This window comes from Acinonyx jubatus, chromosome C1, assembly GCF_027475565.1.
Source record: "Acinonyx jubatus isolate Ajub_Pintada_27869175 chromosome C1, VMU_Ajub_asm_v1.0, whole genome shotgun sequence".
In the NCBI taxonomy this organism is placed as follows: Eukaryota; Metazoa; Chordata; class Mammalia; order Carnivora; family Felidae; genus Acinonyx; species Acinonyx jubatus.
The window spans coordinates 117297804-117368838 of record NC_069381.1 but is presented as its reverse complement, the minus strand read 5'-3'; the positions used below and the strand labels follow the sequence as shown (position 1 = coordinate 117368838).

Sequence of the window (71035 nt, the reverse complement as noted above, 5' to 3'; positions counted from 1 at the left end):
ACCTGCCGTATGATTCCATTTATATAAACTCTAGAAAATACAAACTAATCTATAGTGATAGAAGGTAGATCAGTGGTTGCTTGGGGATGTGGGCTACAAAGACAGGCAGGATGAAGGCATTACAAAGGGGTCCAAGGAGGCTTTGTGGGGTAATGGACATCTTGACTGCACTGACTGTTTCACAGATGTATACACATGCCAAATGTATCAAATTGCACACATTCAATATGTGCAGTTTATCATATGTCCGTTACACCTCAATAAAATGGCTTTAAACCCTTAGTATTTTTAATGCAATATAAGCACATGGCTTAAAAAATTCAAACAGCATAAAAAAACCACTTGATTAAGACCTCCAGGAGTGAGTTCTCTCAGAAAAAATGGAATTCATAGAATATCGAATGTAGTTGATCCTGGAAAACTAGTTATGATTGTCTCTAAGCAGATCTGATGGAACATTTAGGAAAAATTAAGAATGGATTCAAGGGAAACTAAGGCAATGAAAAAAAAAAAGCCAAGTATTTACTTAAGAAAGACCAAAAACGAAAACAACAACAAAAAAACCCCCAAGGCCAGGCAATTACAGCTGATGACTTAGCTAAGACGTGAACATATTGCACGTGGTCATGGAGATTCAAACATTGACTATAGACTCAGTTAAGTCTGGGAAGAGCAGGATTGGAGGAAGTAAGGGCTAAGAGCGCTAAATCCTTATCTTCCAAAAAGTCAAAAGATTAGTCTAGAATTAGTAAATCAAAAATGGCAGCACTGGGGTGCCTGGGTGGCTCAGTCAGTTAAGTGCCGGATGTGATTTCAGCTCAGGTCATGATTTTGTGGTCCGGGAGTTTGAGCCCCAGGTCGGCTCCGAGCTGAAAGCATGGAGCCTGCTTGGGAATCTCTTTCTCTCTGCCCCTCCCCCACTTGCACATGAGCACGCAGTCTCTCTCAAAAACAAATAAATAAACTTTAAAAAAAGTAGCAGCATACACATAGGGGAATAATAATAAGAAGTAATAGCTAGAAAAATTTGAAAATTTTGCCCTAAAGAGGTAGTGTGGGTCAGTGGACTGCTCCTTTTTAGAAATAAGCCTTGTATCAATTATCCTTTGTGATTGATGTGCACGTATGACACTGTTCTAGAAGGCAGTGTAGTGCTGTGGTTATAAGCCTACACTCTGGAGCCTGAGTGCCTGAGCTCAAACCCCTACTCTGCCAATTAACAGCTAGGAGGTCTTTGGGCACGTTACTTAACTTCTCTGAACCAGATTTCTTTATGTACAAAATGGAGCTGATGATACCAATTTCGTGGCGTTATTATCACGTGGATCAAACACCTTAAAATACATGAAGAGCTTAGGACAGTGTAAGGAGGATATACACATAGCATAAAGCTTAAGAATTTTTATTATGAAATGATGACTAACCATGATTTAAAAATTCTATCCCTCCCACCCCCGATCTTTTATCTCAAAGACAGGCACTGCTGAAAGGTCTTTGTGTATTGTTCTACTTCTAAAATCTTATAAATGACCGGTCATACAGTGTGCCTAAGCATGCATTTCTTCATTTACGTCTCTGGAATCAAGCTATTCATTTGTTCTGCCCCCTTTTTTCCCCTCCTTAATGAGAAGTCTTGCAATGCCCTCCTAATTAACATCATCGGATCTACCTCGTTCTTGTTGGTGGCCATGTTGTATTCTCTGATGTATTGCTTGTGTTCCCTACGGAAGGCCATTCAGACAACTTCCAGTTCTTTGCTATAACAGACTATGCTGTGGTGTGTTTGGATCACAGTGCATTCTGTGAGCATGTCCTTAGGATAAATTTCAGCTGAGGACAGTCTCTTTCAGAGGGACAGCAAGCGCCCTAAGCAGGGGAAAGGACATACTTCACTCTCTTCTTGTGGGCTCACCAGCATTTGGTTCTTGGTATTTCCTACAGTGGATGGCACCAACTCCACTGTTTCAGACAAAAACCTTCTAACGAAGGCACCATTTAAAAAACTCTGGCCCCCTTGAGTGCTCGGGGAGTCCAGGATTCAGTGGACATGAGTTCCAGAGTCAGACAGCCCGATTGTGTGACCTTCGGCATGTGCTTTTATTGGCCCTGGGTCTCAGTTTCTCCATCTGTAGAAAAAGAAAACTGACATTTACAATGAAAGAGGATTGTTGTGAAGAACGAGCCTATGTAAACGCCTGACTGTGCTAGGTCCGCAGTGGGAACTAAAATGTAAATATTCTGGGTACATTCTGGGGAAGTGATTCTATGAAATCTACCATTCTGGAAGTGAGTCTACGGAAATGCAATCAATTCAGCTCCTCTCCACCCAGCCCTTAAAACCTCTGCATCAGGACTTTGCTTCCCTTCTTATTGGTATCCAGTTTGTAGAGTCACCGCTAGTTAACTCCTTTCTGTGATCAGAAATGACACAAGAGAAATAACAATAGACTGAGAATTTTGTAGACTAATAGTAGAACTCCTTGCACTTATGTTTTAGATGGTTTCACCACACCCAGCACCATGCTGAGAATCACGAGTCCCCAGATTGCAGCCTCATCTAGAGGAAAGGGCCGAGTCAGAACAAATGATGAAGGAGTCAGTGCTGTGTTGCTTTTTTGCGTACCTTCCCACGGAAAAAAGGTGAAAAGGAGGGACGGGCAGAGTTTGGCTTCGGATGGCTAGAAATGCCTTTGTGTGTACCCTTTGTTTCCCAGCGAGGACAGGGCAGAGAGGACATACAGCCTCAGCAAAAGCCCTCAGCCCCCAGTATTACCCCTGTGCAGAAATTTAACCCATTGATGTGTAGGGTCCTTGTTAAGGTGTCCAATTCTCAGAAAGACCAATACCCAGGGTCAATAGCTAACATCCAGGGACTAAGGTTAAGGACCCTAAAGAAAAAAATCTCAGACAGAATTGGCCATAAAATTCCTTACAGTCCTTGTAAGAGAAGCTTTGTGCTGGCTAAAAAGAGCCATAGGTCCCCACAAGGCCTTTCTTGATCACCGTTCTTTGAGATCAAATCTAACAGAGTCTCTAGGAAAATAAAAGGGTCTCTGGCCTGCTCTCTTCTCCCCTCTTTCCACCTGTCGCCGGGGGGCACAGCTCCTGGTGCCGTGGACACGCTGCATGGGCGTTGCCTCCTCAGTGTCTGGATAGTTCCCAATCACCCTTTCACTTCTTTCTTCCTGCTCAAACTGGAGTTCAGGCGATGGTAATGTGTGGTTTCTGCTCTTGGGGAACTCACAGTTTAGGGAGGAGAGCAATAAAAAAAAAAACCACCACTGGTGCAGTTAATTTGTGTTATTGAGGAATCACTGTGCAGACTATACATTGAGGGCCGCCTGGGTGACTCAGTCAGTTGAGCATCCAACTCTTGATTTCAGCTCAGGTCATGATCTCATAGTTCATGGGATTGAGCACCACGTCGGCTCACGTGGGATTGAGCGCCACATCCCTGCTTGGGATTCTCTCTCTCTTTCTCTCTCTGTCCCTCCCCCGCATGCTCTGTCTCTCTCTTGCTCTCTCAAAATAAATAAACATAAAAAAAAAGAACATACTTGGAAAAGGTGAGTCAGAAGTGTGAGGGATCATCAGTTCTACTTGGCAATGGTATTCATAGGGAACATGTCCCTAGATTGAGTGACAGTCATTCATCAGTGGGGATTTGAGAGTAGGAAAATCTCCTCAAACTGAAGGAACAGCCTTGATAAACTGTAGTAATTCAAGATGACCAGAGAAAGATGGGTGGGTGGAGGAGACAGCAGTAAGAACCTGGAGGGGGTCGCCTGGGTGGCTCAATCGGCTGAGCGTCTGACTGTGGCCTGGAAAAATGCCATAGACCCCATCCCATGAGCACGCACCTGCTGCTGCCTATGCTGCCCCTTCCCTTCTATCGGCCCACAGTCAGTCACCCCAAACTGCAATTCACTAACCCCCTACTTCCCTTTCCTGCTTCTCCTTGGGAGGAACGTGGAAGGTAAGTCCGGTTGGCCACATGCCTATGCCTCCCTGCAAGCAAGCCTGGGAACTCAAGCAACTAGACTGTCCGTCCTCGCTAGCGGACACGCTTTTCCTCCCATTAAATCTCCAAAGGTGGGGAAGACCTCAAACACCGAAAGGGGCGCGAATGCAGGTCAGCCATAACTAAACACAAAAGTGGCCTTTGGGGTCTTCTCAACTCGATACCAAGTCAGGAACTCCAAGAAGGAGAGGCCTTCCTTTGGCCTGGGCCTTTCCTGAGGGACTTTTGGGGAGGGATGGTCCACTCGCTGCCAGTTGGTGATTGTTTCTGGGTCGCTGTTGTCTAACAAGTTTGTCTGTTATTTTACTATTGAAAATATTGTTTCCTCCGGAAATCGGTAACATTGAGAACTGCCAAAAAAGGATCAATAATTATTCTATCTATATCTGAAAACGGGGCAGGGGGGAAGAGAGGCAAGCCAGAAAACAGACTCTTAACTATAGAGAACAAAAAGGGTTGCTGGAGAGGAGGTGGCCGGGGGGGGATCGGTTTTATGGGCGATGGATACTGAGAAGGGCACTTGTGATGAACACCGATGAATCACTAAATTCTACTCCTGAAACCAGGGTCGCCCTGTATGTTAACTGACTGGAATTTAAGTAAAAACATAAAGAAAGGAAAAAAAAAATCAGGGAGTGAATTAGGTTATTGGAGAATGAATCAACCATATCATTTCTGAAATCTGTGAGTCTACCCTCCCCTGGACTGAGTTCAAGCTAGTTGAGTCCCACAAAGCTCAGGCTGAGAAAGAAGGTACCTTACCCAAAACAGTGGGAACCCAGAATCACGGGGCACACAGACCTGAGAGGAAAGCAGAATGAGGGTCAGAAGAAGGCCTGGAAGCCCTTTGTGCAGAGCTAGGGGAGTCTGGGTTCTTTAGCTCTATGCAGTAGAAAGCAAATCTAGCCAACTTAGCAAGAGGAAACTTAGGGGAAGAAGGTAGAAGACTTCGAGATTTGACAGGAAGAACTGGGCTTAGAAAAGAGAGAAACTGAGGCAGTTTGAAAAGGGTGCAGACAGGGCAGGGCTAAGATCAGGTAGCCGTTGACCTGCTTGGGACAACACTGCTAGGAAGGAGCAGAGCCCCAACTATTTTTGAGCTATTTTCTCTCTGCTTATGAATTAAATACCAGTAGGGGATCGTGCCATTGGCTTAGCTCTGTTTGCTTGCCTACCCCTTGGCTGAGTTACTGCAGTGGACTGAATGACAATAAGGAAGAGGTGATATTGATAAAGGACGTTGGGGTGCTCGAGGAAGGGAAAATGGATGCTGGACAGCTCCAAACCCCCAAACGAATGTGCAGTTGAGCAATCCTGAGCACGTGTGTGGCCCAGCTCCAATAGTTCTGGAAGACTGGTGTCACCTCAGAAACCACCCCCCCCCCCACCCCCCGTCCACTTGCATCTGAGCTTAGCTTGGGTCCAACAGTCAAATGAGCACTGATTTCACCCCTCCTGACTGTATTACCCTGTCCCCCGGGGGCACCTGGGCCCCAGCTGCAGCCAGCATGGAGATGGTGTGATACAGAATTCTATTTGGATCTGTGCAGCCAGCTGTCCACCATGATGCAGCAATCAGGTATCAGCTATCTGCCCATCGGTCAGTTACCTCAAACTGCAACTCACTACTCCCCTCTTTCCCAAAGCTCCTGATGTGCTCTCCGGAATGCCATGAGGTTACCACGGAACATTCTTCACCCTGCGTTTCCAGACCACATGACCATTCAGCCCCTCTAAATGTCAGAGGTCCAATGCTAGTGATGTCCAGAACTGAAAGTCAGAAGAAGAGAAACCTAAGCAATAATCCAAGCCCTGGAGCTTCTTTCACAAGCACCCACTTCTGTTTTTAGGTTCAGATCACTCCATTCATTCCTGCAGTCATATGACACTGAATAGCTAGCGAATAAATCGTGATTCTCCCCAAAGGCGGTGTCCCTCTGAACCCAGACTTCTTGGGGACAGTGGGGCAGGAACAAGGCTTGACGGTGGAGAGGAGGGGAAAATAGATGCCCATCCTTCAGGTTTACTGTGTGGAAGTCCTGTTATCCATCAGGGGTGGAATTAGGCCATTATAACCAATATGGCTTACACTTTTTTTTATTGTGGTAAAAATATACATAATATAACATTTCTTTTAACCAGTCATAAGTGTACATAAGTTTTAGTATGCTTTGCTTTTGGTTTCATTCACCTCTAAGGGCTTTCTAATTTCCCTTCTGATTTCTTCTTTGACCCATTGGTTATTTAACGGTATGTTGTTTAATTTCTTTATACTGGGGCACCTGGGTGGCTTGGTCAGTTAAGCGTCCGACTTCGGCTCAGGTCATGATCTCACGGTCTGTGAGTTCGAGGCCCACTTCGGGCTCTGTGCTGACAGCTCAGAGTCTGGAGCTTGTTTCAGATTCTGTGTCTCCCTCTCTCTCTGCCCCTCCCCTGTTCATGCTCTGTCTCTCTGTGTCTCAAAAATAAATAAAAAGTTAAAAAAATTTTAATTTCTTTGTACTTATGAATTTTCCAGTATTCCTTCTGTCATTGATTTCTTTTTTCTTTTTTTATTTTTTAATATGAAATTTATTTTCAAGCTGGTTTCCATACAACACCCAGTGCTCATCCCAACATGTGCCCTCCTCAATGCCCATCACCCACTTTCCCCTCCCTCCCACCCCCCTGTCATTGGTTTCTAACTTCATTTCACCATGGTTGGAGAAAATGCTTTGTATGATATATATTTTTCCTATTTTCTATCTATCAAGACTTGTTTAATGGCCTAGTATATGATGCATCCTCAAGAAGGTCCCACATGCACTTGAGATGAAGGTTGGGTGCTGCTGTTGGATATAGTCTCTGCATATCTGTTCAATCTAATTGGTGACCATGTTGTCCAAGCCCTTACTTATCTTTCTTCCAGATGGTCTCTCCATTGTGGAAAGTGGGGCGTTGAAATCTCCAACCACTACATCTTGTAGAACTATTTCTCCCTTCAATTCTGCCACTTTTTGTTTCATACACTTTGCAAGTCTGTTATTAGGTCTGTAAATGTCTGTTATTGTTATATTTTTTTGTTGGATTGAAACTCTTATTAATATATAACGTCCTTCCCTGTCTCTTGTAATTTTTTCAAAAGATTTTATTTTTAAGCATTCTCGACACGCAACGTGGGGCTTGAACTCACAACCCAAGATCAAGAGTCGAATGGTCCACTGACAGAGCCAGCCAGACACCCCTCTTATAATCTTTTTGAATTTATGGTCTATTTTGTCTAATATTGGTATGCCCACGGCACTTCTCTCCTGGTTACTATTTACATCAAATGTCTTCTTCCAGCCTTTCACTTTCAATCTGTTTGGGTCTTTGAATCTAAAATAAGTCTCTTGTAGACAGCATATAGTGGAATTGTGGGTTTTTAAACTCCATCCTGCCAAACTCTGTCTTCTGAATGGAGACTTCAATCCGTTGGCATTTAAAGTTATTACTGATAAGGAGGAACTTATTGCTGCCAATTTGCTATTTGTTTTCTACATGAGTTATAGCCTTTGGTTGCCCCTCATTTCCTCCATCACTGCTTGCTTTGCACTTAGTTGATTTTTTGTAGTGAAACATTTTGATTCTTTCATTATTTCCCACTGTGTAAATTTTATCGATATTTCTTTCGTGGTTACTGTGGGGATTACATTTAACATCCTAAAGTTATAACAACATAATTTGAATTTACACTAACTTCACTTCAATAGCACACAGAAGCTCTATTCCTGTGATGCTCTGTCCCCTCTTTCTGTTATCAGTGTCACAGATTACGTCTCTCACGTTGTGTGCTCAACAACAGAGTTTACTCAATTTTATGCCTTTGTCATTACATAGAAAATGTAAAGTGGAAATATAAACTAAAACTACAACAGTACTAATTTTTGTAATAGCCCCTGTATTTACTGTATTGGAGATCTTAATCTCTTCATATGGCTTCAAGTTACTGTCTAGCTTCATTTCAACCTGAAGAACTAACTCCCTTTAACGTTTCTTGCAGGACAGGTCTAGTGGCAAAAACAAAAACAAAAACAAAAACATCCTCCAGCTTTTGTTTGTCTATCTGTGAATGTCTTGATTCCTCCCTCATTTCTGCAGTTCAGTTTTGCTGGATGTTGAATTCCCAGTTGACAGTACTTTGAATATACCAACCCACTGCCTTCTAGCATCCAAGGTTTCTGATGAGAAATCAGGTGAAATCTTATTGAGGGTCCCTTGTATGTGACAAGTCACTTCTGCCTTGTTGCCCTTAAGATTCTCTGTCACTTGACAACTTGATTATAATGTTCATCACTATGGGTCTCTTTTGAGTTTATCCTACTTGTTTGTTGACCTTCTTGGATTTGCAGATTCATGAATTTCACCAAATTTGGGAAGTTTTCAGCCATTATTTCTTCAAATATTCTTTCTGTCATTCCTCTCCTTCTGGGAATTCCCACAATGTGTATATTCATCCACTTGATGGTACCCCACAGATTCCTAAAATGCTGCTTATTTTCTTCCTTCTGTTTTTCTTTCTGTTGAGATTCAGTCATCTCAATGATCAGATCTTCATGTGTTCGGATTCTTTCTTCAGCTTGTTCAAATCTGCTTTTGAACCCTTATAGTGTATTTTTTACTTCATTTATTGTACTCTTCCACTCCAGAATTTATTTTTGGTCTGTTTTTATATTTTCTATCTACTGATATTCACATTTTGTCCATACATTTCTCCCCTATATTTATTTCTGTCTTCCTTCAGCTCTTTGAGCATCTTTAAGACAATTGTTTTAAAGTCTTTCTATACTAAATTCAACATCTGAACTTCCTCAAGTATATTTTCTGTCCATTTAATTTGTTTCTTTGAAGGACCCATTCTTTCCTATTTTGTCATATGCCTTGTGATTTTTTGTTGTTGAAAGATGGATATTTGAATCTTATAATGTGGTCAGTCTGTAAATCAAATTCTCCATCTTCCACAAAATTTTCTTAGTTTTTGTTTATTTGTTTGTTTGTTATTGTTGTAGAGTGTCTCTGTGCTGGAAATCAGCCTAAGGTAAAAGCTAATGTTTTCTCAATTCTTTTCTGAACCTGCCTTTTCCCCTTAGTCCCTTAGTGTGAGTTAATAGGAGATAGATGATAGATAGATAGATAGATAGATAGATACAAAATGGTCTTTGTCCCTGGTTCCTGGCACAGAGCCCCCAAATCCTTGTAATTTCCTAAGTGATGAGAATGCTAAGAACATCTTTTGTTCTAATATTCGTATTTGATCCCATCCTTGACACAAGACTCCTGAAACCTTTGTAAATTTCTCTTTTTTTAAGTTTTATTTATTTGTTTTAGGAGAAAGAGAGACGGGGTGCAAGCAGGGGAGGGGCAGAGAGAGAGGGAGGAGAGAATCCCAAACAGGCTCCAAGCCATCAGTGCAGAGCCCGACATAGGGCTTGAACCCACAAACCATGAGATGATGATCTGAGCTGAAGCCAAGAGTTGGATGCTCAACCAATTGAGCCACCCAGGCACCCCAAACCTTTGTAAATTTCCAAGTGATGAGAACACTAGGAGCATCTTTTGTCCTATTGAAGTGATTCTGAAAATGCTCCTGTATGACTCCTGGATGGGGACCGGTAACCAGAAAGACCAAGCCATGATTAGAAGCTTGGAATTTTCAGCCACAGCCCTCATCCTTCAGAGAGAAGAGTGCTAGAAACAGGCTTAATAACTGACAATGCCCATGTGAGGAAGTCTCCATAAAATACCAAAAGTATGGGGTTCAGAGAGCTTCTAGGTTGGTGAACACATCCACAGCAGAAGAATAATGCACCCCAACCCCCCAGGGATGGGAGCTCCTGTGCTTGGGACTCTCCCATACCCCACCCTATGTATCTCTTCATCTGGCTGTTCATAAGTAACCTTTGTCTTTTCCTTTAATAAGCTGGTGAATATAAGTAATCATTTCCCTGGTTTCTGTGAGTTACTCTAGCAAATTAATTAAACCCAAAGAAGGGATCATTGGGCCCTCTGATCTGCCACCAGTTGGTCAGAAGCATAAGTGAGAGCCTGGCCTTGCAAATGGGATCTGAAGTGTCTGTGTGGGGACAGGGGACAGTCTTGTGAGGCTGAGTCCTAAACCTGTGGGATCTGATGTCATCTGCAGGTAGATAGTTTTGGAATGAGTTAAATTGTCGGATACCCAGCTGGTGTCAAATTGTTCAATGTGGTGAATAACCTCCATACATTTGGTGACCAGAAATGTCATAAGCGAAGGTTTTTGTGTAAGCAGTAAAAGAGAAACACAGGGAAGAGAATGACAATTAGAAAGAATGGGGATTTCCCCTACTCCACAGGTGGAAAACTGAATGTTTCCCTTTACGCCTGGGTTTACCTTCTAAATTCCACCATATGTAGGGTTATTTTTGAATGCCCAAAATAAGTGATACTCCTTTAAGTCTCTTGGGAGCTGAATCAGTTGGTGGGGAATGAAAAAAATGGCATAGCCTCCATGCCTTCCCCTCAGTAGCCTGAAGCAGCAATGCATGCTCAGAACACAGAACTCCAATATTATTTGAAAGACAAGGTCCTTCTTGCCCATTCTGGCTCTAGCAAGTCATGTCAGAAATGTGGGCTGCTGTCCCCACATTTGTCTGCCATGGGGCCGAGAGTGGGTGGGAAATGAGTAGTTGCCACCATACTGATGGCTGAAATCAATAGAAATTAACTGCCATTTATCAGCTAAGCTGTTTCCTGGAAACGACAAATATTCAAATAAACTCCACAGTTACAACATAGTCACTTCAGATGGTTTCTACCAGTATAATTGTTGTCCAGCTGGAGAAAGCCATTCCTGCTACTTTCTTCTCCACTATTTTCCCTAACATCACTCATGATTTATATTGTAAAGTTTATTTATTTATTTTGAGGGGGACAGAGAGAGAGAGAAGCCCTGTAGTAGGCCTTGCTGTCAGCACAGAGCCCAACGCAGGGCTTGATCTCATAACTGTGAGATCATGACCTGAGCCCAAATCAAGAGTCAGATGCTTAACTGACTGAACCACCCAGACACCCCTCATGATTTATATTTTTAAAGGATAACTCTGGCTACCATATTGAATGTGGGCTATGTGGTACCGAGGACAGAAGTACAGATACCATTTAAATCGACTGAAGTAATTCAGATGAGAGATCATGGTGACTTGAACGAAAGTGGTAAAAGGGAGACACTCAGAAGTTTCATAGTCTGGGTGTATTTTGAAGGTAAAGGCAAAAGATTTCCAAATAAGTTGAATGTGGCAAGAGAAAGAGGGAGACAACGGGGTGAAGGTTGACTTCAAGATTTTTTACTGAAACAACTGGAGAGACGAAGCTGCCGTCAACTAAGATGGAGGGCAGTGTCAGCAGCCAGCCTGAGATGTCTATATGACGTATACACAGAGATATGAGCCGGAAGTTCAAGAGAGAAGTCTGAGCTAGAAATATAAATTTGTGAGTAATCACACATAGGTGGAATTTAAAACCATGAGATGAGACAGCATCACCAAGGAAGTGAGTGTAAGTGGAAAAGCCAACAAAGGATAGAGCCCTGAGGTGCTCAACACTGAGAGGTGGGGGAAAGAGAAGGAATCACTAAAATAAGCCAAGAGTGACCAGTGAGGCAGAAAAACTATCAGGAGCGTGTCCTGTCTTAAAAAGAAAAACCTGAAGACATTTTTCATGGAGAAGAGAGTGAGCATCCCTCTGAAGTGCTTCTGATTAGTATGATAAGGACGAAAACTTGACCGTAGTATGGCACCATGTAGAGTCCGTTGGTGAGGTTAACAAGGGTAGTTTTGGTTGAGCACTGGGAATAAAAGCCTCATTGGAGTGGATTTACAAGAACGTGGGAGGAGAAGGATTACAGACAGAGGGTACAGACAATAATTTTGAGGAAGTTTGCTACAAAAGAAAGCAAAAAATTGAGCAGTAGGTTGTAGGGAAGTGGGTCAAGTGCCAGTGTTTTTGAAGGGGACAAATAACAGTTTATGGGAGAAACAATGGTTACGTAGGTTCAGCAGTTGAGGATAATCCAGGAGACACAATACAATCGATGCTATAAAGAGAGAAAGAAGAATGACCCCGGGGAAGGTACCCTTGAGTAGGTGAGTGGCGACCGGATTCAGTGCACAGGTTGAAGGCTTGGCTCTTGACAGGAGCTTGGAAAGTTCATTTATGTCACAGGAACACAGGCTGGATCTTGGGAGCAGATGCTAGTGATGGAAGTCTGGAGAATTTCTCTCCAGGTTGCTCACGTTTTCTTACTAAAGAGGGGAGCAAAGTCATAAGCTGAGAGTGATGATGGGGACAAAGCCAAGGTGAGTGAAGACAAGCGTGGAAGAGTTGGTTGGGAGACTGGGGAATGGGAGAGGAGGTTGAATAAGGTTGAAATGAGGGTTGAATGGGAGAGGAGGTTGAAAAGTATACTGCAGACGAACCAACAAACGAACCGTACTACAATGGCCAGATGGGATTCAGGTTCATTTTCAGTGCGGGTTAAAAGATTTAAAAAAAGACCATAAGCATCCTTTTCTCCAGTCACGTTCGGTTGTGCGAAGGGTTGGATCCAATCCACATTGGGGTTTTTGTCAAGTGAGTACAGTGAAGCAAGAGTGGGTTGGGGATTGAGCATGTGGGCGAGGGGGTGCTTATAAGGAACATAAATTTAAGTTGATTGAGTAGGAGAGAGAGGACAGGAAAGGGGTCAGGGACAGCGGAAGATGGCAGAACAGCAGAGCAGAAGTACTTGAGGCAAAGGATTATTGGAAGCACTCTCTCAGAGGCATGAGCTACAAAGACAGGGGGGATTATGAAGGATTTACAATCATGAAAAATGACAAGGTAGAGATGCCCCTAGGAGCATGTGACCCTGGGAGGGTGAAGATTTTTTACTGAAGATTTTTACTGATTTTTTACCTATCAAGGAAGATAGGGCTCTCTTTTCTTTTCCCACCAGCATAGAGCTTGGGACAAGTAGGCATTGAATAATCATCAGTTGAACGAATGGGGGGTGACTACCAACTGGCTTCCACGGCAGTTCTGATGTGTTTCCTACCTTCTCTGTTCCGTCCCATTTGCTCTTAGCCCCGGATTGCTCGGGCACAATTCGTCTCAGATCGATGAGAATTAGCACAGGTGACCCTTGGCACAACTATGACACCAAAATTCCTAACAGTGGCTCTTGCTTCTCTTTCAGTGCATATTTAACATCTTCTTATTCAGAGACTGCGAGGGACCTGGGTGGTTCCACTGTTTCCCGTTGCTGCATCACCTCCAACCCCCGAAACCTGCTCTGGGAACAGAGTAATATTGCCTGTTTATACCTCAGAATGGATAAGTAAATGTTTCCTCTCTTGGGAGGGCACATTGAAGTTATTTTTAATGTTAATTTATTTATTTTGAGAGAGAGAGAGAGAGAGAGAGAGAGAGAGAGCATGGGCAGGGAGGGCAGAGATAGAGGGAGAGGGAGAATCCCAAATAAGCTTTATGCACCAGGACAGAGTCCAACGCGGGTCTCGATCTCATGAACTGTGAGATCATGACCCGAGCTGAAATCAAGAATCAGACACTTAATCGACTGAGCCACCCAGGCACCCCTGGAAGGACACATTAAAAAAAATTTTTTTTAATGTTTGTTTATTTTTGAGAGAGAGACAGAGACAGTGTAAGGAGGGGAGGGACAGAGAGAGAGGGAGACACAGAATCGGAAGCAGGCTCTAGGCTTTGAGCTGTCAGCACAGAACCCGACGTGGGGCTCGAACCCTCATGTTCTTGAAATCAGACCTTTGCCCTGGGTGGGCTGTGGGTGGGGGGAGTAGCATTGGGTCAGTGGGAAAATCTCACCATAGACCTGTTTACTTCACTTTTTTTTTCTTTGTTCTGAAAGCACAGGCTGCAGTCCTGACGTGGCAGTCCCAAAGCGTGGGTAAGTTTCCCCACTCAGGGAGGAGAGGGTGTGGGTGGCTCAGTGAGGCCTTTAATTGCTATTTGAATTAACTTTACGGAGGTATAATTTATATACTATATCCAATTAGCTTTATTGAGGTATATTTTGGAAACTGTATACACCTTTCAAGTATGAAGTTCAGTATGTTTTGGAAGTAATGTGCCAATCAAGATACAGAATATTGCTATCACCCCAGAAATTCCTCTGTGCTCCTGTGCGATCAGTTGCCCCCTAGCCCCAACCCAGGAAACCATGGTTCCGTTTTTTGACACCACAGATGAATGTTGCTTGTTATGAAGCCTAATATAAATGCAGTCCTACAAGATGTCCTCTTTCAGGTCTGGCTTCTTTTGCTCATACTTTTGCTTATTATTTTCCACTGCTGATTAATATCCCATTGAATGGGCATACCACAATCTATGTACCTATTCACCCAATGATGGCTGTTTGTGTTGCTGGGTTTTTTTTTTTTTTTTAATTAATCAGCAGTTATTTTAAAATGTTTTTTTTAATGTTTTTTTGTTTTGTTTTGTTTTTGAGAGAGAGAGAAAGAGAGAGTGTGCGTGCAGGGGAAGAGAGAGAGACAGAGAATCCCAAGCAGGCTCGATGCCAGCCGCGCAGAGACAGACACGGGGCTCAAACTCATAAACCGTGAGATCATGACCTGAGCCGAAATCAAGACTCGGACGCTCACCCATTTGAGCCACCCAGGAGCCCGATTTGCAATCAGCAGTTACCAAGCTTCACTAAGCACCAGGCGATGAGCTAGGTGGCGGGGGGGACCCCGACCACCACCATCCCGCACAGCTAGAAAGAAACATAAAGTCAAAGAACTTTTAACATTTTTCTTTGGTATGCTTTATACATTGCCTGGATCCCCCTTTCCATTGTCTCTGCTGATGAGGTCAGGCAGACGACAGAATAAGTGGTCAAACAGCCAGGGAGGTACGACAGAAACTCTGGGAACACCACTGGAGACTGGGCTTGCCTGCTTGCTGTGGGGTTTTGTCTGCCTGTTTTGAACACTTGGGTTTGTGCTGGCGATTTTTACATCATGCATTAACATGGTTGCCCCAGTGTTCAGCTGGAACGAGGCTGCTCAGGAGTTCTTGATCTGCCGGCTGACCCACCAGCTAAACTAGTTGGGGATACACTAGTTCATAGAAAGCCCAGCTGACAGAGACCACCAGGCATGGGGTCCCACTTGCCTGGGACTCCAGCCGCATTACCCCTCTCTGATAAGAGCACCGTGAGCCACTTGGCTGTCACTTTGGAGAACAGAAGAACTTGAGGTAGCTACATCAGAGCCACTCTGAACACACATTTAAATTCTCCAATCCTTGTCAAAAAAAAAAGGGGGGGCTGCCTGGGTGGCTCAGTCGGTTGAGCGTCCGACTTCGGCTCAAGTCATGATCTCACGGTCTGTGAGTTTGAGCCCCGCATCCGGCTCTGTGCTGACAACTGAGGGCCTGGAGCCTGCTTCCGATCCTGTGTCTCCCTCTCTCTCTGCCCCTCCCCCGCTCTCACACTGTCTCACTCTGTCTCCCAAAAATAAATAAATGTAAAAAAAAATTCTCCAATCCAATTATACGCACTGGAAAAATAAAGCCAAACCCCGCATTTCTTGAACAACACGGTCCCAAAGGCAAGTTAACCATTTCATCCGGTGCTCGAGAGAAAAAAACAGCCCGATCCTTGTTCCCAAAGATAAAAGTGTCTGAGTGGAAGACACTTAAGAAGAGACTGTACAGTATTTCCCAAATTGCGTGTTTTGTACTTTATGGGAGACATAAGGGATTTTTAAGGGTCCTATTAACAGTGCAGGAGTTTCACATCACATGCTGGCTTGACAGGAGATGCCACTCTCCTGAGGGCCCTTCCATTGATAAATAAGCTTACGCTATTATTGTTTTGTCGGACCCTCATGCCCACCCTGTGGGCAAACAGGGCAACGACCGGTGTCCCCTTTTGCAAATGAGGTCGCCGAAACTTAGTAAAGAGCAGCGCTGGGACCCGGGAGGGTAAGCGATGGATCATTGCAAATGCAGCGTGGGATCCTGTCTTTTTTTTTAAGATGCTGACATTTTGTTCATCACGGGCTTTTTGCATTTAAGTGACTTTTAAAATATCGTGTTAAAATGTTAACGACCTTGATTACTGAATCTCTTTGCACCGGAAGCTGGTGCCTCAATGACCTTATTCTAGGCCCCGCCCTGCAGGCCGAGAGGTTTAGCTTGAATCCTATGAAGTATCCATTTACTACGTGTCAGAAAGGGCTGAATAGCAATAATTTTGTGTGGGTCCCCCTAATGGATGCTTCCAGGAAGGAGTCCTACGCGTCTCTGTGCTACGTGTGACTGTTTTATTTTTGGGCGTGCAAAGGTCCTCAGCCTGGCTGCACATAGATTCAGCCATGGGGCTTGTGTTATAACCAGAATCTCAGGCTGGGGGGGTGGGGGGTGGGTGGGGAGAAACGGTATGTGTGTTCCCAAAAAACTCCTCCAGCGTGGACTACTGGATTACAGCTTCTGGATCAAACTCCGTCTAGACCAGGCTAGAGAGAGAATACCCTGGATTCCAATTCTGGCGGCCTCACTTTCTAACCACAAGAGTTGAGGCTAGTTGCACGTCGTAGAGAGTGTTGAGTGACGCATGTGTTTAGCGCAGTGCTGGGCCCTGAGAAACCCTGGACACCCGTTAATGGTTCGATGCACTATTACTTGGTGCTGAGGCCCAGAGAAGTGAAAGTCACCCAAGGTCACCCGGCAAGTTCATGAAAGGGTTGGGTTCGTGGCCCAGGTCTTTCTGGCCCCGTATCTAGAGCCAAAAGAACCACGTTTGAGATCCACTAAATGCTCCCTCCAAGGATGATGCACTCGGCAACTAGCCCACCGGGAATGAGGGTTACGCTTGGCCAGAGAGGAGCTGACCAGGCAGGGGGAGCCGAAATGAGCAGGTTCCTGTCCCTGGAGGATTGCCCTCCTGCAGGGGAAACCCCCCCCCCCCACCCCCCGCAGCCTCTACTATCTTCCGTGGCCCAGACTTCTGACTAGAGCTGACAGCTGCTTCCCTTTCCTCGCCTTTAACCTTTCCTGTGCTGGCTTCGGCTCCCCGCACCTCAGCCCCAGCCAGGGACTTCCTGATTACTGAAACCGCAGGCACCACTGGGGACCTCTGCCTTGCGGGCACTGCCAGTAACTCACTTTCCCGAGTTCCTTTCCCGTTTGGCTTTCTGTCACACGCCACAGGCCAAAGAAAGTGACTCGGCGGGGCCCAGCCTCATCTCCGGCCACCTCTCCTCCTCACCTCTCGGGTTCCAATCAGCCCCAAAGTCTCGTGGCACCTCGGCCCTGAGGCCGCCCTGCCTGTGCGCTGTACTCGCCACCCTTCTGACCTGGGAACCCCCCACCCATCTCACTCTCCAGGCAAAGCCCCGGTCAGCCCTCGAACCCCGGAGCTGATCAGCAAGCTCTCTGGTGGCCCCGCTGCCTCCAGGCCATTCTGTCAGGGGCTTCAGGGACTGCCTCCTTTCACAGCAGTTTTCTAGAATTCGGTTGTATCCACTTTCTCCCCGCATACCGGACTGTGAGCTCCTTTTGAGGCAAAAGCCGTTCCCTTCATCTCCCCGGAAACCAGGAAGCTCACGTCTCTAGCGATCATAGCCATGCCCCCGAGCACCCACTGCCTGCCAGGTGCCATCCTGGCCATTATTCACGGTCTCATCCTTTTAGCCAACAGCCAAACGAATATCACCATCCTACGTAGTTTACGATCGAGGAAAGCGAGGCGCTCGGAGCCCACATGATGTCCCCGTGATCATACAGCTCCTCTGAGGAGCAGGTGGAATTCGAACCCGAACACTTGAACTTGTAGGGTCTGTGGCTTCACCACCCGGCTATCCATCCGGGAAGGATGGGGAATGCCTGACAAGAGGGAGCTAGGGAAGGGGTTTCTCCCTTCCAGGAGTCCAGGTCTTACTGGGGCCAGAGCAAGCACGCGGGCGGACCCACACAGAGCATGGGAAGATACGAGGGGAAGCAGAATCAAAAGCCACAATGTGTGCTACAGAGAAGTGCTTCTCCAGCGTGTATGTACCTCACCCGGAAATCTAGTGAAACTGTAGATTTGGATTCACATGGGGACGGGGCCTAAGACTGCATTTCTAACAAGTTCCCGGGTGATGCTGATGCTGCTGGTCCCGGGTCCACACTTTAAGGAGCAAAGATGAACCCTGAGGCCAAAGTAGGCCAAAGGAGGGAGATTTCAGTGTAAGCTGTGGAGGCCCTGGGACAGTGTCCTGGGTCTGCGATGATGGCGGGGCTCTGGTGGGCAGAGGGAAGGGAGGGAAACATCCTCCTTGGGGTCATCCACCACCCTGCTCTCAGGAGCCTGGAGCGAGGGGTGGTTCCAAGGACTGTGACTTATGCCCTAAAGCCACCTTGACACCCCACCCCCCCTTAACGAGCAGCTGCACGGAGCAGGAGCTCCACATGTGAATAGCCTGTTTTTGAGAAATGTCCCATTCTGATCATGTCAGGAAACATTTTGCAGATTCAGAAGTCAGAGCCAAAGGGAAGTGCCGTGTGTCCTACAATTAGCTGCAGTAGTTAAATAGGAACAATCTTTCCCCCAAGTGGTTCCTCTTGAGGGGAACTTTTCTGCTGGCTCCAGGACTTTTTGGCCACCTATAAAGCTTCACAATGGAAAATAAAGAAATTCTCAAGGAGGACGAGTTCTTGGCTAGCACTGGAGAAAGAGAAACTATCAACCAAACCATGTTCCCTGCAATGGAGACCTTTGAAATCAACGGTAAAGTACTCCTTCCCAGTAATGACATTGCCTGGTGATGTACTTTTTCTGTTGGCAACATGAGAATGGACAAGGTGATAGGAAGCCTAGGTTTGTACCATCGACTCTCACTAATCCATTTCTGGAATGCTTCAATCTGGAATTCGTAGAATGCTAGTAATAGATGCTGTATCGTTAGCATATAGTTGGGGTTGCTTTTTTTAGCTTTGCAATAAATTGTATTCAAATAATTTCCCCAGATTAACGCAGTTACCATATGCTCCTCCTTTTTATTAGCGTCTTATTTGGACACACAGATTGTGCGATGAAATGGCAAAACAAAACAAGAGGGATGAAAAGTTTCCACAAAACTAAAGCCAGTGCCACGTAGTTATTTAATGTAATTCCTTGAAAATTCTTTAAGGTGACTTCCATAATAACTGATGTGTTGATCAGGGAGTGCTTTCTCCATTTTGTGTGGGCTAGGCTATGTTTGTAGCTTCATAATTAGTTTGTCTTAGATTCGCTTCAGGTTTTAAAAATTCAGGCAACTCTGTCGTCTTTATTTTCTCCCTCATTGTTATACAGGTGGTGCATTTTTTAAATCTTCTAGACTTTAAAGTCACCAGGGAGTGTTTTCCACAGGGGATCTCTGGTTTTCCATTCCAGAATATCCTTTCGGAATTGCCTTCTGAACTAATGAGTCATTCCCGCTCCCAGTCTTTTCTGGAAGTTGTATGTTCAGAGCAAGCGAAGTTCTGTCCCCTGGCCTGATTTGTCTCTCCCATCCAGCATTTGTTTGTGCGGTCACCGGCTGGGATTTAAGGGGGTACAAAGATGAGGGGCTGGGTGTTCTGCCTTTAGGAATTTACAGTGTGGTAACAGAGAATGCATGCACGCAAATGCCTTTAGTAATTGTTGGCTATTCAGAACTTGGGGGAATGCAGCATTGCCGATATGTGCCTTTTAAGGTACTGAACATGTGCAAGCAAAGTCAGCTGATCAAACATATTCAGCACCTGCTGGGCACTGTTCTCGGCACCGAGGGAACAAGCAAGAGTAAATGGGGAGTCTTCAGTCACGTTGGTGGTGGCAGGAGAATGGCAGGATGAGGCCACCCGTAAACTATTTCTGAACAATTTGTCACCAGCACAGGACAGATCTATGGACAGATCCAACCTGGTCTCATGTGAAGGTCAGAGGTGGGAACTCTTCTAAAGTTTAAAGAATAAAGGGAATTAGTGACAGAAGATGCTGGCTGGGGCAGGAATAGAGGACCACACGTTTATGATCTATTCATAGGGGATATTTAGAGAAATACAAATGGTTCCATGAGGTGGGGTCAACACTGAGTGGGGAAGTTCAGAGGGGACTGAGACTAGGACCAATTAATTTAGACTTTGTCCTGAAGGCAATGGGGAGCGTTGAACGTTTGACATTGGGCAAAGAGGCATTGGTTTGCATTTGAGATTACTTGATGTAAACACAGGACGAGCTACAAAGAGTAACTCTGAGGACAGAGAGAAGCATGGCGATAAGAGACAATAAGAGGCAATGGTTATGAGGAAGGGAAAGGGAGAATGCTCTGGAAAGATATTAGAAGTCACGTCAGTAGGACTCTAATGGCGGGGCAACGCAAGTGAGGGGGGAGGCCAGCTTCAAGGAGGGATTCCAGCTTTCTGACTTGGTTTACAGAGGCCGCTAACTAAAATTCTGACCAAAAACCGAACGAACAAACAAAACCCTCCAGCTTCGTTGGAAGGAACATTTTTCTAAATGCATTGACAACTTCCTGTCTTCTCATACAAAGATCGCGGGCCATATGGAACTTTCCAGATGAATGCCGTTATGAACAGTAATCACTGTGAGGCTCTGTAACATAGTGACCCCCTCAGGGCTTACTGAAATGAATAAAACTCCTTGCTTCAGCACTAAATGGCTCCAAGCATCTTCCTTTCTTTCTTCCTCCCTCGCTCCCTCCCTTTCCTTATGTCTCCTGAAGATGGCTTTCGTTTTCTGAAGAGACTCAACCTACCTCTGGTCTTGCTGTGCAGAAGGCCCACCAAAACCCCCGGTGTTTCCTCGGGGACCAGTACGAGCTTCACCCTCTCCCTCAACGGCGGAGCGTCTGGCCTTGAACAAGAAACTCTCCCCTTGTCCCCTGTGTCAGTATCCTTCTGGGATGCACTCCTGTGCACCTTTTGGAAAATTACGGACATTTTTCTTTATTGAGCTTCCTGTCTTTCCCCCAGAGTGTCTGGTTTCTCAAGAAGGAGCTCTGTTAGCACATCAGGAAGCTCTTGCGGTCCGTGGGATGGAATCTGTCTGGACCTCTCACCTGGAGCCCTCCACTATTTCGGGCCTCATGTCTTGCTTCTTGTACGCCTTCCCACCAATTTCAGAACATACTTCTTGACAGAGAAAACCCCCAAACACACGGGTGGAAAAGTTGTTTTTTCTGCTTAACAGGAAGCAGTGCCCCCCGCGCCCCCCCCCCCCGGGTGGGTTTAGCTGTCTCTTCTTCCTGCTCTAAAGATGATTTTAAATATTCTCCAAATAGACCTGAACACTGGGCTCTATTCGGGGTCAGCCCTGCTGATGAGATTGCTGTCACTCCGGGTCCTTGTTCTGACTTTGGTTTTTGTCACGTCACTATTTCTCAGCATCTTTTAGACATCCAGCTCCACCCTTGAGTTCTTTTTTTCCTAGCTTTTTATTATGAAACCATTACAGACTCACAGAAAGTTGCAAAAACATGTGTAGGGAAGTCTCTGTGACCCCCCACCCGGTTTCTCCCGGTGAGAACATCTTGCGTAGCTACAATATCACAACCGGGAAATGGATATTGGTATAACTTATAGAGCTCAGGCATTCGTGTGTGTGTGTGTGTGTGTGTGTGTGTGTGTGTGTGTGTGTGTGAATAGTTCTCTACGAGTTTATCCTATGTGCATATTTGTGTAACGATCACCAGCATCAGAATACCGAACTGTTGCATCACAAGACTCTGTGTCATGTTATCTTTATAGCCACACATACATACCCCTCACCGCCCCCCACCGGCGATCCGCGTCCCCTGGCAATCATCAATCAGTTCCCCAATTCTACAGTTTGCCATTTAAAGAATGGTGTATAAACGGAATCACACAGTATGTAACTTTTTTAAGATTGGCTTTTTTTTCCACCTAGCACGATTCCCTCAAGATCCATCCAAGTTGGTGTATGTATCAACAGCTCTTTTTATTAAGGGGTGTTTTTCGTGAGTATTACTCCATGATATGAATGTACCGCAGCGTGTCTCACCAGGCACCCCTTGAAAGACATAACACACTGTTGCCAGCGTGGAGCTACTACGAATACAGGTGCTATGATCATTTACGAAAAAGTTTTTGTGTAAGCCTAAGTTTTCATGTCTCCGGGATAAACGCCTCCAAGTGCAGCGGCTGCATTCTAAGTGTGGGTTTGGTTTTTTAAGAAGCGGCTGATCTATTCTTCCAGCGTGGCTGTGTCATGTTACGTTCCCACCAGTGACGTACAGCTGACTCAGTTTCTCTGAGTCCTTGCTGGCAATTGGTATTTTTACTATTTTTATTTTAGCCATTCCGATGGGTGCCTGATCGCGATATCCTATTGTAATTTTGATTTGCATTTTCCTAAGGGCTGCTAATGTCTGCAAATATTCTCTCCCAGTCTGTAACACAGTCTTTTCCAAAGCAAAAGTATTTAATTCTATGGGGGAGGCCCTACCTAGCAATTTCCCCTTTTGCAGATTTACAGATTTATAGATTTACAGATTTACAGTCTAAGCCCTCTTCACCTGGCCTGAGGGCCCACAAGTTTTCTCTTATGTTTAATTCTAAAAGTTTTATAAGGGAGGTGGGTGAGGGGATGGGCTACACGGGTGATAAGTATTAAGGAGGGCACTTTTGGGGATGGGCACTGGGTGTTATATGTAAGTGATGAATCACTAAATTCTACTCCTGTAACCAATACTACACCATACTTGTCGATGTCGAAACATCAAGGAGCTATTCCTCACATTTGATTCTTTTTCAAGGTGATTTTAGCTATTCTACAGTTTGTACCTTTCCATGTAAATGTTAGCATAAGCTTACCGATACCTACAAAAAAAAAAAAAACCTTTCTGGGATTTTATCGGAATTGTGTTACACTTCCAGATCAGTTTTGGGGAATTGACATCTTAACTATGTTTAGTCTTACAATCCGTGAACACAGTGCATCTCCACATTGATTTAGGTCTCTGTTTTTGTTTTTTTTTGGTTTTGTTTTTTAATCAGGGTATTCAAATTTTCAGCCTACACCTCCTGTATACATTTTGTCGCCTTCATATCTAAAGAGCTCATTTCCTTTGGAGCGACTGTAAATGCCATTATGTTTTAATTGCGATTTCCACCTATGTGTCACGAGTGTATCAGCATGTGACTGAATAAGAGAGTGAGAACAGACATCCGTGCCTTCTTCCCAATCTTCAAAGCAAATGATCCTGTTTCATTATTATGTATCATGTTAGCTTTAGATATTTTTAGATGCTCCTTTTTTTTTTCAAGTTTTATTTATTTTTGAGAGAGAGAGAAAAGAAGCACATGCGTGCACACAGGAAGGGCAGAGAGACAGGAAGAGAGAGAAGCCCAAGCAGGCTTTGCACTGTCAGAGTGGAGCCCAAAGCGGGGCTTGAACTCACAAACTGTGAGACGATGACCTGAGCCCTAATCAAGAGTTGAACGCTTAACTGACTGAGCCACCCAGGCACCCGATTAGATGCTTCTTTTTTTTTTTAAGTTAAGGAAATTCTATTTCATTTCTAGTTTGTTGAGAGTTTTTACTTGTGAATTTATTATTTATAAAGAGAGTTAGAATTATGAATTATAATTATGAGAGTTTCAGTATGAATTTGATTTTGTCAAGTGCCTTTTCTGTGTCCATTATATGGTTATCTGATTTTTCTTCTTTAGCTCATTGATATGGTGGATCATACTGATTGATTTCTGGATATCAAATCAGGGTTATATACCTAGAAATCCCATTTAGTCATGGTATATAAATTCTTTTTATACATTGTTGAACATGGTTTACTAATATTTTGTGGAGGATTCTTATGTCACATTTCATGAAAGGTACTGATCTTCAGTTCTCTTTGTTTATGTTATCTTTGGTTTGCATTTTCAAGATAATCCCGACCTCCTAAAATGAGTTAGGAACTGTTCTCTACTCTTCCATTATCTTGTAAGAGAGCATGTAAAGCTAGTGTTAATTCTCTTAAAGGTTTGATAGGATGTTCCAATAAAATTATCTGGGCCTTGACATTTCTCTTTCAGGTGCTTTTTCAGTACGAATTAAGTTTATTTAATATATACGGGCATTCATATTATGTATTTCCTATTGGCTGAGTTTTGGTAGTTTGTAGTTTTTGAGAAATTGATTCATTCCTTCCAAGTTGTGAGCATAAAGTCAGTGACAGGATTTTCTTATTTTCTTGTTCCGGGCTGCAGGAACTGTGGTGATAACTCCTATTTGAGTCCTTATATTGATGATTTGTGTCTTTTCCTCTTTTAACTTTGTGAGTCTTGCCAGAGCCTTATCGATTTTATTGATTTGATTCATGGAACCAGTGTTTTGTTCTTTTGATGCTCTCTTTCGTTTTCCTATTTTAAATCTCGTTGATTTCTGCTCTGATCTCTGTTATTTTGTTTGTTTGTTTGTTTCTGGTTGCTTAGGGTTTATTTTGCTCCTCTCTTCCAATTTCTTGAGCTAGGACCTTAGCTTATTGGATTGAGACCATTCCTTATTTGTAATGTCAGCCTTTAGTGCTGCTATGAATTTCCTTCTCACTGCTACTGTAGCTGAATCCAATAATTTGATATGTTGTATTCTCACTTTCAATCAGTTGTATTTTTAAAAATTTTTATTTAAGGGGTACCTGGGTGGCGCAGTCAGTTAAGCATCCAACTCCTGATTTTGGTTCATGGCATGATTTCACAGATCATCGGTTCAAGCCCCATGTCAGGCTCTGCACTGACAGCACGGTGCCTGCATGGGGTTCTATGTCTCCCCCTCTCTCTGTCCTTCCTCTGCTCTCCTTCTCTCTCTCTCAAAAAAAAAAATATTTATGACCTTATAGCTCATACATTATTTAATTTTTTAAAAAATTTCCAAGTGTTTAGAGGTTTTCCTTGTCTGTCTGTTATTGATTTCTGTTTTGATTCGATTGTCAGGAGCCATACTCTGTGCAACTTCATTTCTTTTCCATTTTGTTGGGGTTTGTTTTAGGACCCATGAGATAGCCTATCTTGGTGAATATCTCATGTGTGCATGGAAAGAATGTGTATCCTGCTATTGTTGCATGGGATATTCTATAACTGTTCTTTAGATTCTATTGGTTTATGCTGTTGTTCATTTCTTCTAGAGCTTTGCTGATTTTTGATCAGTTTCTGAGAGTGGGATGCTAATATCCCCAGTATTATCGTGGATATATTGATTTCTCCTTCAGTTATATCAATTTTTGCTTCATACAAATGGGAGCTCTGTTGTTTACTTTCTTGGAGATAGCACATGGTTGAGTCATGCTTTTTAATCCACTTTGTCATTATCTGCCTTCTCATTGGTTTGTTTGCTTTTTAAAGTTTATTTATTTATTTTGAGAGAGAGAGAGAGAGAGCACGTGCACACGATCAGGAGAGGGGCAGAGGGAGAGAGAGAGAATCACAAGCAGGCTCCATGCTCCATGCTGAGCATGACATGGGGCTCGATCCCACGACGGTGAGACCAAGACCTGAGCCAAAATCAAGAGTCAGACGCCCAACTGACTAAGCCACCCAGGTGCCTCCTAACTGACATCTTTAAACCATTTACATTAAAGTAATTATTGATGTGTTAGGGCTTAAATCTGCCATGTTACTATGCATTTTCTCTTTGTTCCTCTGGTTCCCATTACCAGTTTTTCTTATCTTACTTTCCTATGAGTTGCTTGAACATGTTTTAGAATTCCATTTTGACTTATTTATATTTTTTTTTAATTTTTTTTCAACATTTATTTATTTTTTGGGGGGACAGAGAGAGACAGAGCATGAACGGGGGAAGGGGCAGAGTGAGAGGGAGACACAGAATCGGAAACAGGCTCCAGGCTCCGAGCCATCAGCCCAGAGCCCGACACGGGGCTCAAACTCACGGACCGCGAGATCGTGATCTGGCTGAAGTCGGACGCTTAACCGACTGCGCCACCCAGGCGCCCCAACTTATTTATATTTTTTTGTTTGTTTTTAGTTTATCATTGAAATAGTTTTCTTAATTTTTTTTTCTGAGCACTACACTGTACATATATAATTTATCACAGTCTACGGACATCAACATTCTACCACCTTCAGTCAAGTGTAGAAATCTTATTTCCATTTGTGTCTTTTGAGCCTTTCCAGTTTTGAAATGTAATCATCTTAAACATTTCCTCTACATGCACTAGGTATCACATAATTATGATTTTTTTTTTTCAAACATCAAATGTGATTTTAAAGGGGCGCCCGGGTGGCTCAGTCAGTGAAGCCTCCGACTTCGGCTTAGGTCATAATCTCATAGTTCGTGAGTTCGAGCCCCACATTGGGCTCTGAGCTGACAGCCTGGAGCCTGGAGCCTGCTTCCAGTTCTGTGTCTCCCCCTCTCTCTCTGCCCCTCCAGTGCTCACGCTCTGTCTCTCTCTCTCTGCCAAAAATAAGTAAACATTAAAAAAATTGTTAAGAAATCGATAAAAAAAAATGTGATTTTAAAAAATCATGAGAGGGGCGCCTGGGTGGCTCAGTCAGTTAAGCGGCCGACTTTGGCTCAGGTCATGATCTCACGGTCCGTGGGTTCGAGCCCCGCGTCGGGCTCTGTGCTGACAGCTCAGAGCCTGGAGCCTGTTTCCGATTCTGGGTCTCCCTCTCTCTGACCCTCCCCTGTTCATGCTCTGTCTCTCTCTGTCTCAAAACTAAATAAATGTTAAAAAAAAAATTAAAAAATCATGAGAGAGATGGCCTAAACACATCTCCAGGTTTACTCATTCTTTTTTCTTCTTCTTTCCTTTTGCAAGTGCTATGCTTTCTGCTGTTATCATTGCCCTTCTGTCTGAAGAACTTCCTTCGGCCATTCTTCCTTTCTTTTTTTTTTTTTTAAGATTTTATTTTTATTAAAAAAATTTTTTTGAATGTTTGTTTTTGAGAGAGAGACAGAGAGAGAGGTAGCACGAGCAGGGTAGGGGCAGAGAGAGAAGGAGACACAGAATCTGAAGCAGGGTCCAGGCTCCGAGCTGTCAGCACAGAGCCCGACGCGGGGCTCAAACTCACAAACTGTGAGATCATGATCTGGGCCGAAGTTGGACGCTTAAGCAACTGAACCACCCAGGCGCCCCAAGATTTTGTTTTTAAGTAATCTCTACACCCAACCCATAACCCCGAGATTAAGAGTCACAAGCTCCACTGACAGCCAGACAGGCGCCCTCTGTTAGCCATTCTGTAAAGGTAGATCTAGCAGCAATAACTTCATCTAGTTTTCCTTCATCTGAGAATATCTTTATTTCCTGTTCATTCTTAAGGGATATTTTCACTGGATACAGTTGATAATTCATTTGTTGAGCACATGAAAAATGTCATGTCACTTCTGCTTTCAGATGAGAAATCTGCTGTCATTCAAATCGGTATGTCTATAGGTCATGAGTCATTTTTTCTTGGCTCCCTTCAAGATTTTTTCTTTTTCTTTAGATTTTTAATTTTCTTGGTATGTAGGGCTGTTTTTCCCCCAGCTTTTTTACTTGTGATGTGTCTTGTGATTGAGTGCTTTGAATTTATCATGTTTGGGGTTTGCTCCGCTTCTTGAATTGGTAGGTTTTGACTTTCGCCAGATTTGAGAAGTTTTCAGCCACCATTATTTCTTTAACTATTTTTTTCGGCTTCACACTCTGGGACTTTACTGATATGAATGTTATGTGTTTTGTTATTGATACACAGGTCTCTAAGTCTCTTTATTTATTCTTTTAGTCAATTTACTCTGTTTTCCAGAAAGGGTAATTTCTATTGTTCTGTCATTTAGTTCATTGATTCTTTCCTTGATCACATTTATTGCACTGTTGAGCCCATCCAGTGAGATTCTTTTTTTAATTGGTAGTTTGAAGTTCTACAATTTCCATTTGGTTCTTTTTTATATTCTCTATTTTTTCGTATATTAAAAAATATGTTTGAGGCGCCTGGGTTAAGCATCGGTTAAGCGTCCGACTTTGGCTCAGGTCATGATCTCACGGCTCATGGGTTCGAGCCCCCGCATCGGGCTCTGTGCTGACAGCTCAGCGCCTGGAGCCTGCTTCAGTTTCTGTGTCTCCCTCTCTCTCTGCCCCTACCCTGCTCATGCTACCTTTCTCTCTCTCTGTCTCTCTTTCTCTCTCAAAAAGAAATAAACGCTAAGATTTTTCTTTATTTTATTGTTTCAAGAGTATTTGTAACTGAGCATTAAAGCCTTTTTGTTTTACCTGCTCTCAAGTCCTTATCAAATAAGTCCAATGTTTTTGACACCTGCCAATTATCTTCTCTCATTCAGGTTGCCATTTTCTCTGTTCTTGGTATGATGAGTGGTTTTCCATTGTATCGTGGACATGTTGTGTAGTATGTTAGGAGACGCTGGATCCTTTTAAATCTTCGGTTTTGGTAGAAAATCACATCGCTGGTATCACATGCGTTCTGGCCCATGTTATGGGCTGTGGTTCCAATATCAACTTAGTTTTCAGAGCCCTCACTACACTGTTCCGGTCTACGTTGTTCCCCTGATGCTATGGGTATCCTTGCTGGTTCCCTTCTGGTGCCGCCTGCAGGGGCAGAAGGTACTTCCTCAGACTGTCCAGTGGTGCTAGGTGGGGGGTGGAGACATCAAGCCAATAGGGCAGAAGCCACTTTCCTGGGCCTGCCCACCAGCAGCCTAGTGCTGGGTTCAAGGCGGGTGTGGGGGGGTGCTTCTGCACCCACCAAAGCCAAATCTGCCACAGCACAAGGAGCTGGGAGAGGGCGAGCCTGGGAACCCTAGAGTCTGTGTACAGATTTTATTTTTTTTCTTCGTGGAGATCTTGTATAGAATTGAAATTTTATTTGCCTCTGGAGCCACATTTTCATTGGGAGTCAAACAATAGAGCTGCCACATTTCTGAAAACTGTTTCCCTAAACTCTTCAGCCAGACTCACCACGGTTTGCTCCGGGGAAGCTCTTTCTAGTTCGCCAGTGGCTTCTTTCATTCTCTCGTCTCAGACAGCTCTTCCTTGTTGGGGAGATCCAGTCTGGAGGAGAAACTCCTTCGCAGTTTCTTCTACTCCCTTAGAGCTTAAATGATCGGCATAGACGATAAAGAATTTATCAGATTGGGGCGCTTGGGTGGCTCTTGATTTCAGCTCAGATCATGACCCCACTGTTCGTGAGTTCGAGCCCCAGCTTGAGCTCGGCATTGACCGCGCAGAGCCTGCTTGGGATTCTCTCTCTCTCTCCCTCCTCCCCTCTCTCTGCCCCTTCCATAACTCTCTCTCTCACAATAAATAAATAAAAACTTTAAGAAGATTCATCCCGAATCTTATTTAAAAAAACAGAAAACTTTATCAGATTATCAGCTCTGTACAAAGTCAGTTAGAGAAATGCCATTCCCAGTTTCTAAAATACCTTGCCTCTGTGTTACATGATAGCTCTGGCTTTAAAAAGCACCCTCGGGGGGCGCCTGGGTGGCGCAGTCGGTTAAGCGTCCGACTTCAGCCAGGTCACGATCTCGCGGTCCGGGAGTTCGAGCCCTGCGTCAGGCTCTGGGCTGATGGCTCAGAACCTGGAGCCTGTTTCCGATTCTGTGTCTCCCTCTCTCTCTGCCCCTCCCCCATTCATGCTCTGTCTCTCTCTGTCCCAAAAATAAATAAACGTTGAAAAAAAAATTAAAAAAAAAAAAAAGCACCCTCTTTAGGGCACCTGGGTAGCTCAGTTGGTTAAGCGGTTAAGTGTCCGACTTCGACTCCGGTCGTGATCCCACAGCTTGTGGGTTCGAACCCCACGTCGGGCTCTGTGTGGACAGCTCAGAGCCTGGAGCCTGCTTCGGATTCTGTCTCCCTCTCTCCGCCCCTCCCCCACTCATGCTCTGTCTCTCTCTCTCTCTCTCTCTCTCTCTCAAAAATAAGTAAACATTAAAAGAAAATAAAAGCATCCTGGGCCTGAGTGAACACCCCTGAACTACTCCCATCATACTATCATGTCTGGTTTTCCTTTCATCATCCTTACTCAAATGCCTTCCACCCCTCCGACCATCTGGTTTGAACATACTCGTATTTTCATATGTTAACTAACTTGAATCTAAATACGTTTTAAAGCCGTTAAAGAAAGCTATGTGTCCCCTTGCCAATTTAATTATACTAAAATGTGAATTAAAAAAAAGAAAATATCTATATTTTCCATGCTGGCCCTCATTGCCACCTCTGACCTCTCTAACACCGTGTCTCTGAAGCACACTATCTTTCTATTCCCATTGTTTCCTTGGCTTTAGTGCTGTCTGGTTTGTGAGTTCGAGCCCCGCATCGGGCTCTGCGCTAACCGTATGGGGTTGCTTGGGATTCTCTCTCTCTCTCTGTCTCTCTCTCTTTCTCTCTGCCTCTCTCTCTATATATATCTTAAAACAAACCTTTTTTTACAAGGTGTAGTGCTGTCTACAAGATTGTATTCATCGTCCGCCATCTTCTGTTAAACGCGAGGCCCCCCTTGTGCGTTGCCCATCCTTGCCACAATGACACGCTTACCTGAGGTCTGCAGTTGCGTTCCTGATGCTTCCCCAACACTTCTAACCTGGCAGTGCTCCACTCTGCACGTGCTCAGCGCCCAACCTCTGCGGCCACTCATTCATCCGTTGAATATTCATCTTCCAGCACGTCGCGTGTGGTCTACACCACATTGGTGCCAGAAGGCAGCCCGAGAAGCTTCGGGGCTATTGGGGGGAAACTGAGACATAAACAAGAGACGGTTCAGGGAGATGGATGCCTCATCAAGCGGAAACCTAGGGCGATCTGGGGAGGCATGGTGGGATCCCACCTAACCCAGGGGAGTCAGAGAATGCGTCCTGGAGCAGGAGGAGCTCTGCCGTGCTCCCCAAAGATGAGGGGGAATTAGTCAGGCAGAAGGGAGGAGGCAGGGCCATGTATTCAGAGGAGATACATGGCCTGGAATCAGAAGGGTGTCACCACGAGTGGTCCGGCTTGACTCTTGGTCAGGGTCCACGTGGGGTGTGGTGTGGTGTGGAGGTGTAGCCACGGGACAACTGGCTGGCAGGAGGTGAACAGGACAGTGGGCAGTGAACAGCCACTGGAGGGCTGAAGATAGGGAAGCGACTTGGCCAAGCTGTGTGTTAGAGTGCTCACCGAGGCCGCCGTGTGGGCCCCCCTTTTGGGAGGGGCAGTGCGGGGGACACTCTGTGCTAGACGAAGCGTAACCAAGTGCCACTAACTAAAAAACCACCCAATCAAATAACCACTCCTCTTGCCTCTGCCAGAGCCATCTTGAGACCACCATGCATTAGACGATGCCAACGCAGAGGCATGTGCTCTGCAGGTGGCTGGAAGGATCAGCAGCAGAATAGTAACGGTTCCACAGGTGATGGAAACTAGACGCGAGGTTCCTGTACACCGTCACCTACCACAAAGCAAAAAAAAAAAATGTGTTCACCACCCCTGCCTCCCTCCCCTGGGAGGCTCACCTATGATCCCTTTTGCCTTCACACCTGCCCTTGGAGTTCATTGCAAATGCATTTTTCCAAGGGCGACTGTCAGTGTAGGTTGATGAGGGAAGCTCAGGCCTTGGGGTTAGACGGACCCAGGGACACATGCCTGTTGTGTTGCCCTGACTTCTCTGAACACCAGGTCTGTACAAAGGGATAATCACACCTACCTTGCAGGATTGCGGGAAGCGTTAGAGATGATAGAGGACAGTGCCTGGCACCGAGTAGGCCGGCTCCCCACCTTTGGGTGCCCCAAAGTGGGGAGACAGCTGGAATGGGGAAAACAGTGGAGTTAGAACCACCATGGCCTCTTTTTGTAACACCCCAAACTGGAAACAGCTTGTCAACGGGGACATTATCTGCAAGAATTGTGGCTCTTGTCTTTAAAGAATATCAGGCAGCTGTTAAAAGAATGGCCCAATCTCTCTCTAGAAAAAGACAAAAGACAAACAAACAAAAGACTGGAGGAATGTCCGTAGAAAATCACTCATTGCAGAAAGCAACGTGCTGTATTATATGTAATATGACATCATCTGCGTAAAATCGAAAGAAAAAACAAGTCCATTCAGCAGGGTACGGGTTTGTCAGTTTCCACGAATAAGCAGGGCGAAGGCCACACCCCAGAACGCCAGCAAAGCTTATGTCAGTGGGTTAGGACGCCAAGGAACTCAGGTCCCCTGAAGTCCCCGATGACAAGATCATTAACCTTTGCAATGCTCTCTATATTGTTTGATAAATTATATTAAGCAGGTTGTGTTTTCATAATTACATAATCTAAAGACAAAGAAAGCCAAAGCCTGAACCTGATGTCCAGATCTGCATCTCATGACCTAATAGGTTTTTCAACTTCTCCGAACCTCACCCACAGTTTATAAAGAGGCAACAAGCATCCTCCTCCCAAAGTTTTGAAATTTAAGTATGTTCACTCATTAACTCATCTGCCAAACGTCTCTTGAGAGCTCTCTACTTCCAGGCACTGGAAGGGGCTTTGGCAGTGAGCCTGGTTTAAAGGACTGTACTCTTCCAACTGATGACGTGTGGCATGGGTGTTTGTGTGCCCAGCACACCAGTGAGTGACCGATGATGACATCTCCTGGCTTGTGGGAAGAGGAGGATCGGGGGAAGACTTGGGGGTAGTGAGACATTGTGTCTTTACCCTCAACCTCACGGGGAGCCCTCTGCTCACACAGAGAGGAATCGGACGCAGTTTGGGGCTCCCTGTTCTCTGCCTTCTACAATAGCCACCTTCTACCGGGGTTGTGTTTCAGATCCGAAGTCCAGGAAGAGAAAGGCGGTTAACTGCTTCACGGTCATGGTGGCCATCTACCTGGTTCTCCTCACCGCAGGTGCCGGGCTGCTGGTGGTAAAAGGTAAAGAGATCTGGTGCTGTCTGGTGCTTCCTGGGCTGACAAAGGGCTCAGGTTTGAGCAAAGAGCCCTGGGGTCACCTGTGGAGAGAGAGTTCTTAGTCCCTGGGCAGCTACATTGATGGAGGGGGTGGGGAGTGGCCAGGAAGGAGTGTGTGTGTGTGTGTGTGTGTGTATGAGAGAAAGAGACAGACACAGAGACAGATTGAGAGAGAGACAGAGAGAGAAAGCACATGTGAACCTGTGTGTGTCTAGAGCAGTGAACAGTGCGATAACTTCACCCAGGATGTCATGTGCGTCTTTCATCAAGGATCCCAGCGTCTGGGTGTGAAAGGGCTCTATTGAGCGGATTGTTCATTTTATTTTTATTATTTTTTAAATTTTTTAAATGTTTTTATTTATTTTTGAGAGAGAGAGAGAGACAGAGCATGAGTTCGAAGGGGCAGAGAGAGAGAGAGAGAGAGAGAGACAGAATCCGAAACAGGCTCCAGACTCCAAGCTGTCAGCACAGAGCCCCATGCGGGGCTCAAACTTGTGAACCGCAAGATCATGGCCTGAGCGGAAGTCAGACGCTTCATCCACTGAGCCCCCCGGGGGACCCCCGATTGTTCATTTTAACATGATCTTACCTTCAAAGTGTCCCCAGTCCAAATGTTAAGGTCATGAAGCAATTCCACCCGCAGACACTGAAGTCACGCAAGAACATGGTGTGCTCAGCTGTCATAAACATGTGTCACTCACATATTAAGGTCACACATGATTAGATCACACCAGTACATTAGTCATCATATGTTTACACCCAGAATATCCAGGAAGGCTGAAGGTTGATCGTAATGCTGTGGGTACATCCCTAGGCCACGCAGGAATATTCTATGACATGTAACGTCATGCCCGGTATAAAGCACACATGTGCAAGATATGGAAAGAGCTCTGTGCTCACGTTAGGTCCTCACAGCACATGACATGTGTGTTTAGCATTCAGGACCCACAGAAGCCATGCACATATGACACAGGAATGTCAGGGACATGCTCACATGCCCGGGGCTTTAATGAGGTCCCTAAGAGAGTGTTGTGGGGTTGGGGTGGGGTGTCCAGTTCTGAATCTTCAGGAGCGGCTCTGGGCCCTGGAGATGAACTTCGCCAATGGAACTCTGGCCGCCGAGGACAGCCCGTCCTTCTCTCTGCTCCAGTCAATGCCCATCCCGCACTTCCCTGGGGGCGCGCTGGGGCTACAAGTCTTACAGGCCCAGATCACCCAGGTCCGCACCAGGCAGGAGCATCTGCTGCGGAAGGTGGACAACTTCACTCGAAACCCAGGTTTGGCCCCCTCCCCTTGCACCGCTTCAGAGGATGGAAAGTAGGGGCTGCTGGTTCATGGGCAAGGGGATCTTTGGGCCTGAAACTCCTTCCCCGGCAAAGAGAGCATTCCAGAACCCAGCGTATGAGACCCTGGGGCCCAAGACAAGGGGTGAGAGCCAAATGGACGGGCATGAGGTTACAGCCCCATCGGGGGCTGCAGACAGGTGGGTCAAGAACCTAGGTTGCAAGTGCCCTATCCAAGCAGAGTATGACCTCCGAGAGCCAGGGACCAGAGCAATCGGCCCAAGGCCAGGTCTTAGTCACAAAGCCCACAGATGGATCTAGAATGTTTGGGAAGGTGGGTAAAACACAGAGCCTGGGACGATTCCCAAGACCACTCCCGTGCAGCCAACTAATACTGGCACGTGGCTGGAGAGAGCATCATGGAAGGCACCAAGCCGGTCCAGGTCACGTGGGAACCCTGGAGGGAGAGGGCAGTGGGCCTGCTGGGGAAGTGTGGTGGCTTGGAAGATAGGGCTGCACACAGGAGAAAACAGAGCGGACGGTGGAGATGCCAGTGCCCTCCACCTTCCCTCGGTCTTCCCTGGGCCAGGCGAGGCTGTCCGCCATTGCACCTGCCAGCCTCTGGCTGTGCCCGCACAGGAAGAGCTGATCTGGGCCAAACCGGCTCCTAGGTGTGATCTGACTGTTTGCAGGGTTCACACTGTGGCCCGGAGCTCCAGCTCTTCTGTCTCTGGGACGGGCTCGGCCTTGGGGGCTGGTTCCATGACGGTGGCTCTGTGCCCAGGGGAGCACGTGCTGAAAGGACTCAGTGTCCAGGTGGGCAAATCCCTCCGAGGCTGCATCATGAGCACAGACAGAGGCTGAGCCCTGATGTGAGGAGAGGTGACGGCCGTGGTAGATGGGCGGAGTCCAGGCTTAGCCGCTCAGACACCAGGACCAGCCCTCTCTACGTGACATATGAAGGTGGTGATCCACACGAGGGGCCCTGCCTTTAACCTGAGGCTCTTCCTTCATGGGTTTGGCTCCAAGGTCTTCTGACCACACAGGGGAAGACTCCGGGGGTCTCAACCTTCTCTCCACACCTCTGCAGCTCCCAGGGATCTACAGCTCTCCGGTGCAGACCACTACCTGCAACCAAACATCCAGCTTTCTCGAAAACATTCATTCCTGGAAAATACCCGAGCGTTGGGCCCCTGTTGTCCAAATCCCCCATTTGCCCGAAGCCCCTGCTCCTCAGCCCCGAGGGCACACAACCTTCCAGCTCTGAGCTGGGTGCGCCCGCCTGGCCAAGCCTACAATCCTCTCTTCTCCCCTTGCAGAGCTGTTCGGGATCAAAGGGGAACGAGGCGCTCCAGGTATGTTTATTTCCGCCCTGACCCACGTCGCCCGCTCCCCACAGCCTTCCCCCAGGGGCTCCTGGGCCTGTGCCTTTCTGGGCCTCAACCCCAGCTTACCTCCCACTGGCCTCCAGAGCCCCCCTACAAACTCACTGGTCCTCAGTCTGGTCTGCTGTCTGTTCCCTGACCGTGCTGGGACTCCCAGCCTCTGGGCCTCTACCCTGCTCCTTGCCTGAAATGAGAAGTGACCTCTCCATCCACCTCGCCCAGCCGATTCTAAGCCACCTTCCAAGGCCAGCCCACATGCATCCCCCCTGCTCTTTCTCCTCCTGGCATCCCTGCTGCCCATGCAGGACTCCCCCTCTGTCTCCCATAAGCGCTGTTTCCAGGGCTGATTACCCAACACCTAGCTTGTCCCCCCACCTTGCCGTGATTGTTGACAGGGCCGCACAACTCGCGTCTCCTAGAGCACCGTAATGACATGGGGGAAGGGGTGCACTGTAACGGGAGGGGCAGCCTCTAATCCCAGGTCTGCTGCTTACCAGTTGTGTGACTTGGGGCCAGGTACTTAACTTTCCTGGACCCTCAGCCGCTCACCGGTGTCAAAACTAAGGGAGACAATTGGGCTCACTCCACAGGGATGCTGGAAGATTCATGGGAAGGGGTGGGCCACGAATGTCTGACAATGGCAAGTGCTGTCTGAGGACAACCCCCTCGGCTGCTTTCTCTTTCTCCTTGAACACACGCGGGTTTCATTGCACACGTGCGCACACGCTTCATTCACGTCCTACTCCTTTCTGTCACCTGAGCGGTTGAAATTCCACCCGGAAGATAAGGGTACACGGTCTTCTTGGGACAGAACTCCTTGGCTTCAGAATTTTTCACATAATGGCCCAGATCACGCTGCTGGCCAGGAAGAGTTGTGCTGTTTATTTATTTATTTATTTTTAAAAATTTTTTTTCCAACGTTTTTTATTTATTTTTGGGACAGAGAGAGACAGAGCATGAACGGGGGAGGGGCAGAGAGAGAGGGAGACACAGAATCAGAAACAGGCTCCAGGCTCCGAGCCATCAGCCCAGAGCCTGATGTGGGGCTCGAACTCACGGACCGTGAGATCATGACCTGGCTGACGTCGGACGCTTAACCGACTGCGCCACCCAGGCGCCCCGTGTTGTTTATTTTTTAGTGTTTATTTATTTATTTTTGATAGAGATATTGAGAGAGAGAGAGAGAGAGAGAGCTTGCACGTGCGCACAGGGGAGAAAGGGAGAGAGAGAATTCCAAGCAGGCTCTGTACCACCAGTGCAGAGCCGGATGCGGGGCTTGAACCCATGAACCGTGAGATCATGACTTGAGCCGAAACCAAGAGTCGGACGCTTAACTATTTGAGCTACCTGGGCGCCCCAGCTGGCCAGGAAGAGTTTTGAGGCAGCAGCACGAGTGTGCACTGTGTGACTATCGCACCGGGACAAACAGTGGCTCCCTCTGGAGCTGGGTGGCCTTGAACCAGTCACTTAACATTTCTGAGTTCTGTGTTCTCCCCTCGAAGCAGGGGATAATCCCAGGACCTCCCGGGATTGGTGCGAGAATTAAAATGACGAAGGTAAACATGCTTAGCCCAACGCCCAGCTCAGAGGAAGCATTCGATAGTGTTGTTGCTGTTATCTGTTGTTACTATTTGCTTTGTTATTTTCTGGGGCAGATTGAATGCGCTAATTCCGGGGCAGTCCCGGCCTGATTGAACGTCGTCTCCTCCCCTCCAAGGAGATGCTGTTCCAACAGCTTCTACCGCCGTAGCCAACATGATGGGGGCTTACACCTCTTGTCAACCCAGTGGGTTTAGTCTGACTTTTAAAATCTGCTCCATCACCGGCCCCAGGCCCAGTGCTCCAGGAACAAGACACAGAGCCCAGCTCACCCTCAGGGTGGAGAGCGGCCTCCCTTCTGTCCCTTTGTCTCCGTCTCTCTCTCTGTGTGAACGTACACACAGTCGCTGACATACAGTGGCTCCAGTTACGATTTCTTGACTTTACCATGGTGCCAAAGTGATACACATTCGGCAGGTACTGTACCTTGAATTTTGGATTTGGATCTTTTCCTGGGTTGCGACAGGCAGGACGACGCTCTCTCGCGAAGCTGGGCGGGGCAGCTCCTGGTCGCAAACAACCACGCCGCTGACAACCATTCTGTCCCCAGACAGCCATCCTGACCCTCACTTTCAGTACCCTAGTCAGGAAGTTACATGACAGGGCCGACACCGTGTTATAAAGTGGGCTTGCGTGAGATGACTTTGCCCAACTGTAGGCTGATATCAGTGTTCCGAGCATGTTTACGGTGGGTGAGGTTGAGCTGTCACGGGCTGTAGTTTAGGCGCATTAAATGCATTTTCGACTTAGCATATTTTCAGTTTACGTTGTGTATATCGGGATCTAAGCCCATTGCGAGTCAAGGAAGACTCTGTACGTGTATGTATGTATATAATCTCCAGTACTCTCTCTCCGTGTCTCTCGAAGCCTCTCTCTGTCTCTGACTACCTCTTTGTCCCTTTCTCTCTCTTCTGGAGCCCAGAAACCAGAGGCTGGAAACTGATTCTAGCAGCTGGAGCTCAGCAACGCCCCCACCACCAATACCTTCCCAGCGTCCCCCACCACCCTGGCCCACCCAGGGGAGGCTGCAATCTCTCTCCCCTCCCGCATGGCCTGCCTCGCCTGGCTAGGGCTCCCCAAAGGCACATTTTCCTGCAAAGGCCCCTGGTGACCAATAGGTGGATCCCAGAGGACGTTTGGGTGCAGGGCTCAGGATGACCGGTTTGGCCCTGAGGCAGCCTGCAGAGAAACTGCACTCTGGCCCAAGTTTCCAGAACAGCGGGGATGGAGAGGGGAGCTGCACCTAAGTCAAGTTTGGGGAAAGGGTGATGTGGAACCCACCCACACCTCTTTCCCTCCCCTGTGTGTTCCGGACTTTCCAACAATTATTTACTGAAAGCCTCTTAAGGACTAGGCAATGTCCAGCCACTGGGAACGCAGACATAAAAAGACAGACAGAACCCCTGCCCCCAGGGAAGCATGATTTGGTTCCAGCCCCTTCTGTTCTGATAGACTGGGACAACTCCCTAGGTAAGGAGGGCACAGAAAGGGCCTAACCCCGGCACGTGAAGGGGTTTCCCAGAGACACCTAGTGGCCTTGACCTGAGTATGAGCAGAAGGTGTCAGGAAATATGGGTTCCAGACAGAGACCCACATGTGCAAAGGCCCTGAGGTAGGAAGGGGGTTTGGTGAGCGTAGGAAGGCAAAGAAGGCAGACCCACGTGCTGGAGTGCAAGAGAGGAGCAGAGTTGGAAGACAGGATGGGAGCGGCGGGGACTAGGCCGGCCTGGGTCAGGGGAGGTGAAGGGGGCACCCCTAGCTACGTATTTTTGTTGACTCCTCACGCTAACCCCAAGTGGCTGCTGCTATTACCCCCATTTCACAGGTGAGGAAGCAGGCTCAGAGGGACGTTGACTTACTCAAGCTAACTCAGGCAAAGTTGGAGGGGCAGAGTCGGACTCCGCAGCCTGAGTCCCGTTCCCGCCCCGGGGGCCAGGCCACCGCAGCAGAGCTGGTACAGCTTGTGTAGCCTGTGGTGGGAAGGAGCCATATTGACGGGCATAGGATCCTAGGGACTCGCCTCGAAAATTCCCCTGAGGGACTGGACCTGTCCTATCAACAAGTGGGGCACTACTCCTAAAGGGCCAGGGGCCGGAGCCTCTGGCCTTGAGCCCTGTACTCGCAGGGTCTCTGGAGTTCTTGCCTCTTTCCTTTGGCTGGTAAGTGTAGCCAAAGCCCACTTTCCCTGGGTTTTTACCGTGTCCCATGACCCCATGTGGTCCCCTGAGGACCCTGTGAGGCAGGTGGTGGCATTCCCACGTGACACCGGAAAACGGGCTAGGCCATGTGAAAGGCTGGTCAGTGGGGGCCAGCGGTCAGAGCCTGAGCTGATTCTCCAGTGTTCTTCCCTGAGATTTGTGTGAAAGGGACCCTAGTCCCCTGCTCTGCTTCCTTGCTTCTGCCCACCCCACCCCACCCCCCCCCCCCCGTCTTGTGCACGTAGGAGAGATATGGCATCATGGGTCCCACCAATCAGACTGGGGCTCTACCCTGAAGTAGAAAGCATGTCAGAGGCCTTGTCATCGTGGTGCCCTGACACGGGGATAGGCTTTGCCATCGGGAGACCTGGAATCTGCCGGCCTCTCTCCACATGTGTGAGCTCAGGCAAAGCCACGCCTCTCAGAAAGTCACCCACCTCGTGGAGATGTGGGGGACGAGCCACGGCCTGAGTGTTTTTCTCTCATGAAAATTCATACGTTGAAAACCTAACATCCGAAGCGACAGTGTTAGGAGGTGGGGTCTTTAGAAGGGGATTCAGTCCTGAAGGCGGGGCCCTCCTGAATGGGATTCGTGCCCTTATCAAAGGGACCCCAACGAGCTCCCTCAGCTCACCACCATCGCGTGAGGACACAGGGAGAAGTTAGTGGTCTGCAACCCAGAAGAGGGCCCTCACCAGAACCCGACCACACCAGCTCTTGGATCTAGGACCTTGCGCTTCCCGCCTGCAGGACAGGGAGAAATGAATGTCTGTCGTTTCAAAGCCACCCGCCCTGCGGTGTTTTGCTATAGCAGCCCGAACGGACTAGGACAGGACGTCCCGCGCTCCCGGGGTGCTGTGCGTCTCGAGCCTGCAACACAGCCCTGGGAAAGGGACAGAACCGCGCGCAAGGTGCAGCAAAAGCAGGTTCCGTTTATCCAGAGCCTGCCTCCGGGACAGCCCTGCAGAGCTGGCATATTAGCCCCATTTCACTGACGAGCAAGCTGAGGCTCAAAATGAGGGAGTGATTCGCGCGAGGTCTGTGTGACGCAGCCTCCCTCGGGTGACGTCATCGATACGCCTGCGTTTCGCCTGTTAGGCCCTGAGCTTCTTGTAGGAAGGAGCCCTGCCTTTCCTTTTCTTGCCCACACCGTTTGGCCCGTTCTCGGTGCTCAGCGACAGTTCGTTGAATACATAAAGGTGTGAAAAGTGGCCTTGTCACCCCACCTCGTGGGTTGGCCCCTTGGTGTCTGTGCCCCTCTTCTTCAGGTCTTCCAGGTCAAAAGGGGCCCAGGGCACATCTGGCATCCCCGGCCTGCCCAGGCCACCGGCTGAGAGGGGGACTGAGGGGACCGAGGCATGCCAAGGAGCCACAGATACGGGCTTCTGTCTACTGGCCCCGTAATCCTTTTTCTCCTCCTTGTACAGGCCACGTTCTGAATTCCTTTTCCTTTCCAGGCCTCCCAGGACTCCAAGGCCCGCCTGGAATCAAGGGAGAGGCAGGTGGGCAGGGGCTGGGTGAGTGCGCGGGTGGGGGGAGTCAGGAGGCAGGGGCCTGGCTCGTTTACACCCTTGTGTCTAACAACTCAGCCTTTTCTTTCCTCTCTCTCTCTCTCTCTCTCAATCTCTCTTTTTCTTGCTGTTGTGAAGGGTGAATGTTGATACCGTTGGGGTGTCTGTGTGTGTGTGAGAGACAGAGAATGAGACAGACCGAAGTCCCTCCCCTCGTGCTGGGCCCTTGTCCCCTCCTACAGGTTCTAGAACGTCAGCTGACGGAAGAGCCTGGAACACTGTGGCTAATTCTTCTTTCCTTCTCCGCAGGCCTCCAAGGACCCAGCGGCGCTCCAGGGAAACAAGGAGCCCCTGGTAACGCGTGTTTCCCCTGCCTGGGCTCAGCCCTGCCTTGGCTGAGGTGCTGAGCCAGTTGCCCAGGTCCCCCCTCCCCACATCCCCACCCACAGCCCCAGGGAGTTGGGGCCCTCCCACAGTCCTCTGCTCTGGAGTCTTATGACTTAACAACCCCTGGACTTCTTCCAGAGGCCCCTTTCTTTTCTTTTTAAAACGCCCCCTGCTCCACTGCTGAACAGCCCGTGGGCGGCTCCTGAGTCCTCCTTGGGAGGGCGGCGGGAGCCCATCTTGTTGGCCATTCTCTGCCCAGGCACCCCAGGACGGCAAGGAGAGAAGGGCAGCAAAGGTGATGGGGGACTCGTTGGCCTGAAAGGCGAACCTGGGGCTAAAGGAGACAAAGGAGACCTGGGCCTCCCAGGTAAAGGCCGGGTGGGGGTGTTGGTGCTTGTGGGGGAGGGGCTGAGGGGGAGCTGGGCCCCGACCCTCTGTAAGCATGACTGTTTGGTCCCACTGAGGGCAGGGCTGTGCTCTGCTTCCCCCAGGAGCACACGTGTGGTCCCATCCGTCCAGGTGAGCAGAGGCCAGGAATGTGAGAGCTGAGAGTAGCATGGGTGGGGGGAGACACAACGTGATGCCAGGCACAACCGGTGACAAGTGAGGACACAGGCCATGCAACAAGCTCTGAGGAGAGGACGGCGAGGGGTGGCAGTGGGACGTGAGGTGGGCACAGGGCAGGAGGGGAGACGGCTGGCAGGGAGGGTGAAGGGGTTGATTCCAGAAGCAGGTGTTACGTCAGAACCATTTGGGGCCCTTGCTCAAAGTGAAAGAGTCTGTGTTTCAAAGGCCTGGATCATTCTGACACCGGAAGTCTGGGGGGCACGCTCTGAGAAGCGCTGCCCCAGGGGCTATGGCCACGACAGAGCACTTTTCGCGCCCCTTGTCGCTTGGCCTCTGGAAGCCCCCTCGGGTGGTTGTGGGGTGCAGTAGGGGGGGATGAGGGCCGTGCCGCTAGAAGGCTTGACGTCGCCCCTGCTCTGCACCTGTCCACGTGTGCCCCTAGGCAGGTGACTTAACCAGCGGAGGCTTAGTGTCTTCATTTCCGAAAAGAATGGCCATTAAAATGATAATAATCAGGGGCGCCTGATTGTTGAAGTTGAGCCTCCAACTTCAGCTCAGGTCACGCTCTCATGGTCTGTGAGTTCGAGCCCCTCATCGGGCTGGCTGCCGTCAGCGCAAAGCCTGCTTCGGGTCCTCCGTCGCCCCCCCCCCACCCCGCCCCTCCTCCACTCGTGCTCTCTCAGGAATAAATAAACATATATATAATAATGAAATTATGCATACTTTGTAGGGCAGTCCCTAGAGATCATGTGTTCAAACTGTCTGCCACATCGTTAAACACTAAACAAATGATAACCGTCCATATTAATGGTGTTAGGGATCCTTTAAGGTAGAAAGGGAAGGACTTCAGTTCTAAGGTCAGACACATCTGGGTCCTCGTATGGCTCACTAGCTGGGCAACCTTGGGCAAATGACTTGACCTCTCTGATCCACAACTTACTCAGCTGTAAGAGGGGGATAATAAAAGCAACGTTTAATAAGGATTGAGTTACAACTGGAGTAGAAGACATAAGATGCGTGGCACTGTACCTGCGAATAGGAGTTATTCACATTATCAGATACTGGGGTGCATGCATCAGGAAGAGGGCCCTTACAGGCAGGTGTCAGCCATCCTGAAGAATGAGGAGCCATGATCAAAGGTTTCAGGAGAGCCAGTTGTGCTGAGATGACCGGGAGGGTTGGGAGGGGGGGCATCTGTACACCCGGCGGATGGTTAGACAGTTGACCTCTGACGGCGATTCCAAAGGCTGCTCGCCGTAGTTCTCTATGTAACAGGAAAGGGAGGCCTAGACTTTCTCAAGGTGGCCCTGCCAGCCCCAGGGGAGGGGGTGACAGCCAGCACTTTTGCCTGTGGAGTCTGCGCCCTACTGTTTTCCCTCCCACACTCATCCAGTGCCCCAGATTTGCAGATACCTGACACCAGGGTGGGGCCCCCCGCCCGCACTCAGCCTGGAAAAGCTGTGGTTGGCGAGGGGAAATGCGAAAGTTTCAATTCTTCACAAATCAGGACTCCGACCCACCCCTCCTCTTCCCAAATTTCCTCTCCCAAGATCGCAAGGTCTCTTTCACCGGCTGTTTTCCTAAGCCCCTGCTGGCAGACAGGGCTGGCACGAGGGGCCCCGCTCCAGTGGTCCTGAGGCTTTGTGGTCTTTGTCCCCGCCAAGGGGTAATGTCCCTGGGGAAGGGCCAGGGGACAGGTGCGTTTTCCTCACCTTGCCTTGAGCTGTGATGGCAAAGTTCTGACACCAGACGACAGCTGATGTTCATCTGGTGGGGCTAGACTCTGGGCCTTTCACCGAGAACGCCCTGCTTCCCCAGGCCGCCCCCCTTGGTGGAGACACGGCAGTCATAGCCACACACAGCCACACACAGACTCGGGCCCAGAGCACGCTCCCGAATCCTCGGGCAGCCTAGGGATTCCCATAACACGGTGGTTCCAGCCGGCCCGGGGCAGTCGGGCACCAACATATTCCTCCAGGGAAGTAATTCCTAGTCCCATCTGCCGAATGCCATTTGTCCCTTCTGCCGAAGCGCACACCTTGAATGAGCAAGGATCGCCTTCTTTGGGGCTTACCCCTGAGGCCATAAGCGATCTCAGCTAGAACCGAGTTCTTTCTGATTGTTTTGTTTCCCATCAGGGAATAGACATCCTTCAAGTATCTAAACCACCTGAAAGAATCTGCTTCCTGAGCCTTGCCCCTAACGTCACCCCACGCTTAGACCAGAAAGCCAGAAAGCTTCGCGTGACCCGTGACTCTCCCCCCCCCCCACTTCCCACCCCCCGCTGCTTCAGACCTCTCTGTCTCCTTTCCCAACGCACAGGAGGGAAGGCTGCTATCCCTCTGAGTCCTCCCAGCTCTGATATTGGGAAGATAGTGGAATAGAGCCTTTTAACCAAATTCCATCCCAATAAGCCTGTCCCAGGGCTGAGGGAGCTGCCGGGATGGGACTTTGACTAGCTCCGGGAACACCAGCCAAGCCAGGGGGCCGCTGATGAACAGACCCAGCCTGGCACGGCTAGCGAGGGTGTGCAGCCCACTCGGGAGCCAAGCCCGCAGACTGGGAAGAGGTTGGCAGGCCCCATGCGAGGAGCCTCCCTCAATTGATATGCGCCATGCAGCCGCAGAAAGGAGGAGGGAGCAATGGAGGACCGAGGAGAGGACAGGCTGGGACAAGCCTTGAATGCTGATGACAAGTGGAAAATTTGAAACCTTGGGCACCAGGAAAGGCTGTGGCTGGAGCACTGGCAGGAGTCCGAGCTGCTGCAATGTTTTCCTCTCCACTCATGCCTTCACGTTTCTATTCTCAGCACTTGGGATCGGCATTCTGGAATATTCAGGTTTCAGTTGGGGAGGCTTGAAAAAAAAAAAAATTCCCCAAATGCAGACACTAAAATGAGCCGGGCAGCGCTTAGCTCAGCTTGGGCTGTGGTCCCTCCCAAGGGGACCAGCGTGCTGACCAGGGTCCTGAGAGCCTGGCTTCTGGGCCTTCGGCTGCATGCCAGCCGGGCCCCATGACTTCGTCTATTTCTCACGCGTTTCCATCTGGTCTCTGGGGCAAGATGGTGTGCTCCTTGAGGCCAACCATTGTATCTTCCACTTCTGGGAACCAGGTAGGCGGAGCCCAAGGAGTTTGAGTTTGGATTTTGGGTGGGACAGCGTCATTGGGACCTGGCGGCTGGCTGCGTCCTCCTCCGTGCCTGACCACAACTCCTTGGTTTTTCAGGAAGCAAGGGAGACATGGGCATGAAAGGAGATACAGGGGTCATGGGGCCCCCCGGAGCCCAGGGGAGCAAAGGTGACTCAGGGAAGCCAGGCCCCCCAGGTAAGAGGCCGTCCACCAGCCTGTCCATATTCCCTTTCTCTCTGGCAGGCTGAGATAGAGGGGAACAAAATCCCTAAAAGTCCTTCTTCATTTTAGGTGTGGCTGGATCTCCTGGAATGAAAGGAGACCAAGGTAAGAACTCTGGGGATCCAGACATCATTCGAGCTGCTACTGTCCCTGAGCAAAGTCAAGTCCGGGACACGACTCCACTGTCTTTAGATTCACTGTAGCGTTAACCCAGAGCATGTGGGGGCTCTCTGAAAACCGGGCCCCGCCTGGGAGGAACAGGCTTGATTGGCATTCCCCTTAGACCTTCGCCGCAGTCCGCCACGCAGGGGTGTGGAGCCCACACCCACGACCGGGGTGCCTAGGGAGTCCGCGAGCCCCAGGCACTGCAGAGTGATGGCAACGATGAACACACGGGTCAGGCTGTAACTTTTCTCCTACTAACTGGGCTCGCTCGTGGCTTCTAAAGGGAGATGTGGAAAACTGCCCAGGGAACATGCACGCTGGTAGGAGGTACACGTGTCACAGCCGAGAAGACAGACGAGCCGAGGGGCGGGCAGCCAGCTCTCTGCCGACCACCCCCAACCTTGCAACTGTCACTTAACTTGCAGGACAACCTGGAGCGCAGGGTCTTCCCGGCTCTCCGGGCGCAGCGGGATCCCCAGGTGCCAAGGGTGAGCCCGGTAGCGCTGGCCCCCCCGGGCTGACAGGTGAGGTCCTCGGCCCTGCCGTGGGCATGGGGAATGGTGTCTGAAGAGCCACAGAGCCCAGCCCTCATGCTCTCCGGGCATCTGTTGTACAGGACCACCAGGGATACCCGGGATGCCAGGAGCCGACGGCATGAAGGGAAGCAAGGGGGACTCAGGTAACGGAGGGTGTGGGTAGGGGGTGGATGGGGTGCTGGGTGCATAGGGAGGAGCACTGCCTCAGGGGCCCCCCAGAAGGAGGCACAGAGTCTCCTGTGCTCTGGCCCCTGAGGCACCCCGATTAAGGACACTTCCCTCTGTCGGGGCCCTTTTAGCTCAGAGCCCTAGGGCTGTCCTCTCTCTGCCCAGCATCCCTGAAAGACCTCAATGCCATGACCAAACCTCCACCATTAAAGAGAAGAGAAGGGCAGCTGGCCCTCGTTGTCCCCTGGCCTGCCTTCCGGCTGTGTGTGTAGTTTCTATTCTCTCCTCTGACCTGCAGGGGGGCCCCCAGGGTCAGGGCTCTGAATGTGGGCAGGGGGTGTCAAGAAACCCCTTCCTGCACGTTGTCCCACAGGGACTCGGGCTGGGAGGAGGGACCCGCTTAACCAAACTCACAGTGACTACAGGATGAACCTTCATGCCAAATTCGTCTAGGTTACAAAGCATCAAACCAGTGTGGTCTGCTTTGCGAACCCCCACGCCGATTTTGTCGCGTCCCTAAGTCTGAGCGCCTACAGTGGTCTAGAAAGTGTGGGCCACTGTGTTGGGCGCTGGGTCACCGTGATGCGTAAGACCTGCTTCCTGGCCTCACACGTACAGGCTGGGGCAGGAGACAGGCACACAGACTGTTGCCAGGGTGTGCCAGGCACACTGTGTTGTGGGCTTTTGCACGGAGAAGTGAGACGTGACAAATGCCCTTTAGAAAGCCAAGCGCAGCCTGGAATGTGGTAGCAGCTCAAGGTTATGGCTGTGGACAGCCTTCCGTGGCTCCATCCTCCGCCCGAGCAGAAGGTCCTGCCAGGTTAGACAGCCCGATGCCCTCAGGCAGAGTGGTGCACAGACCCACACCAGAGGCACGTCCTCTCCGTGCTCGCTGATCAAGTGGTTGACTGATGAATGGATTGATTCCTTAAACAAATGTGACTTCACCCAGCTAACTGCTTCAGTCTCACAGTGTCCCCTGTCTGGCAGGGGTGGTGAAAGGCAGCGCGGTCTGGGAGTGATGTAAGAGCTTGAGCTGAGTCTCATGGAATGAGTGGAGCTTGGCCATGGTGAGGAGGGGATGGGAAATCTAGAGAGCGGGAACAGAGCAGGCGAAGTCACAGAAGAATGAGGGAGGGCTCTGTAGGCTGATGTCCCTGGCATTTAGGGTTGAGATGTGAGAGAGGGTCAGGAGCTCTGGCCAGAGGGATAAGCGGGACCACCTCCTGGCTGGCCCTGGACTCTGGGCCTTCAACCATCTGGGCTTTTCTGAAGATTAATAGGAGCCATGGCACAGGCCGCTGTAACACCCACTGCCCTTCCAGTCCATCCAGCCCCGGAGTCAATTTCTTGTTTATGGACTATGTGTCAGTGTGGGCAGGGGACCTGCTCCAGGATGCCATATAGATGCCACCTGAAGGCAGCCAGCAAGGTTTCACCTTCTGGAAAGGCTCCATCTGGGTGTGGGGGTCAGATGCCCCTACTTGTTGGCTGTTTCCTCCTGATCATATGTATTTTCATCTTCCCTGGTCCCAGATTTTAGGGGGTCTGAATTTAGGGCCTGAGGCTGCCCTATCCCTGAGGTTTTTGTTTGGCCTCATAGTGGTGATGGCTTTTATCCCTCGGCTATAAGCAATGAGTCTCTGTCCCCACCTGTCCACACCCTTCCCCCACTGCCAGACCAACGGGTCTTAACTAAGCAAGGGTATTAGGGGTAACGCATGGTTTTACGCACAGGGAACACTGTGCCCACTCCCCAGCCCCCAACTTGTGTCTCCCACTGTCTGAGGGTAGGGAATTCTGCCCTGTAGTCCACGTCCTGGGAGGGTTTACATAGTAAAAGCACCTCTTGATAATGAGCTTTTGCGTGACAACGCAGTGGGAGCAGCAATCTTGTGAGTGCGATTTCACAGGAACTTGCCCAGACTCGAGAGGCCAGGAGAAGACACAGCCAGGGTCAGAACCCAAGCCTGGCCGACCCACTGCCCATGGACTTACCCACTGCACTCCATCATGCTGTCTCCCTGCCCAGGCAGCCTGAACGTGCCCCTTGCCCCCCATCAGGCGCTCTGATGAGCAACACCTTCTCTCTCCATCCCAGTCCAGGGAAGATTAGAGCTGAGGCTCCAGCAGCTTCTTCCACTCTGAGAGGGAAACATGAAGTTCTCAGGCCCTGTTACGGCTCTTCGTTATTTACCCCCAAACCCACCTCCCTTACAGCACAGAGACGGTTGGCCCTTAGCCTGGGGATCATTTTAACCCCATTATCAACTTCCTGTATTTTTGCTGAGCACCTTTTTGGGGATTTCCATCGATCAGGCCTACTGGTGAATACCAACCGGGCACATTCTAAGGGTTCTTCCTTAGTTCTGGCTCCCCAAGTAAACATGGTGATTATGTTTCCAAAGCGGAGCATGTGATAATTACAGCTTATGTAAAATTGCACAGATTTCCCACACAAATCCAAATGCTTGTCTTGATCTAGGAGCTAATGGCCCACATGAACATCTCAGGAGGGAATTGCCATAGGTCCACAGTCTGGCGGCCCATAGGCAGGTCTCCATACCATCCCGGGGTCAGAGGTTAATGAATTCTTGGAGAAGTTAGATTTCTGAAGTGGGAAAAGGAAGGCTGGGCTCCCACCCAGGGGCCAGACCTTCTCACCATGGAAGATAACGCATGCTTTTCCATGTGAGGACATCGGTATTCCCCAGACCGGAGGCACCACGGTGTTTGTCCAGTTTTGATTCTATCAAGCCAGTTTTTCAAACCAATGCATTTCCCATTTTGTAAATAAAATCATTAATCTCTCAAGAGAATATCTAGCCTCCCTAGATGAAAACAGAGAAATTACAGTGCCTTCGCTTGACCTAAGTAACAGCTAGATCCCATTATCGTGCATTAATTATATATAATATACATTTATATATATTATATAATATATTAATATATAATATTATATATAATATAATATACATATATAATATATAATATTATTATATATTAATATATTATATGTATATATAATATATATTATTATATATTAATATATTATATATACATATATATACATATATGTATATGTATATGTGTATATATGTACATACATGTATACATATGTATACATATATGTATATACATGTATATGTGTACATATATGTATATATACAAAATAATGTATATATTATTATATATTAATATATTATAGTATGTATACATATATATAATATATATTATTATATATTTATATATTATATTATATATATAATAAATTTGTTTATGATTAACAATGCCTCTGGGCCAAGCACTGTGCTTGGGATTTACTCCCATCATCTTAGTTCCCCTGCCCACACTCCTGAGTTTCACTACCTTACAGCAGGAGAAGCAAAGACTCCCCGAAGGCGAAACCTCTCCTGGGGTAGGCAGGCGGGGGGCTTACAGTTAATGCACTCTAAATCCAGGAGTTGATCCCAAAGTCAGATTCCAAAGTTATGCTGTTCCAGATTTTGTCACATAGAATAACATAGAGTGTAGAACTCCAGAGAAGTCAGAATCGCCTGTATTCCCATTCCACAGCAGATGGGTAAATCCTGGCCCCATCACCAGATCCCCCTGCCGCTGTGAACAGCCACTAACCACACCCCAGCCCATCCAAGTGAAATGTTTTCCCTCATTGACACCTCTTGCGAGAAAGGAGCCGTCTCAGATTAAAGACAGTGAGGAGGAAGTTCTTTTCCTTCTGCTGGGAAGGGAAGGTGCACAGTTTATTAAGTAGGGCATTATCACTCAGCAGAACTTTCTCTAACGGTCATTTCCTTCATCCATTCACCGAACGGCATTTTACGAAACTCCCCAAACTTGGTTTTTTTCTAACCTTTGATGTTTATTTATTTTTGAGAGAGGCAGAGGGCGAGCAGGGGAGGGTCGGAGAGAGAGGGAGACACAGAATCTGAAGCAGGCTGCGAGCTCTGAGATGTCAGCACAGAGCCTGATGTGGGGCTTGAGCTCACAAAGCACCAGATCATGACCTGAGCTGAAGTCGGACGCTTAACCGCCTAAGCCACCCAGGCGCCCCTGTTTTTTTCTAACCTTTGAGCTTTCAAAGGATTACAAAATCACTTGACTTTGAGAATTGCAAAACACAAAAACCCCACACAAAAATTAATTTTAGCTCAAAATCCCTTAGCCATTTTGAAGTTTGTTTGGACACGAGGAAGAACTCACTTCGTCTTGTGATCGTGGCATTTCTCTTTCTATCATTCCACCTCATAAAATGATGTTAGAAGCAGCCAAAACATTTAAGCTCCAAAACGCCAATCAGATCAGAAGTTCTGCATCTCAGCAGCCTTCCTGTCTAAAATATAACAAGCATCTGAATTTTCTACGTTCTTTGATTTTCCTCTCGAGGCAAAGCCAAAATGCAAATAACCTGCAATCCATTTTCTCATCTGTGTTTTAGGACATTTTACTTTGAAGGTAAGCAACAAAGAATTCGTCGTAATAGCAATTAAGCCCTATATTGTGAATATAATTTCTCAGTTCATTCCAGCCACCATATCTAAGGACTGGGTTAGCCCCAGAACTTATTAAATTCTACCAAATCACATTACTAAATTGTCGCTTGTAAAACTTTTCTCATTTTCCTCTACATTTCTCAGAGGTATCTGTAGAATTCTACACGCACCCAAGTTTTTGGTCCCCTTCTTGCTACACAGCTCAATCTGTCAGTTATTAAACTTATCCTCAACCTGCCAGGCTGCACTTAGTCTGTATGTCAGGAAAGTATTGAAGGAAGTTTCCTAATATACTGGAAATTTCTACATTAAATCAGAGTTGGGAGACTTGCTCCCCAACTTGCCCCGGGCCTGAGTTTCTTCCCCTGTGGAATGCGAGGAATCGTCTAGAATAGTATCCAGATCCCTGCTAGTTTGATAACTCTGGGTTTGAAGTTGGCAGTTTCCCCTCAAAGCAGGAACCTAAGCTTTTAGGCAAAATACTAGCTAAACACTGAACAATAAGACGACGTGTGCTTTCTAACTACACGATTTTCTTGGGAGAAAATCATTTCTCTAAATAAACACCTTGCAAATAAATATTTTGGGGTCCCCTCAGCTTGAGACGTGTGCAATATCCAGGAAGACTCAGGAAGCTGTGGTTAAGAGGAGAAACCCAGCATTTATTTGCCTCAGAGACAGGAAGGCTGTTTGGAGAAGGTGGGCCGTGAGTTTAAGGATTGTTTAAGGCCTTGCTCCTCAAAGTGTGGCCTCTGGACCAGCAGCATTAAAATCACCTGGGAGCTTGCTAGAAATGCAGAGTCTCAGATCCCCACCCCCGATCCACTGAATCAGCAATCCCGGAGTAGAGCCTAACAAGCTGCTTTGTTTGGCAAGCCCTGTGCTGGTGATTCCGATGCACCCTGAGTTTGACTACTCCTTTAGGGGAACGAGATGGCCCCCGGTGGGGCCGGGAGTGTCTTTGGAACCAGGTAGGCAGCCCAAGAGGGAAACTTCAGGAAGGTGTGAGCTGCCTTGCGAACAGGACACAGGGAGCTACGGCACCCAGTGGGAGGCCAAACCTGGGGGTTACAACTCAAGTTCACTGCTCACTCCCTGCGTGACCTTGGATAAATCACCTAGCGTCTGTGACTGTGGACTTCTTCCTCCCCTGTAAGAAGGACAATGGCACTACCTTGCAGGGCAGCTGAAAGACGGGATGAGGCGGTGTCTGTGAAGCCCCTGGCGCGGTGCCTGGCAGAGAGCAGGCAGCCGCAGAGGCAGAGTCCCCGGGGGGTGATGGGCTGGGAAGGAGGGTGTGAGAAATGAGCGGGGGGGGGGGGGGGGGGGTCAGGCCGCAGGGACCATAGGTCTAGAGAAGAGGGGATTCCCTATGGTTCCTGTCTGTACAGGGTGTTTGTCGTTTGGTGCTTTGGGGACAGCTGGAGATGGGCACTTCTTCAGGAGGGGACAGTTAGGGAAGGTCACAAGGCCCGGGGTCCCTGAACTTTGCTTCCAGGGGCAGACTCTTAAGGTAGAGAGTTTTGCTATACGGTGCCCTCTAGGATGCAAAGAGCCAAGAGTCAATGTATGACCCGTTTTCCTATTTAATAACGTGTTTCTGAGCGTGGCTTCTCCTCTCTCATCTGGACGCATGCAATTCAGCTGTAGGTGAGAGGACAGGAAGCATCTGCCACCTCTGCTGGGTGACCTCAGGTCACCAGCAAACATTTATGGGACTTGTTGGGCAGTGAGCCCGGAACTCACGTGGGCCAGCGTCTGAGGCACTCCCCACCGAGAGGGGAGACAGACACGTGCAAACGGGGTCCGTGGGGTCCCTGTGACAGGGTCTACTGAGCCCACGCCAGACATGAGGCTCAGCACATGACACAGACGACTCTGTTTCAGTCTCCCAAGTGCCCCCCAGGCAGCCAGGAGACTCAGAGGAGGAAAGTGAGGTTCCCAGAGGGCAGCACCTAGCTCAAGGTCACAGAGGCGGATGTAAGCCCAGGCTCTCTGACTCTGGCCACTTTGCCACCTTGAAAGGAAGTATGCCATCCATGGGCGAGGCCAGAGAAGGCTTTGCAGTCGGGGACATCTGACATCTTAGCAGATTTCATAGGCTTGATCCGAGTTCTCTGGGGGATGAAGGGAGTGGGGCATTCTACAAAGGGGGCTGGGGCATGAGCAAATGACCCCGGAGTGAGCTGGGGTCTGCCTGCCAGGGTCTGACCTCTGAGGTTCCTTTAGCCCTTAGAAGAAGCTTCCTGAGCCTCAGTTCTGTCCCATCCCTAACACAAAGAGCTGAACTAGTTGCCCTCTCAGATCGTTCCAGGGCTTCCTGCCTCTGTGGTGCCAAGGTCTGAGCTCCTGGGGCTTCTGATCTACCTCCAGGCAGCTCCCGGCTTCAGGAGAATCATCTGAAGGGCTGCTGGGAGCCAGGAATTCCCTTGCTCATTATTCCAGAAAGGGGTCCCAAAGAGGCCCGCCGGGCCCGTTGCCTGCCCTCCATTGACCAGCACACAGTAGGTGCTTAGGAAAGTCAGAAACTGAAGTCAGAAGCAGGAAGTTCCCCAGGTAGGAACTCCCCGCAGGCCGTGGGCAAGCTGGGGAACTGAGTTCCCTGTGGCTGCTGAGGATTGCCACCAGTGGGCTTGTGCCATGGGAAGGACACCAGTCGAGGGTGTGGTGGTGAGCACAATGTTCCTCTGGTTACCCTCTAGTAACTGGTACTTCACAGTCAATACTGAGCTTTCGTTTCCCCAAGTTTGTGGGTCTTGGAGAGTCTTGTTTCTCTGAAATCAAATGGGTACAGGCACTTAAAATCCAGAAACCACGGTGTTGCAGGGCGCGTGGGTGGCTCAGTCGGTTAAGTGTCCGACTCTTGATTTCAGCTCGGGTCACGATCTCACGATGTGGGGGCTGAGCCCCTCATCCGGCTCTGCACTGACAGCATGGAATCTGCTTGGGATTCTCATGCTCTCCCTCTCTCTCTCTGCCTCTCCCCCACTGGCTTGCTCGCTCTCTCTCTCTCTCTTAAAATAAATAAACTTAAAAAAAAGTTTATACAAAAAAAAAAAAAAAAAAAGGAAACCACAATGTTGCTAAACCAACAAAGTATTATCTCCCTGTGACCCAGCATGGTGCTGGGGACAGTGGGCCTTCCATGAGTCAGTGAATAACGGGGTGAGTGGGTGGAAGGAAGGAAGGAAGGAAAGGAGGGAGGAAGGAAAGGAGGGGGGGAAGGAAGGATCTTTCACATTAGAGCCACAAATAGGATCATCACCAATGATTGCAGTGATGATTCTTCCATCTTCTGGACACGAGACCCTTTAGCCACATAAATCTTTAGCCACATTAGGGCCACAATGAAATGAACCCACCAATTCTGTGGAGCATCTGCTATGAGTGAGAGCCCCCAAGCACTCCTGGTGGCCAGTGAGTCCCCTCCACGGGCTTTTGGAAATAAAGAGAGCTTTGTTTTCAAAATATCCCTCAACTTCTTTCCAATCAAATGCATCAGGAAGAAACAGGATTGGAGTTAGCCATCAAGTCAGGTTATAATCGGACAAAGAAGGCCAGCCAGTAAATCCAGAGTCTGTCTGTCTGTCTAACGCAGACTTTCCTCCACTCCATCTCTATTTGTCCCCAACACGTGTCCCCATTTATCTGCAGTCTGTCTCCTTTTATGCTCTGCTCAGGAGGCTTTAAACAATCGTGGAGAACCAATGTATCTTTCCGTCTGCATTAATCAGACAAAAGGTAGAGGTTGTCTAAGATTAAAAGTGTCTAATATCTAAGTTTTATTATCTTCCCCTCTTTTTTGTATTTCGATCTTAGGACTTCAAGGACAGAAAGGAACAAAAGGAGAATCAGGATTTCCAGGTAAAGGGCCGGCTTCATTTTAATTTCTCAGAATGATGTCTGGAAAACCTCGTGCTTGGAGGACAGGTTTTGTTGACTTTGAACATGCTGCTGTGACCTTCCCCAAAGGGGCTAGGGCCCAAGCCTGTTTGAGGCTAAGACTCCAGGGCTCTGTCCTTCAAGTCTCAGATTCCTGCCCCTGGAAAACCTGGAGAGCGACAGAACTCGGTGACCTGGGCGGGTAGGGAGAGGGGCCGTGCTGAGGGTAGAGAAGGGGTAAAGAAGCACCTGGAGAGCGGGGGCCGGCTGGTGGCTTCAGGCCGTGCGCCCACCATGGAGCTGCGCGGCCTTCCTCTCCACCTCCCCAGTGGGCTGCGAGGCCTCATCTGCTTCCCCGTACCTGCGCTGGTCCATCTCTGTCTTCCCTTTGGCCCCTCAAGCTCCTCCCCTCCTCCTGCTGCTGCCCGCTAGCCTATTATGATCACCTCCCAAGCCCAAGCCCGTGGTCGGTCACTGCGCATGGCACTTCCCGCAGAGCACTCGCTTCTAGCCTTCTCCACAGCCCCCGCCCCAAAGGGCGCCAACGCAAAACTTCTCAGACACATCTCTTGAACCCTCTTTCTGCCTCGTGATCTGGGTATTCGGTTCCTGTTTGAACTTACTAAAGGAGAACTCGAGACCTAGAAACACGACGGCAAGTTCTCTCAGAATGGCCACACCTTCCACACAATTATGTTGCTCGGTGAGGCCCTCCAGGATCCCGTCCGCTGTTTTTACCTGTGTGCTCCCAGCCGGCATTCGTAGGAGAGTCAGTGGGGAGATCAGAACAACACCCTGAAAGCTACTGTCCCTCCAAGGTGGACCAAAGACACGGGCTTGCAGCCCATTCACGGAGGTGGGCAAGGACAACTCAGTCATTGAGGACCAAGGCCCTTGGCCCCCCTCGGAAAGCAGAGCAAAGCATCTGACTAACATGGTTTCTCTCCTCTCCAGGCCCTGCAGGCATGAAGGGAAGCCAGGGAAGCCCAGGCCTGGCAGGCCTCAAGGGTGCACCGGGACTAAAAGGCCAAAAGGGAGAGCCAGGAGTGAAAGGTCAGGCCTCGGTCTCTGATTTGTGGGTTCTGAGGAGAGTCCCTGTTGTCAGGGGTTTGGGAGTTTCCAGAACCAGAGGTGTAGAGGTTTACTGGCTTCCCCCCGCTCCACCCCGGACAAGTTCTGTGCTGGGATTGCCCTTGGCCCTGAGCACACAGAAGTGAAGAAGGCACGTTGTGGGCGTTTCAGAGAGGCAAACATGTGAACGTGTGTTCGCGTGACACCCAGCCAATACCCCGGCCGCTGCACCTTTCCACAAAGGAGATGCCTCCCCTGTCTGTCACATGTACTTCCCACATGTCACATGATGGGGTCACATGTTTCTCACCTGTTAAATGCTCCTCTCTGGTCGAGTTCAAATCCCTCATGCTGTAGTGTAAGCCTATTTCGTCTGGCTCAACCATGGGTGCCCGTGGTCCATCCAGCCCTCATGATGCCAGGTCACCTGCAAACCTGGAGGAGACCATCTGACCTCCCCACCCTCCTCCCACTGCTGGCAAAGAGGCGTGAGGGGATCCTGGCTTCTTGGTTTCCTTCAAATTGTGTGTGTTGGGGGGGGGGCTTTTTTTTTTGTCCTTGTGACAGGATCCTCTGGACAGCAAGGAATACAGGGACAAAAAGGTCAAAAAGGTAATCACTATTTCTAGTCTCTTTAATTTGTGGTTTAGAGGAAACTCTGTACTTGAAAACTGCAGGTGCGGTGGGGAGAGGCCTTGGTTCTCGGAGAAATCCCTCGGTTTGGGAAAAGCTAACAGGCTTATCCCTCAGCTAGGCCTGCCCATGGCGGAGAGCCACAGCTCCCGTCCTCTCCCCCCAGCTCCTTCTCTTTCTCTCTTCTTCCCCCATTCCCTTTGTCTCCCCCTCCCTTCTCTCCCTCCCTCCCGTTACCCCCTCAACTTTTCCTTTTCTTCTCCCCACAAGGCCAGGCCAGGCCAGCTGCAGGTGCATGGAGGCTGCCGGCCGGGTCGTACCTGTGCCGTATGTGGGATCTTCCCGGCTTTGGTGACGGCCAAGCGGGGGGCTGGCTCTTCCCTAACGACAGAACTTCCAAGAACGGAAAGGCAGAGCGCGCATCCATGCAAAGCCCTAGACTGCTCTCCTCACCTCTCCCACGTATGTCTTTCACCCAGGTGAATCCCTGGTGTCCGTCAGGATTATTGGCACTAGCAGCCGAGGCCGGGCTGAAGTTTACTATAACGGCATCTGGGGGACAATTTGTGATGACGACTGGGACCATTCAGATGCCACTGTCTTCTGCCGCATGCTGGGCTACTCCAGGGGAAGGGCCCTTGTCAATGTGACACCTGGTGAGTGCATCTTTCCTTGAGGCCTTCCCTTCGGTTGCAAGTGACTCAGCGAGTTTGGGTTAAAAGAGAAGGATTGGTTTAAGCATCTGAAAAGTGCCCCTGGCTGCCAGCCTTCCAGGTTGGCAGCCCCAGGAGAGAGAGGACTTGTCTTCCACAACGGTGATGGCAAAGGCTTGGTCAGGGCTCTGGCTGACCTGGCCTGGATCGCGGTCCACGCCTCCCTGAAGCCAGGTCGCTCCGTGGCCGAGGCATGGCTCTCTGAAGGACAGCTGAGGCGCTGGCCCTGGAAGGACAGAGAAGTTGCAGGACAGGCAAACACAGGGGTTCTTCTCAGTCTTCTGGAAACTAGACACCAGAACATTCCATATTGTGATTGTCTTTAAGGAGAAGGTGCAAAAGGAAGAGAAAATAAATTGGGGCAGGGACTTCCTAAAGTTCGTTTTGGAAAGATGTCCTGTGTCTTTCAGCAAAAGGTCCAAACTTTCAACAAAAGAGTGAAGAATCCAGGCTGAGATCATTTCTTTGGCCACAAGAGCTGACCTGGCAGGGACAGTAGGCTGGCTTCTCCTGCCCACACTTCCAAATACTCTCTGCCTTTACTCTACTCCAAAATGCCTCCTCTTTTTTTTTTTAATGTTTATTCATTTTTTGAGAGAGAGGGATCGTGAATGGGGGAGGAGCAGAGAGAGAGCGAGACACAGAATCTGAAGCAGGCTTTAGTTTCTGAGCTGTCAGCACAGAGCCCGACGCGGGGCTCGAACCCATGAGACGTGAGATCATGACCTGAGCCGAAGTCGGACGCTCAACCGACTGAGACCCCCAGGCGCCCCAGCACCCACCTGCTTTTTAATCTGAGTTCCAGTTGGATTGTGACACTACTTTAAAAGATATATTTTCCTCATATAGATTACCCTTATATAGATGGCCACACTGTAGTATAAATTACTGTAACTGAATACACATCTTCTCCGATTTACGATGGGGTTACATCTCAACACACTCATCCTAATTTGAAAACATTGTGCAGAAAATGCAACTAATACGCCTCACTTACACATCATAGTCTAGCCTCATCTACCTTAAGCATACTCAGAACACTTACAGGAGCCCACAGTTGGGCAGAATTATTTAACACGAAACCTACTTATAATGTTGTCAACTTGCCCCTGTAATTGATTGACTACCATACTGAAAGTGACGAACGGAATGGCCGTCTGGGTACTGAAGGGCTCTAAGTCTATCGGTTGTTGACTCTCATGGTCGCCTAGCTGACTGAGAGCTCGTGCTGGCCCACACCACAAGAGCACCATCCCGCATGTCTCTAGCCTAGGAAAAGATCACAATTCACAATTCTCAGGTATGATTTCTACTGAACGTGGGTCACTCTTGAACCATCGTGAAGTTGAAAAGTCATAAATCAGACCATCGTAAGTGGGGACGGTCATCCTGCTGTTTTTCCCTGTGCTATTGATCTGAAATCAATTATATCAGAAGTTAGGGGTTTTTGAAGAATGATGCTTTCCAGCCAGAGAATGGCCTGGTAATAAAAGGCCATTTAGAGAAGGTAGGTATGGCTGCTGTGAATCAGCAGGAAAGCGGTAAACACTGGGAGCCCCTAGGAGGAAATTTCAAACAGTGCATAGCTTAAGTAATAATAATTAATAATAGATTGAATATCATAATGTATCTTAATCTATCTCATTTAATCTTTGGGTGAGACCTTTGCCAAAGGGTAGAAAGCAGAACAGAAGCGGAGTTAACATAAGACAGTGGACGAGAGATGCCTGGGTGGCTTAGTCAGTTAAGCGTCCGACTTCGGCTCTGGTCATGATCTCGCGGTCCGTGAGTTCGAGCCCCGCATTGGGCTGTGTGCTGACAGCTCAGAACCTGGAGCCTGTTTCGGATTCTGTGTCTCCCTCTCTCTCTCTTTCTGTCCCTCCCCCACTCGCACTGTGTCTCTTTCTCAAAAATAAATAAACATTTAAAAAAAAGTAAAAAAAAAAAAAGAGAGAGAGAGAGAATAGACCAGCTGTCAGCACCCTGGGCCTGAGTGGATGCGAGGGAAATTGGCAGTCTACCCCCAAATGGAAGTTTGACCCTAATTGTGCTTTCCTCTCTCTCCTCGCCTTCCGTATCTCCAGGCACTGGGCAGATCTGGCTGGATAACGTTGCATGTCAAGGGACAGAAGGGACCCTGTGGAATTGCAACAAGAATAGCTGGGGCTCTCACAACTGCAACCACAATGAGGATGCAGGCGTGGAATGCAGCTGACCCCCCACAGGCCCTCCACTTCCGCTCCCAAAGTGTTTGCAGGCATGGACACTCAGCTCACCTGGGGGAGGGCCACTGCTCTCCGAGGGGTCCCTCTGGGGTGGGGTCACTAATAAAGCTCAAAGCACTACCTGGTAATGTCATTGGCTGGGGCCGAAATCACTCGTTCCTACCTCTCATCCCTTACGGATGAGCCCACTCCACGCACACATTTCACTGAGTTCTCCCGGGGAGACAGTGGCGTCTCAACTCAGGGGATCTAAACGCGATGTGGAAACCGAAGAGTGCCCAAAGTCAGTGTGAGGCATGACCATCATTCAGCCCCAGCACTGGAGCCGTTCGCCAGCGAGTGAGGACGTTGGCATGTGGTTGACATCATGGTGCATGATAAATAGGAATGTTGCCTTTAAGCATGAAAATTAGTTTCCTTGGGATGTGAGCTCCATAAATAAAAGGACTTTTGTCTGTTTTATTCACCCATGTAGGGGCTCAGTAAACATGTACTGAATGAACTAAATTAAACCAAGAGGGTGGAGCGGCTCATGCTTTGCGCAACTTGGCTTCTGACTCCCTTTTCAGGCTTCCCCTGGGTTATATATTTTCTGAGTGCACTCTCACGAGTATTTTCTCTCTCTCTCTCTCTCCATTATAAATGCTTTGGGTAAATGGTAAATCTGGGAGAGTGAGATGCATGTGTGATAAGACTCTGAGGTATCATCATTTGCACCGGACCCATGGGGAGCTCAGCCTCAAGGCATTCGGAAAAAACGCCCAGGGTCACTTGTAAACAGGGGAGCCAAGGTTAGAACCCACAGCGGGGCAATGGAAGGCCCGGGCCTAGGAGTTACCCACCGCGAATAAACACATAGGTGGATCTCTGCAGGATGGAGAAGTTGGAATTTGGTGAGATGTGAGCCGAACTTTCCAAAACCGAAAAAGGAACGAATCAGAAAGACCCACTGTGTTGGTCAGTTATTGCTGCATGACAAATCACACCAAGTATGGGTAGGTTAGAACTCTTATTTTTACTCATTTGTGCACCTGCAGGTCGGCTGGAGACTGGCCCATCCAGGCTGGGCTCCACGAGGGGGCGCTGCTTCAAGCTGCAGGGCCAGCTGGGTTTGGCTCTTCACTGAGGGTCAGGCTAGCCGTGCCATCTAGAACTTGTCTCCTGGTAAAGGCAGCAGCATAAAAATGTAAGCAGGCACACACGATGCTCCTTAAGGCCTAGGCTCACAGTCACTTCCCATCCATGGCCTTGGTTTCCATCCCTGAGCTATTGACTCCCTAGCTTATACTCCAAGTGCAGAGCTCTCTCCCGAGCCCTAGTCATACAGATCTGCCTACCAGCCACCTCCATGTGGGTGTCTCAAGGTCAGGAAGCTAAGGTCTGACTCATCGTCTGCCACTCCTGCGTCCCCATCTCAGCCAATGGCTCCCTCCATCAGGGCCCAAGACAGAAACTGAATGCCAAAGCCCATGCCTCCCCATCCCTTACCCCTCAAGCACCAGGCACCCAGTCCCACTAATTCTACCGCCCTGCCTCCAAAACATCTCTCCAGCCCATCCAGCTGGCTCCTTCTCTGCAACCACGATGGTTCAGACCACAGCACCAGTCCAGACGCTTGGAATATCTCCTAATCAGTCTTTTCCCTGCACCACATCCCATCAGCCACCTCTTCATTCTCCGGGCAGCAGCCTGAGAGATCTTTAGAAATGACAAAGAAACCATGCTGATGCCCACCTAAGGCCTTCAAAGGCTCCCCATTCCCCGAGGCAGTGGGCCACACGCATCACATGGCTTACAAGGAAGTGCCCCTGACAATCGATCTATCTCCGACACATCACATGACGGGCTCTTGCTATCTGTTTTCTGATCGACTCCCTGAAGGAAGGAAGGAAGGAAGGAAGGAAGGAAGGAAGGAAGAAGGCAGGCTAAACCCAGCACTCAGCTACTCAGCTTTTTCTGCCCTGGGATGGCGTCACCATCTTCCCTCAAATGTTGTGCATCATACTCTAATTATTGTGACAGAGGACCTCCCCACTGAAACCCCTTCCCAAGGAAAGGAAGGAACGGCTTTCTCCAAAGGTGAGTCTAATCCTCGGTCGTTTCCATTTTATAAGGGTAGCTTTCAAAACAAACTCATGGAGCTCATGGTTTACTAGGTGCGTTGTAAATTTTAAAACTTCCTATCTCCCTGCGGCATCAACATCCCCACAAAACACGCTGTGAGCACCCAGCCCGGGGGACTAGGTGTACCGGTATGGTAAGGTGGACCCCTGCCACAGGTGCCCCTTCCCACCTCCCACGACTATGACCTGGTGATAGTCAAATACCAAAGGGGACCTGTGAAGACCCCTCACGCCCTTTGCTTGTGCACCCGCCCTGACCCCCCATAAAGGCCCTTGCCCGTGGGTCCTCGGTCTCTCTGCTCCCCACCTGCATGGCTCAACCTGTTCCCTGAACCTGAACACTCCCCCCCATGTGGCGGCCCCTCGGCCTGCGGTGACTGTCTCACTAGGACCTGTGAGCGTAGCACACTTCCTTTCCCTGTACCTCTCCTGTGTCCCGTCTTGTGGCAGCACGTGAGTGACATCCCCGAAAAGGACAGGGAGCCGAGAGCATCACGCAATGCAAGTGATATTATTCTCATCTTATAAACCCGCGGCACGTGGCTCCCAATTCATCGCCCTTCCATCCATGGCCTTCACAACATGACCCTGCAGCTCGTCAACAGAGGCCAGGTCTCTTCTCTTACACACTCTCTCTCTCTCTCTGTCTGGGAATTCTCATCACGTGATGAAAACTAGTCCAGGTTAGCCCACTGGGGGATGAATGAGCATGTGGAGCAGGGTCCGGTCACCCCGGCTGGGGCCAGCCTCCACCAGCCAGCCTACAGCTGGCCCCAGTCACATGAGGGAGTCCAGCCAAGGCTGGTCAAGCCTGGCCCACGCTGGAGGGACTAACTGTCCAACCAAGCCATAAACGCATGGGCAATCACAGATGGCTGTGGCTTAAAGCCACTGACTTTGGGGGTGGTTTGCTATGTAGCAGTAACCCCCTAACACAATTAACTCGACTAAGGACACCCAGCCAGTAAGAGGCAGAGAGATTTGAACCCAGGTCTGTCTGGCACCAGTAACATTAAGAGACCAAGGAAAGTTGCTGCCGCCCGCACCTCGGCCAGGCAGCCCCCCTCATAAGCTCTCAGACCAAGCTAAGCTGAGAAAACCTCCCTTCCAGAACCTCCGCCGGGCAGGGCGGGGCGGGGCACATGGCCACAGCGTGGCCACGCTGGTTCTGCGGCTGATGGAGGGCTGGTTGTGGGGCAGGAGGGGAAGTGGATAAAATTAGCATGACTGCATCCTCAACTGCCCGAGAGCGACTAGGCTGGGCCAGGGCTGCTGAATGTTGGGCATGACTGCCTAACCTCTGCTGTTCATGTTCAGTAATCCTCCTCCCTCCTGCTTCCTCTTCCTGGAAATGCTGTGGCCTGGCTGAGTCCCGCAGGTCACAAACCAGCACGGGGCCCCCCCGGCCCAGCAGGACAGAGATGGCCCTCTGTGCACAATCTGCACCCCCCGCCCCCATCACTCCCCTGCCCAGCAGGGAAAGCCCAGAGAGCTCCCTGGCATCCAGCCATAGAGATGCACCTAAGAGGGAAGGTTCCGGAGCCAGGCTGCCTGGGCTGGGCAGCCTATAACAGGCTTTTACCTGGACAATCAAGGTGTTGAAATTCTCTGGGCCCCGGGGGGCACCTGGGTGTTCAGTCGGTAAAACGTAGGACTTTGGCTCGGGACATGATTTCGCAGTTTGTGAGCTCAAGCCCGCATGGAGCTCTCTGCTATCAGCATGGAGCCTGCCCCGTCTCCCTCTCTTTCTGCCCCTCCTCTGCTCGTTCTCTCTCCCTCTCTCAAATATAAACATTAAAAATTAAAAAAAAATTCTCTGGGCCCTGGTTTCCTTGTCTATAAAATATAGTAAGAATTCCTCCCTCTCAGAGTTCTTGTGAGGATTAATCAAAATGATAGCTAAAAAGAAAGCATTTCGCATGGTGCCCAGCACATGGTAAATGCTCAGTGCTCCTTACTATGATCCTTCAACACCCTCCACAGTCCACCCCTCGACCCTTGCCTCCCCCCCCACTGCCCTGCCGGGCCCCGTGCCCCAGGCAAGAGGGTGTTCTCAGAGCCCTCCCATCCGCACCACGCTTGCGGGGTAGGATGCACTAAGATGGGGGTCCATGGGTCCTCCAGGGCCCCACACAGAGCTGGCAGTGGGAGACGTTTACTGGGGGTCAGGCCTGTGAAAGACAAAAGGCACTAGAGACGCAGACCCACATGCAGACATGACTCGGTCCCCTCTAGGCATCCCCTGCTGGGCAGGAATAGTCAGGCCCTACACTGTCCTCTGCCCCATTCAGTCCCTGGCCAGGCTGCCCCGGAAGTGCGCGGACTTGACCCGGAAGTGGAGGTGCATCCGGAAGTCGCCGCCCAGAGGCCGGAGGTTCCTATGCTCCCGCAGCTGAGGGATAGCTTCTGTCCTGCGTGGCCGCTGGGGGTGCTTTGGGGTAAAGCATGCGGGGTTTGGGATCAAATTTAAATCCCAGCACCAATGACCGATTGTGTGGCTTTGGGGAAGTCACATACCCTCTCTGAGTTTCTGTTTCCCCATCTGTAAAGGGGGAAAAATGACGATGATGATGATAAAAATAAAAATAATATAGTGCCTCACATGGATTAACTGCCCGTGCTCTTGGCACATACTGGGAACTGAATAACAGTAGTCATGAGAACAGCTTGACTCCAAGCTTCCACTGTAACCTGTCTCCACGCCTAGAATATTGTACCTTCTTCCACCCACCACTCCAGAATACTTTCCACCCTCTATGGCCCAGTTGATGTTGTACTTCCTTTAGGAAACCTTTTCTGACGACTCTTGCTGCAGACAAATCTTTCCTTTCACTCAATCCCAATGGCCCATCCGTGTAAGGAAAGAGAAAGCACAGAACCTAAGATTTTCTGAGAGCCAACTGTGTGATATGCACTATGCTGGATGCGTTATATTTTTGTGCCGATTATCCTTCGCGGCCACATCGGACGGAATGTTTCATTAATACCTCCATTTTGCAGATGGAAAAACTGAGGCTGGGAGCCATAAGGCGACTTTTCTTTGCTCAGTAAAACTCATCCCCAGGTCTTCTACTTCTGCACTTTTTCCTTTGCACCGTGTTGGACTCGGGAACCATTCAGGAAATGTGTATTGTTGCCATATGGGAACCTGCATTAAAATAATACACAAACAACACTCCCCTGATAGGGATGTTCTAAGTCTTTGGGACTGAGGAGGGGATCAGAACTCGAGGAATTCTTTCATTTAAACACTCTTCAGTTCCCCTTTGTAGTGGAGCAATCAGAGGCCAATTAGATCAAGTCCCAGGAATATAAGCCATCAATTCACAAGAGATCATGGTCCAATAATCATTTGTTTACATTCATCGTTACATTCAATAAAAGAAATGCAAAAAACAGCAACAGCAACAACAACCCATGAGGTCATTTATTGGAATGTCAAATTGGCAATTAAAAAAAAATCTTTGGTGTTGGTCAAAGAGGAAGGAAAAGAACACCATTAACCACTGCAAATAGAAATACAGATGGATCTCCCGGGTGTGGGGCAGGGGAATTTGGCGAGATGTGACTTGAGATTTTGAAACAGAAAAAGGAACGAATCAGAAATGCCCCCTGTATTGGTTCGTTATTGCTGCACAACAAATCACACCAAGATTTGGTAGGTTAGAATTCTTATTTATCCTGATTCGTGCACCTGCAGGTCGGGGGAAATTGGCGGATCCAGGCTGGGCTCCACTAGGGGGCGCTGCTTCAAGCTGCAGGGCCAGCTGGGTTAAGCTCTTCGCTGTGGATCAGGCCCAGCTGTGCCACCTGTATTCCCTCCACAACTTGTCTCCTGGTAAAGGCAGCAACGTCAAAGGATAAGCAAGAATACAGGATACTTCTTAAAGCCCCGGCACGTTGTCACCTCTGGCCACATTTTGCTGGCCAGAGCAAGTCACATGGCCAAGCCCAAAGTCCTTGGGCAGGAATGTTCCCTCCACCTTCAGTAGGAGGATGGCAAAGGGACAAAAGGCATGTATGGGAGAGGGGGTGGAACTGGGCCAATTAGGCATCTACAAACCCACAGAAGTATATCCGTGGAGCACTGTGCGTAATGCTACAGAGCCACGCAGATGTACCTTTAACTTAGTTAAAGGTGTTCAGAACAATCAAAAGAGAAATGGCAATTTAAATGGGAGTCTAGGGGCGCCTGCGTGGCTCAGTCGGTTGAGCGTCCAACTTCGGCTCAGGTCACGATCTTGCAGTTCGTGGGTTCGAGCCCCGTGTCGGGCTCTGTGCTGACAGCTCAGAGCCTGGAGCCTGCTTCGGATTCTGTGTCTCCCTCGCTGTAAAACAGTATGTACAGAAGGACCACAATTTAATAAAATCAGTTTTCTCCTTCTCACCACCCCTAACCAAGAGTCGATCACACGCCGCAGATGTCTGAGTTCTCCCTCAGATGCTTCTTGAGTGTGTCTGCCGGTCCCCCCACCTCCCACCCCTGCCTCTACCACAGCCCGAGCTCCCGTCAAGGGCCTATGTGATGCTCACCTCCCAGCTGGTCTCTCTCCCTTCAGTCTGGCCTCTTCCTAGCCATTCTCCCCAAGCGGCCAGAGTGGCCTTACATCTGGTCACTCTCCTTGCTTCACACCCTTCAAAGAACACCCACTGCCATTATAAGAAGGTCCCCTCTCCCATCCGTGGTAGAAGGAGCCCTCTGTCATCTGGCCCCACTGACCTCTCGGCCTTCGAACCGCTTCTTGTCACTTGGCCCAAATTTACTCTCCAGCCTGAGGAGTTCCACACAGTCCCTCAGAACAGCCGTGGCCATTCATCCCTCCTCCCCCCCCCAACCTTTCCTCCCGCCCCATCTCCTCTGATCCCCATATGCCCAGATCCAGTCAGTAACATGGCACTCAGCATATTTCGGAACCGTTCTGGGCGCCGGGATGGCCCAGTCAGTTAAGCGTCTGACTTTAGCTCAGATCATGATCTCATGGTTCATGAGTTCGAGCCCCATGTTGGGCTCTATGCTGACAGCTCAGAGCCTGGAGTCTGCCTTAGATTCTATGTCTCCTTCTCTCTCTGCCCCTCCCCTGATCACGCTCTGTCTCTCTCATTCTCTCTCTCTCTCTCCAAAAAAAACAAAAAACAAAAAACTGTTCATTGCCTCTCTCTACTGTGTGTGCAGGAACTGTGTTTTTAGTAGTGTCCTCTAATTATTCAGCATAGTGCCCGGCACCTAGTGTGTATATATCATGTGTGTGTGTGTATGTAAGGTGTATGTATATGTAACAAATAAATTTTTAAATGTATACGCTTTGGGAAAAAAATTGGAAAGAAACACACCGAAATGTTTCTCTTTGGCAGGATCCTGATGGATTTCATTTATTTTTGATTTATTTTAGCATTGGTTTTTATTGTATTTTTTCTATTTTTCTATGCATTGGGAGTTGTCTACCATGACAATAAATATATACCATGAATGTATATTCGTAAGCAGAAGAGAGATTGTTATTTAAAGTGGACGGTAAAAGCACACGATGCATCATCAAAGGGTCCAGCGTCTTCCCCATCCTGGGCTCAGACTTTCAGTCCTGGTCCCCCTCTCTGTGTGTCCTGGAGCACAAGCCCCTTGGAGGACATGAGGCATGGGGTCCAGAGAACACCTAGGGTGCGCTGGGCTGTGACGGGGAAGGGGACCACAGCTGGAGGAGACGAGGCGTGCAGGGGAGGACTTTGTATTTTACAACAAGATATACTAAGTCCTGTTTGTATGTTGATGGGAAGGACCCAGTAGGTAGGGAGAAAGTAGTAAATCGGGAGACAGGGCAGAATTTCAGCAGCTACGTCCTTACGAGGGCTAGAGGTCAGAGGGGTTCAGAGCAATTGGTGGGAGCAGGAGAGCTCTTCCATGGCAAGAGGAAGGAAGGTGAAAATCCGAATAAAGACGCAGAAGCCGTGCGTTGGGTATTGGGAAGATGAGGGACGGGTGGAGTTCTCATTTGATTGCTTCTACGTTCTCAAAGGGCATGAACCAAGGTCAGCAGCTGAACGTGGGGAGGGACGGGTGCCGGAAGTGTCAAGGGAGAAGGATCTGACTCTGGGGTTTGGGCGGGGGGCGGGGGGTGGGGGGCGTGCTGCCCACTGCTGCCTTTACTGGAAATGCTGCCATCCACTGAGGCTTACCCTGGGCCAGACACTCATCCTCTCATTTGATCTTCAAAACAACCTGCGAGAGACAGACCCTAAGTACAGAAAACAAATTGATAATTGGTGGGGGGTGGGGGATGGGCAAAATGGGTGAAAGGGAGTAGGAGGCGCAGGCTTCCGGGTGTGGAATGAATAAGTCGTGGGGGTGAACGGCACAGCCTAGGGAATATGGTCGATGGAACGGGGATTCTGTTGTATGGCGACCGATGGCAGTTACACTTGTGAACATAGCACCACATTAATAGACTTGTCGAATCACTACGCTGTACGTCCGGAAATGATGTGACATTGTGTGTCAACTAGCCTTCACTTAAAAAAAAAAAACAGACCCTACAGGGTGAAGATTCCTGAAACCGTTCTAGAGCTGAGGAGGTCTGTGTTCAAGGTCACACACAACGTGTACAGAATTGAGGCCAGAATTGAACCCAGGCATGTCTGATGCCAGGGTCAAGTGGCCCTCCGTGCACTCTGCTGAAGATGCCTTTGCTGAGCCTCACGCCCCGGCCTCCTTTTCTGCCCCTATGGGCCTCACCCCACGCCACTGCTCACCTCCCAGTCAAGTCCTGTTGCCCGAGAACCCAACAGATTTGGGGGGGGGGGGTCTCATGTATCGATGGCTGCCGACGCCTTAATGAGAATTCAAAGGTGTTTTTGGTGAGGGCCCCTCTTACTTAACACCGTGCTGCACCTCTGTTTCCCTTTCCACTGGGAGCCACCCTGTTCCCAATCTCACCATCTCGCATTTGCACGTTCCCCTGCAATGTGTCACACATTCATTCACCTGTGCCTTCTACGAGGGAGTCACTGACACAAAGATAAACGGCCCAGTTCCTGTCCCCTGCGGTCAGGGTCCATGGGGGAAGCCACAAGTGAATGCATTCTCAGGACAGAGCAATGGACTGGGCCGGCCCAGGAATGTGGGGGGTCTTTGCTCTGAACCCCAGCCAGACCCAGGGCCCAATTGGAATTCCTTCCTTCAGCCCTGCTTCCCAAATCTACATAGTAAAATCTTTTATTTATTTATTTATTTATTTATTATCAATGTCTATTTATTTTTGGAGGGAGAGAGAGACAGAGCACAAGTGGGGGAGGGGCAGAGAGAGAGGGAGACACAGAATCCGAAGCAGGTTCCAGGCTCTGAGCTGTCAGCCCAGAGCGCGACACCGGGCTGGAACTCACGGACCGCAAGATCATGACCTGAGCCGAAGTCAGACGCTTAACCGACTGAGCCACCCAGGTGCCCCTATTTATTTTTGAGAGAGAGTGTGTGTGTGTCGAGGTGGGGAGGAGCAGAGAGAGAGGCAGGTGGAGAGAGAGAGGATCCCAAGCAAGCTCTGCATTGTCAGCGCAGAGCCGGGCGCGGGGCTCGAACCCACAAAGAGATCATGACCTGAGCCAAAAAAAACCAAGAGTCCTGACGCTTAACCTGCTGAGCCCCCAGGTGCCCCTCTGTAGTAAAGTCTTCATAACACATGCGAAACAGCTTTATGGTGTCTCCCCAGTAAGCGCACGTCAAAATCATGCAAAAGATAACACAAGAACTTTCCAAGTTTAAGATACACATTAAATGGCATTTTTTATCTGGATTTCTTATTGCAGTCCTTTGATAAGCTGATGAAAGCTCTTCTCTGGCCCTCTGGCCCTTATGGCCAGGACTAAGAAAAATACAACAAGGGGCATAACAGGGGCTTAATGCACACAGGCTGTCCGTCCCCGGAGCAAGAATCTGGTATATGCTGGGCAATGACTGACCATTGCAGGTGATGGCAGAGCTGCTGTTGAGGAGCAGTCTGGAAAAGGGTGGGTTTCAGGCCTCTTCTTTCCTCTAAATATATCCTGCCTCTGATTTCAGGGCCTGCTGACGGGACCCTGCTCTCCCTTCAGGGCACAAGGCCTGGGGACAAGCAGATCCGGTGGTGGTGGTTTGGGAGGTTGCCTTCTCGCTGTGGGCACGAGGGGGCGCTGCAGGCCATGCCCAGCCCGCCAGGCAGCTGCCTCGGTCTCCGCGGTTCTGCCCGTGTACAGACCTCCAGACGCTGCGGTCGGTCGGCCAAGGTCGGCTGGCCGGAGGGTCTCAACCCACCTGCCTCGGAAGAAACACACGCCTTTCATCTGTGCCCGGCCCGGGCCTCCACTAAAGTCCTTCCTCCTTCCTTCCTCACCTTCCCCGGGAACAACCAATCTACAGCTGGCCCTGGACAGAATGCTTTCAAAAAGGCACGTACTTGGATACGTTTCCCTTAGGATGTAGGGAAACGTCCATTTATTAAGCACTGACTGTGTGCTGGTACCATATGAAGTTCTTTTTTTTTTTTTTTAATCTTTATTTATTTTTGAGAGAGAGACAGAACACGAGCGGGGGAAACAGGCTCCAGGCCCTGAGCTGTCAGCACAGAGCCGGACGCGGGGCTCGAATTCACCAACCGTGAGATGGTGACCTGAGCCGAAGTTGGGCACTCAACCCAGGCGCCCCATGAAGTCCTTCATATGCATTAATTCCTCGGAACAATCCCATGAGCGTCTATAACTCCCATTTTACTGAGGAGACAGACCGAAGCTCAGAGAGGTTACCTTATTTGCCCAGGGCCACACAGCAAGCAGCTATGCAGCAGAGCTAATGGTCTAAACACAAGCTGACCTAGAAGTTCATGTTCTTCTCCTGCACTGGCAATCCTTTTCTCATACCCACACTCCCGGGTAAAGAATTTGGGCGGGCAGTGGGTCCTCCAGCAGGTTTGATGGAGGGGCTTCTGAAGAGCTTGGGTTCTCTAGCGGACAAGGAAGGGTGAGACTAGGTCACTGCAAAGCCCCCTACCATCTCCAATAGTCTGTGCATGCAGGACTCCCCAAGTAGGGGCTTCATCCAAGGACTGGCCAGCGAGGACAGCAAAGAACCAGGAGGGGCCTTCATGCCAACAATCTCACGGGTGTGCCATCTGGGAAGTGGGCAGGGGAACAAATGCGCTCCCAAGCAGCTGCTCATGCATGGTCTTGGCCAGTCTGCAGCCGCTGGTTACGTCTCGAGCTCTCTGGCATCGGGAGGTGCCCCGGCATTTGACAGCCGTCCTCCCTTCCCTTGAAGACAGCTCTCTCTTCAGCCTCTTTCTCTCTGAGGGTGTTGGATTTAATTCCATTTCAACAAAAGTTGCCCAGGCACATTCTAAGCACCAGGAGCCCTGTAGCAGGGGCTGGGCGGGGAGAAAGAGAGGCCCCATCACAGCCAGGACCCCAGAGAGCTCTCGGTCCAGCCGGGGAGAGGAACCATCAACACACAACTAGATAATCCAATATGGGGTCCAGGGACATGGAGCAGGATGGTGAACCCAAGGTGATGGAGCTCATGGGAAGCTGATCGCGGTTGGCCAGAGGAGTAAGGCCGGGGCAAAGGTGTTCTAGAAAGGGAGATCTGGGTGAGGAGGGTGTAGGGGCTGGACATTCAACAGGCAAGGCCAGCGAAGGGCCTAGCTCAGCAGCCGAGCCAAGAGAGGACCAGGGCTGGAACAGGGGCCTGGGCACAGGATGGGCCCTCAATGCCCAGAATGGAAGGTGGACTCCAGGCTGATTCCTGGCTGGGGTGCCCAG

General features: G+C 49.2%; 1 protein-coding gene across 2 annotated transcripts; it reads left to right on the top strand.

Moving 5' to 3' along the window:
• The first annotated feature begins 18615 nt into the window (after positions 1–18615).
• MARCO (macrophage receptor with collagenous structure) lies at positions 18616–59263 on the top strand. Of its 2 annotated transcripts, none has more exons than XM_015062527.3 (16): positions 18616–18809; positions 32810–32911; positions 34003–34224; positions 35550–35585; positions 40870–40914; positions 41233–41277; positions 41570–41677; positions 45103–45201; positions 45298–45333; positions 45819–45917; positions 46010–46072; positions 54431–54475; positions 55448–55546; positions 56132–56176; positions 56677–56853; positions 58995–59263. In XM_015062527.3, the coding sequence occupies exons 1-16, from the start codon at positions 18701–18703 to the stop codon at positions 59123–59125; spliced, it is 1461 nt and encodes a 486-aa protein (XP_014918013.1). In that variant the 5' UTR covers positions 18616–18700; the 3' UTR covers positions 59126–59263. The 2 variants fall into 2 exon arrangements, with proteins under 2 accessions (XP_014918013.1, XP_053070888.1); XM_053214913.1 differs by having other exon boundaries at positions 18779–18899.
• The last annotated feature ends 11772 nt before the right edge of the window (positions 59264–71035 follow it).

Bases quoted from the DNA above. Each gene is read 5' to 3' on its own strand.
- MARCO (XM_015062527.3), top strand. From the start codon at position 18,701: ATGGAAAATAAAGAAATTCTCAAGGAGGACGAGTTCTTGGCTAGCACT. The intron at 35,586-40,869 runs GTATGTTTATTT...TTTCCTTTCCAG, and splicing joins AGGGGAACGAGGCGCTCCAG to GCCTCCCAGGACTCCAAGGC. The intron at 46,073-54,430 runs GTAACGGAGGGT...TTTCGATCTTAG, and splicing joins GGGAAGCAAGGGGGACTCAG to GACTTCAAGGACAGAAAGGA.